The sequence below is a fragment of the Phocoena phocoena genome, chromosome 6, assembly GCF_963924675.1.
Source record: "Phocoena phocoena chromosome 6, mPhoPho1.1, whole genome shotgun sequence".
In the NCBI taxonomy this organism is placed as follows: Eukaryota; Metazoa; Chordata; class Mammalia; order Artiodactyla; family Phocoenidae; genus Phocoena; species Phocoena phocoena.
The window spans coordinates 37523485-37595573 of NC_089224.1; the positions used below are offsets into that span (position 1 = coordinate 37523485).

The 72089-nt window shown below is 35.8% G+C and overlaps 1 pseudogene; it reads right to left on the reverse strand.

Annotated features, from left to right (window-relative positions):
* Positions 1 to 20292: 20292 nt before the first annotated feature.
* LOC136125033 (uncharacterized) lies at positions 20293 to 37147 on the reverse strand (annotated as a pseudogene).
* Positions 37148 to 72089: the final 34942 nt, after the last annotated feature.

Sequence of the window (72089 nt, forward strand, 5' to 3'; positions counted from 1 at the left end):
CTATTTAGGAAATCTGTATTTTCTCAAATAATATTAGAGCCTAATCCCTCACACTATTTCATCTTACTCTGATCTTTCCTCTGAGTACAAAATGTTAGGCCTGGAGATTTCACCAAGAAAATGCATTCAACATGAATTACCCCCACCTTGATTCTCTTTGACTCTTTCACCTTTCCACAGTGTTCTTTTATAGACTCTAATGGAGTGAGTTGCTAATAGCTGGTTGTAATAGAATTGGTTAATTGTAGTGAAAAAAGAGAGAGAGAGAAAAATCCTGCCTTAATATTTGGAATCTATCTATTTAATGCAAACTGCTCATATTTGGGGGTGACTTTTGGGGTTCCAGTTTATAGCTTTAAAGATTTACATTTTTAAAAATCTGTCTGTAGGCACTTGTCTGGTTAATATGGTGGTGAGAAGCACAAAGTTCAAATTTTGAAACTCCAAGGTTCTAATGCAGACTTTTAACTTTAAAACGACTTGTATTAAAATTAGAGCCATCATGTCTTAGAATTCCACTGGGAGATCTTGTCTCATTTTGAATGTCGTGATGACTAAAATTCCTCACCTACCTCACCATCCCCATCCTCCACAAAGGCTTTGTAATGAAATTTCCTGTGAATTCTTCAGCTATTCTGACTTGTAATGGGGGAGATATATTTAGTCGTCACCTTACAATTCGAGTGAAACAGCAAACTAATTCCAGCTGAAGAATACACCTTTTGTTCTTTCAGCAAAATGTCCTCTTGGCAGCTGTCTGTTGGCACTAAAAAGGGCAGCAGGTTTAGGGCTATGATTGCCAAGAAAAGGAGTTCCCTAGCAAGCTGTAGTCTCTGTCTCTATACAGAAATCAATGCCTTTTTCCTAGGGTTAATCCTTTTATCAGATTCTACATATGTAGAAGTTAACTGTTTTTTTAGCCAGAGTACTCTTATTATTTGAGGTTATTTCTAGTATAAACTCTGAAAAGCTGTTCTTTTGGAAGGGGAGATGTTTTAAATGAGCTGTTCTGATTTCCTTTCAGTAGGCTTTGTCTTACATTTTGAAGCTTTGTGTTAATGCTTTTATTAGGTAACTTTAAAATGTGTCAGAAAATTGTTCCCGCTCTACCACTGGAAAGGGGTATGCATGCAGCACATTTATGCACAATTTACAGCACTGTGCATGTCTAAGTCTGGCAAGCACATCAAAGGAAATACCAATGTTAGTATGACATTTTGACTTTGTGAGCTAGAAGGTCACTTGGGTAATTAGTGCTAGATAAACCCTGAGGACATGCTGTGCTAGTGTGATCATTTCAGCAATGCCCACTGTGACTAACAAGCACCAAAGTGGAAGAAACTTATTTATAAATTATGAAAATCTTCTTAGCTATTTTTTAAATACCTTCACCTTCCTTAATTTTCAGCACTCTTTGAGAGAAGGGGCTTTGCCTAATTTGATAAATAATGCTAAAAATTTACAAAGAAGATTATGTACATTGAGATATAACTTAAAGGTAACTACAAATATTATTAATGGTGTGGTTGGCACTTGCGCCCTCCAAAATAGAGGCTTTAATAATGGTTTTTAGTTTAAAATATTTTTTTCTTGGAAATTCTGGGTTTTGTTTTTGGTTTTGGTTTTGGTTTTTAATTCCTTCGACTTCATGAAGAATCTGAGTAGAATTGGGGAACTACATTATTCGAGGTACCGACAAACATTAACCATTCTCTTAAACTAATTGAGCTTAACTACTCACCTTACTCTTCCTTCATATTAATTTATGCCCTAGATCTACTTATAAGGATTTCTAGATTACTTTTTTAGGTACAATGAGATAACATAAAATAATTGGAATAGAAAATGAGTATTAGTGAAAAGAACACACGTATGTTGATATAGGATATTTACTTTAGAGAGATTCAGTCAACTCTGTGATTCTTGAAATGAAGGGAATACATATATGTTCACCAGTGTTATTTTCCACATATAGGCCACATATAGAATGTATCATTTTAAAGACCATGTTATAATCTAACATGTTATAATCAATTATTTTGAGTGATATCAGCAAAACAGCAGAGGAAGGAACACTATACTACCTTTCTCTACAAAATCAATGTATAAATTGCCAAACGTTGCTATAATGAAACTTTTCTGATATATGGAGTCTATTCAGAAACTTACAACAAAGAGAATGCTTAATGAAGAACATAACAGCACAATTTTAGTAAGAAGGCCCTACAGTGTTTTACTTTACTTAGTTACCATCATTCACTTTGCAGCTTGGCAGTTGCCTTGAAGATGGCAGCCTACTCTCGGTACAGATTGCTGCTACCAAAGGGAACAATGTGGATATGGACCTTGAACATACAAGATTCACTCAGTGTAATATATCACATTAATTGAATGGACAAAAAAATATGTGATCATCTCAGATGCAGAAAATGCATTTGACAGAATTCACCACCTTTTGATCATAGAAATATCCACTGTATAAAATAGGAAATTAAGGTAACATTTGCAACATGATAAAGGGTATTTATGACAGACGCATAGACAATATCATATTTAATGGTGAAAGACTGAAAGCTCTACCCCAAAGATCAGGAATAAGACAATGATGCCTGCTTTTACCCATTCTGTTCAACACTGTAGTAGAAGGGCAATGAGGCAGAGGAATGAGGCAAGAAAAATAATTAAAAGACCTTAAAACTGGAAAAGATGAGGTAAAACTCTCAGTTTGCAGAACATACACACGCACACACACTATAGGTCTATTAAATGAATGCTGAAAGGTTGCAGGATACAAGATCAACATATAAGCTAAGTTGTATTTCTATACACTAGCAATAAACAAACTGAAAAGGAAATTTAAAAATGATTCCACTTACAATAAAATCAAAAAATAAAATAATAATTAATTCAAATAAAGAGGTTTGGAAATTATACACTGAAAACTACAAAACATTTTAGAAAGAAATTAAAGAGGATCTAAATAAAAGATATTCTGTGTTTGTGGTTGGGAAAATAATATTGTTAAGGTGGCAGTACTCCCAAGGGGTTCATAGATTCATTGTAATCCTGATCTAAATCCTAATGGTGTGTTTTACAGAAATGGACCAGTTGATCCTAAAATTCATATGAAAATGCAAGGGACCCCAGAAAGCTAAAACAACCTTGAACAACAAACAAAATTGGAGGACTCATACTTCTTGATTTCAAAAATTACTGCAAACATACAGAAAACAAAATAGTATATTGCTGGCATAAGAATAGACATATAGATAAAGGAATGTAATTGACAGTCCAGAAATAAACCTATACATCTATGGCCAACTCACTTTTGACAAAAATGCTCAAACCATTCGATTGGGAAAAAATATTCTCTTCAACAAATGGTGCTGGGGCAACTGGATATCCACATGTAAAAGAATGAAGTTGGACTTCTGTCTCACGCCAAATATAAAAATTAATTCAAAATTGATCAAAGACCTAAGCATAAAAGCTAAAATTCTCAAATGCGAAAAAACAGTAAATCATCATAACCTTGAATTTGGCAACGGATTATTGGATTTGACACCAAAAGTTAAGGCAACAAAAGAAATATTTTTCATCAAATTTTAAAAGTTTTCTATACCAAAGGGCATTATCAAAAAAGCAAAAGATGCAGCCTACAAAATGAGAGAAAATATTTTCAAAACATATATATAAGAGTCTGAAATATATAAATAACACTTACAACTCAAAAACAACAACAAAACTAAGCAATTTTTGAAAATTGGGCAAGGGACTTAAATAGATGTTTCTACAGATAATATATACATGTATGTATATATAATATATATGTGTGTGTGTATATATATATATATATATATATATATGCATATATATATATATATATATACACACACACAAGTGACCAACAGGCCCATGAAAACATGCTCAGTGTGATTAGTCATTAATGAATTTCAAATCAATACCATAATGAAGTAACAATTCATACACACTAGGATGGCTATAATCAAAAATAGGGAAAATAACAGGTGTGGATGAGTATGTGAAAGTTAGACCCCTTATATATTGTCGGGGGAGGGTATGTAAAATGGTGCAGCCACTGTAGAAAACTGGCACCTCCTCAAAAAGCTAAACATAGAATTATCATATTAGCCTGCAATTGCACTCCTAGCTATATACCCCAAAGAATTTAAAACATGTTCAAACAAAACCTTGAACATAAATATTCACAGAAGCACTATTCACAGTAGCCCAAATAAGAACAACCTAAATACCCATCAACTGATGAAATGATAAACAAAATTAGTATATCCATTAGGTGGAATATTATTCAGCAGTAAAAAGGAATGGGATACTAATACATGTTAGAACATGTAAGGACCTTGAAAACCTTACATTAAATGAAAGAAGCCAGGCACCAAAGACCACTTACTATATGATTCACATTCAGTATGTAAGTTCAGAATAGGCAAATATATAGAGGCAGAAATTAGAGAACTGTTTGCCAGGGGATAGAAGGAGAGGAGAACAGGGAGTAACTTCTTAATGGGTATGGGTTTCTTTTTAGGGTGATGAAATATTCTAGAGCTAGATAGTGGTGATGGTTGCACAACATCGTGATGTACTAAAAACTACTGAATTGTACAACTGTAAAACAGTTAAAATGGTGAATTTTATGTTAATTGAATTTTACCTCAGTTAAAAGGGTGTGTATGTGTATAATGATTTATGCTAAATGTCTCGTGATTTTTGTATCTTCCATTATATTTACTTTGGATCACTTAGAGAAACCTATACCCAAAATGTGTTAATCCCGTCTTTAGCCATGGTGGGGGTGGTGAAGAAACAAAAATAGCTCTGTTCCATCGGAGTAAAGCATAGTAATTAAGAGCATTGAGCTTGCGTCCACACTACTTCAACCTTCAACACACTGTGTTGGAATGCTGCTCCTGCCGTGAGCTAGTTGCTCAACTTTAGGCCGGATAGGAATCTCTTATTGCCGTAGGCACTTGAACTATTTGGTGAGTCTGTATTTTATAAGATTATGGTAGAGTATTAAATTCATTGATGCAAACAAAATCTTAGAATTGTTCTTGGCCTATAATAAGTTTATAGAATTAACTCTTGGTTTTAGTGTCCTAAGACAGCCCATCATGATTTAACTATCAATATTATTGCACTAGAAACAGATGAAATTTGTGTCAATACCTAATGATTTGTTCTAAACTCCTCCCTGGTTTACAAACTGAATTTTCCACAGTGCTGCTTTAATGAATGCTCCTTTAATTCTATTAGTAACTACTGTACTTTTTATTTTTGCTTTCACGCTAAAATCGTCAAAGGATGCAAATATATCTATGTTCAAGCTATCATGGCCCAAGATACTGAAGCACATTTGTGTCTCCTTATCCCTTTTCCTCTTAAATCACACTGTGCACACATCCCCCTACATGCATGTACAAAATTGCATGCACACACTCAAACAGGCAGAGCTTTCCCTCCTCGAGGGTACTTGCTGGGGCAGGGCATTGGTAGCATTTTCTTTGTTCTTGTTCTCAGCCCAGACCATGAGATATCTCTGGTTAATTGTCTTAACTTACTCTATAAATCTGTCTGTAAAAATCTGGGAGATGTGCTATTTTCCCTTTCTCTATTCATAGCTTTAAAATATAAGTTAAAGACATACGATCCTGAAAAAGGAGACCATTAGAAAGACAGATTCACTGGAAGGCATGAAGCCTGGTGTCATGTTCTCTTGCTCAATGTGACAGGACTAGTATTAGTAGCCATTCATCGATATCCCTAATTCTACTTTAGTTGGGATTCTGTTTTATCCATTCTGCTAGACTTTCTAAGCAAGCCAAACTGTTACTGTCATTCATTGGTTCTCCTGGTTATCTAATTCTATTTTTTCCCCTCTGTGATCTTTACCTTTATAGAAAAATTAGAGTATACATGCTTACAGAATTTTAGACTGTCTGAGATTACATATGCATATTGACCAGCATTATACCATTATCCAGGCTCTTTCATCTACTATAATGAAATCCCTATTTCTGTTACCGAGTCCAAGCTTGTACTGCTTGACACATGACAGGCCAATAAATCGAGAGATGAGTTTTGGGGCAAGGAATAGTGACTTTATTCTCAGTAGACTGAGAAGATGGTGGACTGGTGTCCCAAAAAACCATCTTCCCTGAGTAGAATTCAGGCTTCTTTTATACCAAAAGAGGAGGGGTTAAAGTCCTGGTTCCAGCCAAACTCTGGAGGGGATGTCTTAATCTCTTCGTTCATGCAGCCATTCACAGGTGGCCTGGTCAGGATGTTTCCTGTGAGCTAAACAAAGGTATTTTAGCTTAATGCTCATTACCTGGGAGGCAGGATTCCCAGAGATGGGCCATTATGTATAATTTAAGCTTATAGGCGACATCCTTTCAGTGATTAACTTGTAATAAAATAGTTTCCTCCCTATTACAGTTCCAGCTTTATCTACCAATAATTTACCTGAATTAAGAGCACATCACAAATGATAATCTTTTTCCATAGCAACTTTTCCCAAATCATCCCTTTCAAAATATTCTCTGTAACTTTTATATTATGAAAATATATGAGAGTCTGGAATGCCTCACCAGCCACCATCTATCATAGGTATTTGTATGTATTTATCTCAACATGCTTATGGTAGTCAGGTAATATTTGCCAGGTGGTCTGCCTAGAAATACAAACATTTCTGATGGATATTTAACTATGTTGTTTACCCAAATTAATTGATATGTATTTGAATTTCAGGCAAAAAGGAAAAAAATAGTACAGAATATAAAGAATCTCATATATGTAAGATTATTCCTGGTATTTATGACTTTAATAGAGAATGGGTGATTTATTTACTATATACCATAAATATATACCAGTGAAATAAGAAAAATAAGTACACTGAACATGTCATCAACATTTTCTTTTATTAACAAAGTGACAAAGGATTGACCATGTGCTTTATATGTTTTATATACTTCAGTATTTAGCACAACTTTAATTATTCTCTTAGGCAACTCTCTTGCCAATTCACAGTCACTCTGAGCCAGTTCTGAAAATTAGAGGATCTTATTCTTCATACTTAGGAACAGAAAAGAAATTGACCTCTTACTCTTGTGGCAAAATTTCTTTATTCCTCTATTTTTACTTTCATGTTTCTAATTTTATGAAATATAATTTAATTAGAAAGGTAATATATGAATGCACTTTTTACATATGAATATATAATATAGATATAGCTGTGTATGTATATATGTATATCTGCACTTGTGGATATAAATACATATATGTGCATGTATGCATATGTGTGTATACAGATTCATGTTAGAGCTAATCCAACAGTTCTTCTTGTCACTGTATTTTATCCATGGCATAGAACATTTAAAAATGTTTTTCAGTAAGGAAATTACCACAGCAAGGATCCATGGTACTAATGAATATGAAAGCATTTAAGACAAAGAGTGTATTCTCAAATTAGCATGTATATGTTGCATGCTACAATTTGTGAGCTCTGTATCAATCGCACATTTCTTTTTGAAAAGTTGCGTTTAAGAATGATGAAATTGGTTTCCAGGTGCTATCAACATGAGTTTGTTTCTGTTGACAATAAATCAGTAACTCTTTCTGACATGACTCTTATAGTAGTAAGAATCCTTGCAGTAATCCACTTTCTCAGTGACAGACAGATAGCTATGCCTTGAATTTTTGAAAGTGCTACTCAGTCTAAATATTGTTCTGGTGAGCATTATTTCCTTGGCTCAAGGGTGAATGGCCACTTAATGTGATGAAGAAAAGCAGTTGTCATTTTGGAAGGAGCAAAAGGGAGGAATAAGGGCATGAGAAATGCACACCAACGTAGAGCTGGAAAAGAAACTGATGGATTTAATTGTAATCAATGGAGAAAACTCAGATGACAGCTCAGAATAGGAATAATTTTATTAGCAGATGAGAATTAGGGACTAAGAAAGGACATCACATATACGGTCTCTTTGGGTCTCCTAACCCTTTTGAGTTGGTTTATATTTTGAAAACCTACTCTACAAAGTAGGTATTATTACCTCAGATTATAGATGAAGAAATTGAGATGAGTTAATTAAGATTTCACACCCTAAAAAAATGAGAGAATGAGAAATAAAATTTGAGGTCTGTCTGACAACAAAACCTTTGGCTTTTTAATATAGTGTCAACTTCCATAGTTTAGTTACTAATATAGTATAACTAATGATTTATTGTTCACAATTAATGTGTAATCCATATGAAAACTTTCTGTAAGGTATGACACATTGTTTTACATATTTGAATTTTGAGTTATTAATGCTTTAGCAGAAATAATTTGATATTCATTTTTGTAGGGCAAGGAGGCTTTATTGAATTGTTTTTTACTCTCAAATTTCACAGAAAAAAATAGATTCTTGTTAACTCCACTTTGTGTCAGGGTCTGCTCTACACAATGTGAAGATTCTCTGACAAATTGTATTTTCTTGACTGTGCTTCGTTCCTTTTCTCTCTTAGCTTCTCATGTTTCAATTCTAATACATCTACAGTATATTTCTGGAAATTTTGTATAGCTAGAGAATACAGTCTCTTATGGAAATACCTGAGAGGTATGGTGAGTTTATCTGGGGACTAGGAGTCATAGAGGTGATTTTAGTTTATTCATGTCTCTAGAGCTTAGTTTTCCAGTAAATATCCTCAATAGGTTTGACTGCTTTTACCTTTCAAGCTTTTGTCCTAGTTTAAAGGTTGTAGAAGAATTCAGTAGTGGCAAAGCCCAGGCTGATTTGGAAAATCTGTTTTATTGACTTTGATCACACAGATAGCATGGCTGTTTGTAAGGAGTCAACCCAAGGACAGCTCATAGTATTAGTAATGAACTTTTGCAAAAATTTGTGGCATCTAAGCACTGCCCACGTTAAAATCCCCTCTATCTTAGTATCTTTTATCAAACAGCAACCTAGATTCTACAATGCTCAGATCTAGTAATTAAAATGGCTCTTGCGTGATATCACACATGCTCAATTATTTTGGCATAAGGATGAATTTCCTAGGGTGCTGGAGTCCTTCCTAGTGTATCTACACTAGTCATTCCTAGTGTATATGTCATCATTATGCTACCTTATAATTGGGTATAGTTTTCTGAACCCTGTTGTTAATGTTGTTCTTCTGCTGGCTTTCTGAACAATCCAAATGCCTTCTGATTTATAGGTTAACATCTCTCCCATACAACCTCTTTTTTGTTGTTGTTTATCATCTTGCATAATAGTAAATTCTGACCATTAATGCCAAGTATAAGCACACAGGATGCTTGGCAAAAATCATTCTTGCTCTAATGTTCTACAATTAAGCAGTATCAGCCCTTCCCTGAATATGAGTGGGACACATGAACTGCACTCACTGTGGGCCTCCAAAGAGATAGTAGTGACAGGAATGTACCTAAAAGGGAGCTTTAACAAGGCATATATGCAAATGAAGTCTATGTAAACATAGGCATTCAAGGTATATGTCTTTATGACACTGCTTCTCAAACTTCAGTATATATACAAATAACCCTGGCTCTTGGTAAAATGCAAGCTCTGGTTTGGTAGATCTGGGGTGGGGCTCAAAAATTGTGCATTTCTAACAAATCTCCAGATGATATTGATGCTGTTTGTCCAAGGACCACAATATGCTGAAATGTTCCTCACGTGAGAACGAAGAAATCACACTAAATTTTCCTTATTACTTCTTCAGTTATATTAGAGTGAAACTTACTTTTATTACATTATGTGTTCATCATTCTAAATTTTAGTACTTTATGTTTTTTGCCTATTTAACTTTGTCTCCTTGATTATTTTCAAATCATGCAGAGTTTATGCAAATTTCTGTAGGCTTCCCATGGACTTGAAAATACTTGAGGACAGTGACCTTGTCTTTAATCTTAGTCTTCTCATATCTTGTTACAATGCCTAAGAGTTGCTCAAGAAATTTTGGTTAATAGCTGAATAAAGGAACAAGTGAATGATAAGTGAAAATATAGTCTCCTTGTTCTGTTAGCATTTAGTAATGGTACTTAAAATTAGTACATTTTTTCATTTTCTTTGTGAAGAATAGTATAAGAAAGTGGGTCCATTCATTACAGAACAAGAAGACAGTATCATGTAACAGGAAGGCAGTGTAGCAGTTAATTGAGAGCACAGATTCTGGAGTCTGATTATATTGGTTTCAATCCTGGATCCTATAATTACTGACAACGTGACCTTTTATAAGTAATATAGTCTGTTAATGTCCAAAATTCTTCATGTATAATGTGAGAATTAAAAAGAAATCCACTCATAAGTTAGAGTTAAATTACATAATTCATGTAAAATACTTGAGAGTGCCTGGCCAATAGTACACAGTACATAACAGCTATTTTTTATAACTGGAATATTAACTCTTACTCTTTTCAGAAGTTTTAATTATGTTCAAAGAGAAGATAACAAAGTTCACAGAGCTTATTAAGTAATTTAAAAACTAATTGATAATCCTTCACCAATCCTGTAGATTCACTATTTCTGTTTATAAAACGAAGGACTATTTTTAAAAGCTTTTCCATTGGCAAAATTATGCCAGCACTTTATTACTTAAAACACTATAATATAGGGGTCAAGCCACAAAATAGGTGTCAAGATTTAGCACAAGTTAAAGACAGATACTTTTAAAAAGTGTTGCAAGTTTCAGTTATATATCTTAAACTTTTACATACGCATGCACATTTGATTTATTCAATTAAGACACCTAGTGCATTTGAATTTACATTGGACTATGGATATATTCCTTCCTTTGTAAACTAATTGGCTAGGATCACTATGATATATTTTTAACACAGTTACCTAGTACTGTAGTGTAGAATTTCTCTTTCTTGCTGAGCCATTATTACAATGCCACATTAAATAATTTATCTGGTTGAGCCCTTGTCTTATTTTTCAGTTTAATTTTAGTGAAAATGTTCATATATGTGAGTTATGAAAGAATTATCTAACACTTGCAAATTTTTAAAGAAACTAAAGTCTGGTTTGCAGCTCTTTCTAAAAAGTTATGAGGAAAGGGAATGCCATATAGAGATAAGTTTGAGGTAGAAATATATTATTTTTGCGTAAATAAAAGTAGTCAGAAGTAAGAGAGTGAAGCAAACTGTTATGATGACTAAAGGACCTCACTGTTGTGACGATTGTCTAATTCTGAGCAGTGATCATGCTAGCTTTGTATCTTTGGGCAATTTTTGTACTCTCTCTGGACCATTTGTTTGATTGTTTGTTTGATTAATGTGGGAATGAATTAATTAATCTAGGCGTCCTCTAAGGTCTTTTCCTATAATAATGTTCACAATTAGCTTCAACCTGTACCTACTCTTCCCAGTTATTTACATCAGAAAGTCATCTGGTTCTATCTCTAAAAAATTCCCAGTCTAGCTCCTTCTTTTCTTTTTCAGTACTACAACTTTAGTTCAACTCTCATCTTAATTAAACTATTCTAGTAGACTCACAATTAGTCTTCTTTCACCTACTTTTACCTCAGAACAATAGTTATCCCCCAAAATAGAAACATTTTTAAAAGGTGAATTGGACTATGTCATTCCCCTGCATAAAACTTTCAGTAACTTTTCAGTATATTTAAGAGACAATCTTATTTCTTATCATGACCCGCAGTAATATCTCTTCTTACCCCCTTCTGCATCTTTACTCATTTCTGTAACACTCTTTCAGTCACTTTTTATGTCCCAGCCACACTGGACTTGAATTTGCTAAGCCCTTCCTTCTTAGAGGCCTTAGATATGATGTTTGCTTTGCATAGAACAGTTTCCTTTATTGTTACAAGGATAGTACTGCCTTGTCATAAAGATCTCAAATAAAATAGCATCTGCTTAATGAGGCTTTTCTTAACAATAAAAAGTAAATTACTGAGACTTTAGGCTTCAACTCCAAAAAGTAGAGTTTGAAAATTGTCCTTCCCATCCTTACACCGAGAAAAAGGGGGAGGAACCAAAAATCAGGGACTTCTTGGGTCCATCAAAAAACTGAGTTTGCAGGGCAAAATGTACTCACAAATCTGAAGACACAGGTAAATCCAGAGAGTCAGAGCTAAGATCTGTTTACCTAGAGGAAAACCTGCTGGAGAAATAAAATGGTTGGAAAACTCAAATAGTAATTTTGTCAATTACTTGGAAGTTGAGTGTGGACCATTGAGTGAGGGAGAAATTCCTAGGGTCTCTGGTCATGCGTGAGGGAGCTCCACTTTATCCCCAGGAAACCTACCTTTTTCTCATAGTGAAAATTCAAGAAAGGCCCATCATGGCTTTGGCAGTGTGAGGGGGAAAAGTAATCCTCATGAAATGAGAAAGGCCTACTACTCTAGGGAAAAGACTTGACCAGAGTCTTGCCTCACACAGGTAAGGAAAGGGCATTCCCCTCACTTCAGCCCCATCTTGTCCTCCTGTGTCAACTAAATGAGGAAGGGGGAAAATTTTGTAGGAATAAACACTTGTAAAGTTCACAGAACACAGGCAGAGGCCCTTCAGCCTCACCTCACCACCACATCAACAAGTTTCCAGTACAATAATAGTGCATTACATCTGAGAGACCTGCAAGACATAGACACTCTCTGGAAAAAAAAAAAAAAAAAAAGAGTATTTAGTGTAGCCCTCATATGAGAAAAGAGACCAAAACAGTGAGAAGAAAACAAGGACACTGGAGATTTTTAGCCTCTGACATGTATGCCTACAGCAAATGTTAAGCGCAGCCAAACTTCTGGTGAGCTCAATGTAAGTCATAAGGCTGAGACTTTCCAAAATTAATGATGGACATCAAACCATGTTCCAGGAAGTTCAGAGAACACAAGACAAGATAAACACTAAAGTAACTATACTGATCATCTTATAGGCAAACTGCAGCAAGTCAAAAAGAAAAAGAAAATCTTGAAGAAAGGTGGCGGTTGATGAGGAGGTGGGTAAATTTATCTGCAGAGGGACAGGGATAGTAATTATATCAGACTTTTCATCAAAATTACATCAAAAACCTTGTAAGCAAGAAGAGAGTGGCATGGAATATTTAAAGTGATGAAAGAAGAAAAAAACACTAACCTAGAATTCTGTATGCATTGAAATTGTCTTTCAGAATTGAAGGGAAAATTAAAACATTATCAGACAATAACTAAAACAATTCATTTGTAGGATACCTGCCCTTCAAGGAATGTTAAATGGGTTTCTTCCAATAGAAAGAAATGGTATAGGTCAAAAATATGGATCTACGTAAAGAAAGAGCATTGCAGAAGGAATAAATTAAGGAGAAATAAAATAGTTGAGTTTACTTATTTGTAATTGATTTAAAATAAAATTGATTTTTTAAATCAAAGTGACAATTGGGTGATTATAGCATATGTGTAAATTAAATAAATGGTACCAGTAGCACAAAAGAAAGAGAGGAATTGGGAATATTTTGTTATATAGTACCTGCACTATATATGAAGCAGAAAGTGTTATTTGAAGGTGGACGTAGATTAGTTTAAAATGTGTATGGTAAACTCTAGGGTGACTGCTAATTTTTTAAAAAGAAGTATTATTGATCCACTTAGAAAAGAAATCAAATGGACTCATAAAATGCTTAATTAAAACAGAAAACCACTAGGAATGAGTAGAACATAGTTACAAATATGGTAGTTGTTAATCCAAGTGCATTATTACTTTAAATGTGAAGTGTCTAAAAATACACCAGCTAAAAAACAGATTAGTACAATGGATTTATTTTTAAAAAGCAACAAGATCCAATTATATGTTGTCTAACAAGGAATGCCCTAAATATAAAGATTCTGAGAAGAAAAAATTAAAAGGGTGAAGAAAGTTATACCATGCTAAAACTTCCTAAATAAAGCTAAAATAGCTATAATAATTTCAGAAAAATCAGTTTTCATAACAGAAAATTATCAGAGATAAAGAAGAGGGCTACATAATGATAAAGGGGTCAATCCTCCACAAAGACATCACAATCTTAAATGAATATTAACTTAACAATATAGTATCTAAATAGGTGAGGCAAAAAACTAATATAATAAGGAGAAATAGATAAATTCACAATAATAGTTGAAGACTGCAAATCCATTCCCCTCGTCAGTAATTGATAGATCAAGCAGGCAGAAAAATCAATGAGTATATTGTTGACCTGAAAAGCAATATCAATCAATGTGATCTAATTGACATATATAAAATGCTTCAGTAAACACCAAAAGAGTACACATTCTTCTCAAGCTGTCATGGAACATTCATTTACAAAAGTAGACCATATATTGGGGACTAAAACACACCTTAATAAGTTTAAAAGAATAGGAATCATACAACATATGTTCTGAGGCAACAGTGGGATTAAACTAGGAATGAATAACTGAAATATAGCTGGAAAATTCTAAAATATTTGGAAATTATACAACAGACTTTTGAACGACATATGGGTCAATGAAGTCTCAAGTGGAGTTTGAAGACATTTCAAACTAAATGAAAATAGAGCTTAAAATTTGTGAGTTGCAGTGAAAACACTTCTTAGTTAGATATGTATAATGTGAAACATGTATGTTGGAAAATAAGGAAGGTTTAAAGTCATTAAACTAAGCTAATTATCTAATTCCCTCTATATTCCTGGAACCCAGAAAATAGTCTGTCATACAAGTTTGTTTCTAAAGTCATCACATTGGCAGCAAGATACTGTTTTTTTTTGTTTGTTTTGTTTTATTGTTTATTTGTACAGAATTTTAAAATTTATGTTATTGAAGTATAGTTAATTTACAATGTGTTAATTTTTGCTGTACAGCAAGGTGATTCAGTTATACATATATATACATTCTTTTTCACATTTTCCATTATGATTTATCACAGGGTATCAAATTTATGATGTCACTTATACGTGGAATCTAAAATATGACACAAATGAACTTGAAACAGAAGCAGACTCACAGATATAGAGAACAGACTTGTGGTTGCCAAAGGGTAGGGGGAGTGGGGAGAGGATGGATTGGGAGTTTGAGATTAGCAGATGCAAAATATTATATATATAATGGATAAACAACAAGGTCCTACTGTATAGCACAAGATATTGTTTTAATCACCTATAATAACCTTATGGCAGACAACATTGTGTCTTGAAGAAAACATACTTTGTAGGAAAGCGCTTTTGGTTTGCCTCAAAGTATAAATGAAGTGCATTATAATTACATAATCTAAGAGTGAAGCTCTCCACTGAAGGATATAATTTCATTCAACCATTTTCAGTATTCACTAGTTTAATAATATTGAGTTAATATTGTATTGTAAACTACACAATTTGGTCTGTTTAACATTATTTTAATTACTTGGTTTTTATTTATACATAAATTTCTTCCTTACTTTCACAGGAGCTTTATTATTATTTTTTTATCTTCTCCCTTTCCCAGCCTCAATTTGCATTTAGAATGCTTGTTACAGAAATACTCAGATTGAAATTTTGCAAGACACATTAAGTGCTGCAGTAGGTTGAAGAAATGAGGCCTTTAGGGAGACAGCAGAAGCTCCTCATAATGTAAAGCTCTGGTTATCATCCTGTTGTGAAATCCATCTATTATATGTGAGGGGTACAAAAAGATATTAACTGATCAACAAAGTCATCTTGAATGTTCTGCCTGATTTTTAATTTTGGTGCATGGTCTAGTGATCTATAGGATTGCTGCAGCTCCAGATCATAGGTTCCCACCCTTGGCGTACCAGGCTTTAATTATAAAGAGACAAACAAAAAAATGATGTACACTACCCTAGGTTTTATTTTTTTCATTTTCCATAACCTTCCTTAAATAAGTTCCATAGATTAAATAAAGAAGTGTATCTACTTCTTTCTATTTCTTGTAATAAAAATACTGTCCTAAGTGTTAAACTGTCATGACACAGTATTAGTTTGGAAGAAACTAAAAAAAAAACTCAAATAGCTGCACAAGAAGAGTTGACATTATCTGTCTCTTTTCAGAAATTTTGTTTTTAACTTCAAGGGCAATACTTGCTTATTTAAAATATTTCAGCAGTGTAAATTAAAAAATTAAATTTCTCCTTACTCAGCCCTGTGCAATTTTACTTCCCATTCAGAGACAACCTAACACCTACCAGCTTGGTTTGTATAACTGATGACTTTTTACTCTCCATCCTTCTTTATATTTATATATACATATGTGATATCATATCTATTCTATATTCAATTATTTATATAGCTGTAAGGTATTCAATGCAAAGGAAGTAGTAGAATGTTTCACCATTTCTGTAAGCCACTGTAATAAGTGCATAAGCTTCTACCATAGCTTACACACACACACACACACACACACACACATTTAAGTTTTGTGTAAGAGTTTCCATTTCTTGGAATTGCTACACCACATTGTATGTGAGTTTATTTATATTAATAATGACTAGGGTTGCATTAAACGTATGTATTAATTTAGAAAAAAAGTACGTCCTTACAATCATATTATCTCATCCAGATAAAGTTTTGTTTCTTCATGTATTCTCTTTCATGTCCTACAGAAATTTTTATTAGTTTTCTTATATACATGTTGCACATTTATTTTTAGCTTAATGCAAAATACTTTAAAAATATGTTTGTATGAGAGATTTTTCATTATATGCTCAATTTTTTGTGGATATTTTGTATTATCACAAGTGCAGTTGACTATTGTTATACTTTAAGTATTATTGACTATATTATTTTAACCAGAAAAATAGTTTTCTTTCTGTTTTTATTATCTTTTGATAATATAAAATTGCTGAATATATACATAGTTTAGGAATTTGCAGGGGAGGAAGAGAGGGAATATAGTTAGTTGATATCTCCATTTCTTTTAAAAAAGGATTTTGAGGAAGATGCCTCAAATATTATTTATTCCAATAATAAACTCTGTGGTGCCTGGAACACAGTGGGTAGAAGGTAATGTTTGGTAATAAATGAAAATAATGAGTAAATGAATGATGATTAAATTAATGACTAGATAACTGGATATTTCTACCAAACCGTATTAATTGGTTGCTGTAACTAAGATTATCTGGTACCCACAAAAAATCTGTTCTCTCTTACTTCCAGGTACCATGGCTAGACTTTATTTCTGAGTTTTTCTTGCAGCTGTATATAGCTATGTAACTAACTTAGTCTGAGAGGAAGTAGAACATAGGCCCCAAGCCTATTGGTATGGCATCTTCATTCTTTCTCCCATTTCCATTGATTACAGCCTAAGCAAAGTAGAAATCCCACATGGAACATGCAGTACCCTTAGGAGATGACAGCTATGCAAAGTAGAGAATCTGGAGCAGGGCTGCTTGCAAGCTTAGGATACATACCCAGAGTCGGGCATGACAGGAGAAAAAAAGTCATACAGACAAGCAACGATAACAAAACAATCTTGTCATTGGGTCTTTTTGTTACAGTAGCCTGCCTTAGTATAATACTGTAATACCACCTTTTTTAGCTTCTCAGTATTATTACCCAACTGACTATCCTCTACTTGAAATGTCTCTAGCTTGACTTCATGACACCACACTTTCTGATTTTCTCCTGCATCAGTAGCCACTGTTTCTTAGCCTGCTTTGATAGCTCCACATTTTCTGTCTAAATTCCAAACCCAGAGCTTAGACCTTGGCTGATTATCTTTTCTACAAACACTCTGAGCTAAAAATATCTCATCCATACTTACGGATCAAAATACTACAGTTTATGGAGATAGTTCAAATTGCAGTTCTAATTTTATCCTCTGAGTTCATGATTCATATATCCAACCCCTTACTTAAAAGAGTTAGTATGATGTAGTATATAAGAGCATGGATTCTGCAACCAGCTCACCTCTGACACTTAATAAATGTATAATTTTAGACAAATCATTTAACCACTTAGTGTCATAGTTTTTTTTCTCATTATAATATTGTGATAATAATAATACGGGTTACCTCATATGACTGTATTGAGGATGGAATGAGTTTATATAGTCCATTTGTATTTAAAGCACTTAAAAGTCTACCTGGCACAGAGTAAAGGTTACTTAAGTTGTTACCATTATTTGAATTTTTCCTGGGGTATTTCACCAATATATAAAATATATCTAAAACTGAAGTTTTGATTGCCCACAAAAGCTTCTTTTTTTTTCTCCAGCCTGTTCTAATACAGTAAATGACAGTCAACTACCATGTTCCACAAATTAAAACCAGGATTCATAGGTTTCCTCTATTCTGCTACATATATATATATATATATATATATATATATATATATATGCAAGATAACATACACACACACATATATATATGTCTTCAATCAGTCCACTCCATTACACCATTTAACTGCGTAACTACAAAATACCATTTTATCCAAAGCTACCATTATTTTCCCACTGGATTACTGCCTCCATATTTACCTTTTCATAACAATTTATACCTCATACAGTCTACCACTCACACAGTAACGGCTAGCACCATCTATTTATTCTTTTATATTTGGATTGTTTTTAGTTAGGTTTATTGAGGTATAATTTCCATATGATAGAATTCACCATGTTGGATGTAGATTTATATGTTTTGATATATTTATATAATCATTTAGCCACTATCACAATCAAGATAGAGAAAATTTCCATCATCCCCAAATATTCCCTTTTGCCCTTTTGTCATCAATTTCCACATCCCCAATTTCCCTCTGTGCTGGGCAAACATTTATCTATATTCTATCCCTATAGTTTTACCTTTTCCAAACTATTACATAAAAGGAGTCATATAGTATAGATCTGTTTTGAGTTTGGCATCTTTCACTTGCCACAGTGCTTTTCGGATTCATTCATAATAGCTCCATTCTTTATCTCTGAATAGCATTCAATTTTTTGGATACACCACTGCTTGATTTTAGGTATATAAGTATTTATAATTAATATACAGGCATACCTTGGAGGTATTGTGGGTCCTGTTCCAGACCACCACGTTAAAGTGAGTATCATATTAAAGCGAGTCACTTGAAAGTTTTGGTTTCCCCGTGCATATAAAAGTTATGTTTACAGTGTACTGTAGTCGGTTAAGTGCGCAATAACATTATGTCTAACTAACAATGTAAATGCCTTAGTTAAAAATACTTTATTGCTAAAAAATGCTAACAAAACTTCAATTTATAAAAAATGCAGTACCTACCAAGCACAATAAAGTGAAGTGCAATAAAATGATGTATGCCAGTATAATTTTGGTTACTTGATCCCTTTATCATTGACATTATATATATATACACACATACATATATATACACACATATATGTATACATATACACATATACTTTATATTTTAGGGGCCTTAAAAATAGCAAAAATTCATTTTTCTTGGTTTGTTTTTGCTTTAATCAGAGACTCAAATGCTGCTTAATTGAGTGTGTTTGCGTCAAAATATATCGTGAGGTTGCAGTCAAGCTGTTGATCCAGGTGTCATCTGAAGGCTCAGCCTGCGGGAGATCTGCTTGCAAATGAATTCATGTGCTGTTTGGCAGTGTTCAGTTCCTTGTGGGTTGATTGAAATATTCAGTTATTCATTGGCTATTGTTCAGAGTCCTCCTTCAGTTCCTTACCAAGTGGGACTCTCTAGAGGGCAGATCACAACATGGCAGCTGACTTCCTGAGGGTGAGCAAGAGAACAAAAGAGAGAAAACATGCAAGATCGAAGCCACACTCCTTTTATAAATTTATTTCAGAAGTGACATCCAGTTACTTCTGCAATGTACTGTGCATTAGAAATGAATCAGTAAGTTCATTCCAAACTCAAGAGGAGGAGATTATATTGTACAAGAGCTTGAATACAAGTTGGGAAACATTAGGGAGCATCTTAAAGGATGCCTACTACATGATATACCTTGTTATTTTAATTAAAGTTTGCATAGTATATCAGTTTTTGTTCTTCTACCACTAACCTATACATCTCTTCCTAATAAAAGTTAGTATCTTAGAGACAGCATAGAGTTGGGTCTTATCTTTTACCCAGTATGAGCAATTTAAATGCATACCTTTTTGAGTTATTTAAATTTGTCTATTAACAACAGGGCTCAGGAAATCATACCTAATGATAAGATAGCATAATAGTAACAGATACACAATTAACATGAATATGCAAACTCTGGCACCACAGGAAATTGATCCCTCTCTCCAAAATAGCATGGAATGATTGAGCATGTGTGAAATCATGTAATGAAACTTTGTTAGAGCTGATCAATACAGAATGTAAGTTGTTACGTAATGAAAGATACTAAGATGGAGGGAATTTTAATGTTGACAGTGCATGATACACAAAATTTTCCATGAGCCTGGACCCATTGCCACACTTCATTTGCTGTGAAATGAGTTCCTTGATTAGAAGCAATGCTATGTGGAATAACATAATGGTGGATAAGGCATTTTGTAAGTCCATGGATGGTATAGCTTTGGCAGAGGTAAGGAAGGCAAATCTGTGTCCAGAGTAAGTATCTATTCCAGTAAGAACAAAATAGAATATTGCCTTTCCATGATAGAAGTGGTTTAATGTAATCAATCTGCCACCAAGTAGCTGGCTGATCACCCTGGGAATGGTGCCATACTGGGGACTCAGTGTAGGACACTGCTGCCGGAAGATTGAGCAGCAAGCAGTGATTATAGCCAGGTAGACCTTGGTGAGTGGAATTCCATGTTGCTAAGCCCATACCTAGCCTCCACACCTGGCATCGTGGTCTCTTTATTCATGAACCCATTAGGTAGTGATAGAGGTGACTGGGGGAAAAGGCTGACTGATATCCACAAAATGGGTCATCTTATCCATTTGATTATTAAAATCCTCCTCTGCTGAGGTCACCCTTTGATGAGCATTCACATGGGATACTGTTATGACTTTGTTTAATTAACATTTGTTAAGTGGAGCACAGGGTGCCTAATGTTTAGCCATAGTTCAACAACAGAATACAAGAGAAATTGAAATAGAGACGTTTATTACTCTCAGGTCCTGGAAGAAGTACACACACACCTCAAGGGGCCACATGGGGAGGTCAAGGCAGAGTGCAGACAGAGAGAGAGGCCGGATCTGGGGTACATGCCTTTATCAAGGTCTGTGGGTGAAGTACGTTGGGGTTCCCAGGCTAGGGACAGGTTTAAAACCAAAGAGTGGGGTTTAGTTAATCCCTACAGTGGCCTTATCTAAGGGGTGTATAAGGCATACAGATGCTGGGAGGCAGAGGAGACTGTTGATCACAAGGGCTATTAGGGAGGTCATATCAGAAACTTACATCTCCTTGTGACTCTGCACACCAAAATCTATGGTGTGAACCTGCATAAGGAGGCTAGTGTCAGGTTAAGGTCCATGTAAGCCACCTGGCCAAACAGAATGGTTGTTGAGGCAGCAATAACATGGAGTAGCTTAGCTAAACTCTCAAAAGACACAATACCTTCACAATTTTCACCCAGTCAGGAAAGTCTGTCCACATACTTCTTCCTTAAATTGCTGTATTGTCAATTTCCCAATCATATTCCTTCCAAGTCCCTAACCATCCAGCCAAATCGTTGGCCACAGCCCATTTATTGGTATATAATCGCACATCTGACTATTTCTTCTTCCAAGCAAATGAACAATCAGGTGCACTGCTGGAAGTTCTCCTCACTGGGAGGGTTTCCTCTACCACTGTCCCTCAGGGATGCCCTGGAAAGAGACTGGAGTGATGCAGCTATCCACTTTCAAGTGGTGCCTAAATATCATGCAGAACATCTTTAAACCAAGCCCTAGTCTTTCATTCTCTGTTAACTGATCGTAAGTGAATCCACATGAGGCTGTAGATGCAGGCTGGGAGGGAGAATGCAGTTTAGCAAGATTGGGGACCATGGGCTTTTGAGACACTTCTTCATGTAACTCAGTTGTGCCTTCAGGGTCTTCTTGGGCTTGATCATTTGACGATGATGAAATGCTGCCATGCACACCCAGCCTTAAGATTTGTTGGGTCAGGGAATACACAGTTTATGATGGGAATCTCAGGTTGCATGGTAACTAGGGGGCTCATGGTTGAATGTCAGTTTCTACTAAGGCCCAGGAGCAAGCCAAGAATTATTTCTCAAAAAGAAAATAGTTATCCCCAGAGGATGACAGGGCTTTGCTCCAAAATTCTAAGGGCCTCAACTGTGATTCACCAATAGGAGCTTGCTGAAGACTCCAAATAACATCTCTCTCTGCCACTGCCACTTTAGCACCATTTAATCTGCTGGATCATATAGCCTAAGCATCAGAGCAACTTGCACAGCTGCCAGGACTTATTGCAGAGACCTCTTGTTTTGGGCCTCATTTAAAACTAGCAGCTTTTCAGGTCACTCAAAATACGTTACCTCCAATATCTAGAGTCCACTAGGCCTCTGTTTTTGTTGTGGGAGTGACCAGATGCAAAAATTGATCCTTTACTTTAGAAGGAATATTTCAACATGCCTCAGACCACTGAAGTCAAAGGCCCCTGACTTTGTTAAATCTGTTTCCTACCCACTGCCATGCAAATGTCTTAACAAAAAGTCTAGAATAGTTGCTGCTTCTTGCTCACTAGGTCCATTCAGAACAATGTGGTCAATGTAATGGACCAGTGTGATTTCTTTTGAAAGGGAAAGGTGATGATCATGATTCCTGCCAACCAAATTCTGACAGGGGACTGGAGAGTTGATACACCTCTGAGGCAGGACAAAGAAGGTGTATTACTAGCCTTGCCAGCTGAAAGCAAACTGTTCCTGGTAGTCTTTATTGACAGGTATGGAGGATAAAAAAAACATTTTCCAAGTCAGTAGTTGTACCAGGTCCCAGGGTATGTGTTAATTTGATCAAGTAATGAAACCACATCTGATAATGCAGCTGCAATTGGAGTTACTACTTGCTTAAGCTTCTGATAATCCACTGTCATTCTACAAGAGCCATCTGTCTTCTGCAGAGGCCACATTGGTAAGTTGGATGGAGATGCGGTGGGAATCACAATCCCTGTATCGTTCAAGTGCTTGATGGTGGTACTAATCTCTGTAATTCCTCCAGGAAAAAAGTATTGATTTTGGTTTTCTATGTTTCTAGATACAGAAAATTTTAGTGGCTTCCTCTTGGCCTTTCTTACCATAGTAGCTGTCACTCCACAAGTCAGGAAACCCGTATGGGAATTTTGCCAACTGCAAAGTATGTATATTCCACTTATGCATTTGGAACTGGGTAAATAATGATAGGATAGGTTTGAGGATCTCCTTGCCCCACTGTGAGATAGACCTAAGCTAAAACTCCATTGCTCACTGACCTCCATGAGCTCCTCCTCTAACTGGTGGACAGAGTGATATGTCGGGTCTCCTAGAATCAGTGTCAGCTTACAGCCAGTGCCCAGTAGTCCCTGAAGGTCTGGTTATTTCCTTTTCTTCAATGTGCAGTGATCCTGGTAAAAGGCTATAGGTACCTTTGGGGAAGGCTGAACTATTAACAGTATAAATCTTTGTCAGTGTACTGGGATTCTTTCTCAAAGGGATCCAGCCTCCCTTTCATTCAAGGAGTTATGGGTCTGTACACTGGCTCAAAGCTGGGAATTGATTAAGGTGCTCTGTCTCTCTTGTTTTTATAATTCAAGTTAGGCTTGTGTTCACTTCATGTAGGACTTTTATGCTTATACATATCAAGTGAGAATTGAATAGGCTTCCTCTCTGTTTCAGTTCTAGGAACACCTTGATCCACTATCCAACACCATAATTCTGTATAGGTCAGACAATTCTAATTGCTACTTTGGCTCTGCTGTCCATTGTAGTAGACACACGCACCTTGCTTTTGGTGATTGAGTCCTGCCACTTGGCCCCTGTCACCTCAGAATCCAATGACTCCTATTGCATTTAAGTTTCTCAGTTGAGTGGCTGCAATTACCACTGTAAGGTCTGACCTACAGAGAAGAGCAATCACTGAACTCTTCAAGGATTATGTGGCTCCCCTCACAAATATATTTTTCATGGTATTGATGAAATATGTCTTCTGGCCCTCCAGTCTGGATGAGCAAGTCTTAAATGACAAATATGCTCTAACATTCCAATCTTCCTAAGGCGTTGTATCCTTTCCTATGCAATAAACTGAGGGAAGTCCAGTATTTCTAACTAACTCACTGTGGGCCAGGCCAGCTTTTAGTCTATGTTTCAGTCAACCAAACACATTGTCAGAGCCCTTTTTAACTCCCAGAGCTACAACTTTAAATGGAGAACCTATTCTTAGTGATTCCGTACTTAGATAAGTATGGAATATCTATCATCTATCTATCTACTTCTCTATCTCCCTATCTATTTATCCACCTGTCTCCTCTATTATATAAGGAATATATATATACATATATATGTACGTGTGTGTGTATGTGTGTGTGTGTGTGTGTGTATATATATATATATATATATATATATATATATATATATATATATATAATTGGCTCATGCATTATCGGGTGTGAGAAGTCCCATGATCTGACATCTGAAAGTTGGGGGCCCAGGAAAGCTAGTGTACTTCCAGTTCAAGCCCAAAGGCCCAAGAGCTAGGGAAGCTGAAGGTACAAATCTCAGTCCACATGCAGAAGACCAATGTCCTAGCTCATCCAGTCAGGTAGAGTGTGGATTTTTCTTTCCTCTGCCTTTTTATTCTCTTCATCCCTCAACAGACTGGATGGTGCCCCCCACATCAGGGAAACCTATCTGCTTTATTCAGTCTACAGATTCAAATGCTAATCTCAATCAGAAACATAGTCACAGGCACTCCCAGAAATAATGTGTAACCAGAAATCCGGTTACTCAGTGGCCTGGTCAAGTGGACAAATAAAATTAACCATCACATCCTTCTTGGACTTCAAACTAATTTAGTAGTCCAGTATACTCAGCTCTCTGACGGTCTCAAGAAAACTATGATTGTGTTGTTCGTCCTTTTTTCATTATTTCAGGGCCAATGCACTTTCTAGCTTTTTACACAATAAGTAGATGAGGAAATCCTAGATTTGTCTTTTAAATGTGTATATACGAGGGCTTCCCTGGTGGCGCAGTGGTTAAGAATCCGCCTGCCAATGCTGGGGACACGGGTTCAAGCCTTGCTTTGGGAAGATCCCACATACCGTGGGGCAACCAAGCTCATGTGCCACAACTACTGAGCCTGTGCTCTAGAGCCCGCGAGCCACAACTACTGAGCCTGCACGCCTAGAGCCCGTGCTCCGCAACAAGAGAAGCCACCGCAGTGAGAAAGCCAGCGTACCGCAAGAAAGAGTAGACCCCACTCGCCTCAACTAGAGAAAGCCTGCGCAGCAACAAAGACCCAACTCAGCCAAATAAATACATTTATTAACAAACAAAAAAAAGTGTAAACAATATCATGGCATGCCTCTGTTTACAATTATCTAGTGAATTGTAATTGTATTTAATACAAAATTCAAACTTGTTACCATGGTTCTGAATAATTTTTATCCTGCCTTCTTCTCCTAGTTCTTTTTTTTTTAACTGTTCTTTTTGCTTCTTACTCAGCTCTAATATATTGTACTCCCTGCAAGGTTATACTAGCAGTTAAGATTCCTTTAGCCCACAGTGCACAGTTCTGTTCTAATGTGCAAAGTGCTTTCTATCACTATATCATTCCATTCTTATAGGAATTCTGTAGGGTTAGGAACTATTACTGAAACCATGGTTTACAGAGTTTATTTCAACTCTTATTTAGCTAATATGTGGCAGAGTGAGGATTTAAATTCAGGTCTTTTTTTACCCCAAAGCAAATACAGTAATTGTAATGAATATCTCCTCTGTCTTAGAGGACTTGATAAGAAGTTTTTTAAATGCTGTATTACCTCATCTTGACAATAAGACTCTGCCAATTTAAGTTGAGAGATGTTAAAGACTTGCTGAAGGTTGTACAGGAATAAGGTGTCAGAGATGGGTCTTGTGAGTCCCAAGACCGTAGGCCATACCCATTACTCCACTCTACAGTTATGGCTATGTTCAAATAGGCCCAGGGTTTTCATTTGTTTGTTTGTTTTTTCCCCTCTATTTTTTTTCCACTAGCTTGGAAGAATTCACAACTGTACAACTTCTTTAAGTAGTGCACTGAATTTAGTTCAAAAGGCTCTAATGATAAAATGTTGTGAAAAAAATTATGTGAGAGGAGAGCGTTGGTTTCCTTTTCTCCTAATTATTGTGCCTGAAATTTGGATTATAAACCTGAATTTTTCCTGAATTTCAAAATTGTACTACCTGTATAAGTCACTTGAAATCTTTGCATGTCCCCAGTGATATTTTTCTGTAAGAAAGTGAGGATTGAAGAACATTCAGGGAGAAGCCTTATCTGTCAGATATGGGGGGAGAATTCTACTTATACTAAGATTCTTATACCAAATCTCCTAAGATAAATAAGGAGGATTTCTCAGTTCATACATACATGCATTCACTCAAGATTTGGTTTTTCAAGCGGCAGATATCAATTGTTTGGCATCCTGTTGGCACCATAAAGAGGGTCATAGAGATGAGTAACATAGTTTTGAGATGAATTCAAACTTAAGGGTGTAGAAAAATGGACTTTAAATCCTTATTTCTTGGATAAAAAGCCTGTTTTTTTTTTTTAATGTATGAAACAAGTATAACTATAGATGATGGAAAGCAGAATTAGGTAAGATAGGAGACTAAAGAGGAAAAGAATTAACAGAAAGTGGGAAAAATTATATAAATGGTTTTATTTAAAGCAATGATGTGACATTTTGAAATGGATAAAAGAGACATCTGCAAGAGGTCAATAAAGATAAAAAGACATATATATTTAGCTCTATTGCTGTCAAAACTCTGCTATTGTGATTAAGGCATTGAGTGTATGGACTTTGCATAAAGCACAATCCATTTAGGCATATGGCAGTGGTCACAAATAATTTTGAAGTGAAAGTTGGGTGAAGTAAACAAAAAATGTCACCACTACTCAAAACATAATACAACCTACATGAATTACCATTTCAAAAACATCCACTTCATTTTAAAAATGGCCATTTTGATAGTTTCATCTTTATTTCATTTCATATTGCTTCTTTTAATAGTCCACATGAACCATATATGAAAAATTCAATATCATTAGTAATCAAGAAAGTTTTTAAATAAAAAATAAAAAAAGAGCTAATACTGGTACAGTTATGACAAAATGAGCATGTTCATTTATGCATAGCATGTCTATGAAGAATCCTTAAGCTTAATCTTTGACATCCTCTACATTTATGAGTTTATCTTAGTAAAAGAATTCAAAGAAAGAAATCACATAATTATGAATAATTGTGCTATAATTTCTAACTGGAAATATGTAGATTATTATATGGGATAGTTATTTTAAGATGGACCAGGACAGCCTACATTTCACATTTTGACTTTTGGCCAAGACAGGGCAACTAACTATGATTTCTAATGATTTTTCACAACTATTTAAAATCTTACATTCTTCTGGTGGCACCCAAAGCCAGTTTGTTTATTGATGACTTTCATCTGGCATAACCAACTTGAGAGTTTGGCTTTGCTAGCTGACCAGCGGAGCATAAAGGACCTCATTAAAAACTATAAACTCTCTGATATCAAGACTCATCACATAAATCGTGGTACTTCAGTTTGGAGGTGAGGTTGGTTCTTGTCTGAATAAGAATGAACTTCAGGATCTAGCACCTGGATATCTCTTGGATTCCCAGTGTTGTACTGTATCCTTTTTTTTTTTTTTGCGGTACGCAGGCCTCTCACTGTTGTGGCCTCTCCCGTTGCGGAGCATAGGCTCCAGACGCGCAGGCTCAGGGGCCATGACTCATGGGCCCAGCCGCTCCACGGCATGTGGGATCTTCCCGGAACGGGGCACGAACCCGTGTCCCCTGAATCGGCAGGCGGACTCTCAACCACTGTGCCACCAGGGAAGCCCAGCCCCTGTACTGTATCCTTTTAAAAACCTTATATGAATATGCTCTAGGAAATTCTGTGATTCCTTTCAGTTGCTCAAGCCTGTGAATTCTTTGCAGTAAATATGGAATATAGAGAAAGTATATTAAGTTCAAAACTGGTGTAAATGCCTCAGTAAAGAGTGATAAATCCTTTATGGACTATTATGTAAAGTTTTTAATTATAAATTTCATTTTAAAACATAGAAAAAGTTTTTTATATAATGTTGAAAGTAACTGTTGAACTATTACTAAATTATGATCTTAAATACGTTTATACTATATGTGTGCAGTGATGTAACACATTCAAATTCTCTAAGAGCTAATGCTTATCAATGTCCTGAAATATGGTTAATTTCTATCTGTTTCTGGTCCTGATCATTACACTGCTTAAAAAAAAAATTAACTCAAATTTTGATGTACCATGAAGATATGTTGTACAAATAATCTGTATACAATGACTTTGATTACTTGTTTGTTTTAGGGCTTTTACAAACTACCTTAACTAGGAATTCAGTAATAACTATTGGGTGATGTTACCATGAATGTTTCTTTTTAATTAATATAAACTCATTTATTATTTTTAAATTTCAATATGGAATCTCTCTACCCAGTCCTTCCATGATTCCCCTCAAAAATTGAATAAATGAACACACATTTTAGGGAAGTCATAACAAGTGGTATTAAAAGTTTCAATTTGCTACCCAATTGGTTTTGCAGTTTAATCTTTTCATAATCATATTTATGAACATTACATATGCAAATAGAGAAGAATTGGAAGGGAACACAGAAAATTAGACTCGGTATTTTACCATGGTAGAATTGTGAACAAAATACTATTTTTTTGTTAAAATAATTTATGATAATACTGATAATAATAATAGCAAATATTTTGAGTGATTATTTTGTGCTAGTCACCATTTTAAGTAATTTCCATGAATTGAATCCATGTGTATTATCACTTGACAAATGAGGAATCTGAGACATGGAGGTCAAAAGCATACATGCAAAAGGGGAAAGGCAATATGGAGAAAATACAAAAAAAAAGGAAAAAAATTATAGATATGGATGCAAAAGGGTCTTGGTAATTTAAAAAGTTTCAGCTTTATCAAGGTTGCAATTGACAAATAATACTGTAAGACATTTAAAGTGTGTATAGTGATGAATTGATATACGTACACAATGTGAAAGGATTTCCCTTAACTGGGTAATTAACACATCCATCACCTCACATGTTTAGCTTTTTGTGTGTGTGAAAACATTGAAGTACTACTCTATTAGCAAATTTCAATTACACAATTGAAATTACGGTGTACAATTACAGTGTATCAACTGTCATAGCCATATTATACAGTAGATCCTCAGATGTTAGTTACCTTATTACTGAAAGTTTGTACTTTTTTACCAACCTCTCCCTAGCTCCCTACCCACCCTACAGCCCCTGGCAGCCATTATTCTACTCTTTGTTTATGTTAGTTTGAATTTTTTTCTTAGATTCCACATATCTTACCATGCAGTATTTATCTTTCTCTGTCTCACTTATCTCTTGGATTCACTTAGCATAGTACATGCAAGATCCATCCATGTTGCCACAGGTGACAGGATATCCTCCTTTTTTTCATGGCTGATAATATAATCAGCCAAGAATAATATGAATAATAATATTTAATATTTTAATAATATTTGTGTATGTATGTGTGTATATGTGTGTGTGTATATATATATATATATATATATATATATACACACACACGTACATACACACACACACACACACATAACATCTTCTTTCTCCAGTCATCCATCAGTGGAAACTTAGGTTGTTTACATGTCTTGGCTATTGCAAATAATGCTGCAATGAACACGAGAGTGCAAAAGTCTCTTCAGTATTCTGTTTATTTCCTTTGGAAATATATCCAGAAGTAGTATTGCTGGATCCTATTGTAGTGTAATTTATAATTATTTGAGGAACTTTGATACTGTTTTCCATGGTGGCTGCACCAATTTACATGCCTACCAACAGTGCACAAGGTCCCTTTTCTCCACATCCATGCCAACAATTGCTATCTCTTGTTAATTTGATGATATCCACTCTAACAGGTGAGGTCACATTTTATTGTGATTTAATTTGCATTTTTCTGATGACTACTGATGTGGAGCACCTTTTCATGTTCCTGTTCACCATTTATCTGTCTTCTTTGGGAAAAGTCTATTCAGTTGCTCTGCACGTTTTTTTTTTTTAACGTCTTCACTGGAGTATAATTACTTTAAAATGGTGTGTTAGCTGTATAAAAAAGTGAATCAGCTATACGTACACATATATCCCCATATCCACTCCCTCTTGCGTTTCCCTACCACCATCCCTATCCCATCCCAGTATGAGGTCACAAAGCACCGAGCTGATCTTCCTGTGCTATGTGGCTGCTTCCCACTAGCTATGTATTTTACATTTGGTAGTGTATATATGTCAGTGTCACTGCCTCATGTCATCCCAGCTTACCCTTCCCCCTCCCTGTGTCCTCAAGTCCATTCTCTATGTCGGAGTCTTTATTCCTGTCCTGCCACTAGGATCTTCAAAACCTTTTTTTTTTTATTTCATTCCATATATATGTGTTAGCATACAGTATTTGTTTTTCTCTTTCTGACTTACTTCATTCTGTATGACAGACTCTAGGTACATCCACCTTACTACAAATAATCCAGTTTCTTTTCTTTTTAAGGTTGAGTAATATTCCATTGTATATATGTGCCACATATTCTTTATCTATTAATCTGTCGATGGACACTTAGGTTGCTTCCATGTCGTGGCTATTGTAAATAGAGCTGCAATGAACATTGTGGTACATGACTATTTTTCAGTTATGGTCTTCTCAGGGTATATGCACAGTACTTGGATTGCTGGGTCATATGGTACCTCTATTTTTATTTTTTTAAGGAAATTCCATAGTGTTCTCCATAGTGGCTGTATCCATTTACATTCCTACCAAAGTGCAATAGGGTTCCCTTTTCTCCACACCCTCTCCACCATTTATTGCTTGCAGACTTTTTGATGATGGCCATTCTTACTGGTGTGAGGTGATACCTTATTGTAGTTTTTATTTGCATTTCTCTAATGATTAGTGATGTTGAGCATCCTTTCATGTTTTTGTTGGGAATCTGTATATTCTCTTTAGAAAAATGTCTGTTTCGGTCTTTTGTCATTTTTGGTTTCGGTTGTTGTTTTTTTGATATTGAGCTGCATGAGCTGCTTGTTTATTTTGGAGATTAATCCTTTGTCAGTTGATTTGTTTGCAAATACTTTTTCCCATTCTGAGGGTTGTCTTTTCATCTTGTTTATGGTTTCCTTTGATGTGCAAGAGCTTTTAAGTTTCATTAGTTCCCATTTGTTGATTTTTGTTTTTATTTCCATTTCTCTAGGAGGTGGGTCAAAAAGGATCTTGCTGTGATTTATGTCATAGAGTGTTCTCTCTGTGTTTTTATAAGAGTTTTATAGTGTCTGGTGTTGTGTTTAGGTCTTCAATCCATTTTGAGTTGATTTTTGTGTATGGTGTTAGGGAGTGTTCTAATATCATTCTTTAAGATGTAGCTGTCCAGTTTTCCCAGCAGTACTTATTAAAGGGCTGTATTTTCACCATTGTATATTTTTGCCTCCTTTATCAAAGATAGGGTGACCATGTGTGCATGGGTTTATCTCTGGGCTTTCTATCCTCTCCCATTGATGTTTATTTCTGTTTTTGTGCCAGTACCATACTCTCTTTATTACTGTAGCTTTGTAGTACAGTCTGAAGTCAGGGAGCCTGATTCCTTCAGCTCCGTTTTTCTTTCTCAAGATTGCTTTGGCTATTTGGGGTCTTTTGTGTTTCCATACAAATTGTGAAATTTGTTTTCTACCTCTGTGAAAAATGCCAATGGTAGTTAGATAGGGATTGCACTGAATCTGTAGATTGCTTTGGGTAATATAGTCATTTTCACAATGTTGGTTCTTCCAATCCAAGAACATGGTATATCTTACCATCTGTTTCTATCATCTTTAACGTCTTTCATCAGTGTCTTATAGTTTTCTGCATAGAACTCTTTTGTCTTCTTAGTTAGGTTTATTCCTAGGTATTTTATTCTTTTATTTGCAATGGTAAACGGCAGTGTTTCCTTAATTTCTCCTTCATATATTTCATCATTAGTGTACAGGAATGCAAGAGATTTCTGTGCATTAATTTTGTATCCTGCTACTTTACCAAATTCATTGATTAGCTGTAGTAGTTTTCTGGTACCATCTTTACAATTCTTAATATAGTATCATGTCATCTGTAAACAGTGACTGTTTTACTTCTTTTCCAATTTGGATTCCTTTTATTTCATTTTCTTCTCTGAGTGCTGAGGCAAAAGCTTCCAAAACTATGTTCAGTAACAGTAGTGTGAGTGGGCAACCTTGTCTTGTTCCTGATCTTAGTGGAAATGGTTTCATTTTTTCACCATTGAGAAAGATGTTGGCTGTGGGATTGTCATATACGACCTTTATTATATTGAGGTAAGTTCCCACTATGCCTCGTTTCTGAAGGGTATTTTTCATAAATGGGTGTTGAATTTTGTCAAAAGATTTTTCTGCATCTATTGAGATGATCATTTGTTTTTCTCCTTCAATTTTTTAATGTGGTGTATCACACTGATTGATTTGTGTATATTGAAGAATCCTTGCATTCCTGGGATAAACCACACTAGATCACGGTGTATGATCCTTTTAATGTGCTATTGGATTCTGTTTTCTAGTATTTTGATGAGGATTTTTGCATCTGAGTTAATCAGTGATATTGGCCTGTAGTTTTCTTTTTTTGTGACACATTTGTCTGGTTTTGGTTTCAGGATGATGGTGGCCCCGTAGAATGAATTTGGGAGTGTTCCTCCCTCTGCTGTATTTTGGAAGAGAAGAATAGGTGTTAGCTCTTCTCTAAATGTTTGATAGAATTCGCCTCTGAAGCCATCTGGTCTGGGGCTTTTGCTTGTTGGAAGATTTTTAATCACCGTTTCAATTTCAGTGCTTGTGATTGGTCAGTTTATATTTTCTATCTCTCCCTGGTTCACTCTGGAGGTTGCGCTTTTCTAAGAATTTGTCCATTTCTTCCACACTGTCCATTTTTTTGACATATAGTGTTTTGTAGTAATTTCTCATGGTCCTTGGTATTTCTGCAGTGTCAGTTGTTACTTCTTTTTCATTTCTAATTCTATTGAATTCAGTCTTCTCCCTTTTTTTCTTGATGAGTCTGGCTAATGGTTTATTAGTTTTGTTTGTCTTCAAAGAACCAACTTTTATTACTCTTTGCTATCATTTCCTTCATTTCTTTTTCATTTTTTTCTGATGTATTCTTTATGAATTCTTTCCTTCTGCTAACTTTGGGGGTTTTGTTTTTGTTTTTGTTTTTTGGTTTTTTTTGGTCTTCTTTCTCTAAATGCTTTAGATGTAAGGTTAGGTTGTTTATTTGAGATTTTTCTTGTTTCTTGAGGTAGGATTGTCTTGCTATAAACTTCCCTCTTAGAACTGCTTTTGTTGCAGCCCATGGATTTTGGATCACCATGTTTTCATTGTCAGTTGTTTTAGGTATTTTTTGATTTCCTTTTTAATTTCTTCAGTGATCTCTTGGTTATTTAGTAGAATACTGTTTACCCTCCATGTGTTTGTATTTTTTACAGTTTTTTCCTGACATCTACTCTCATAGCGCGTGGTCGTAAAAGACACTTGAAACAATTAGTTTTCTTAAATTTACCAAGGCTTAATTTGTGACCAAAGATATGATCTATCCTGGAGAATGTTCCATGAGCACTTGAGAAGAAATTGTATTCTGCTGTTTTTGGATGGAATGTCCTATAAATATCAATTAAGTCCATCTTGTTTAATGTGTCATTTAAAGCTTGTGTTTCCTTATTTATTTTCATTTTTGATGATCTAACCATTGGAGAAATTGGGGAGTTCAAATCCCCTAGTATTGTGTTACTCTCAATTTCCCCTTTTATGACTGTTAGCAGTTGCCTTATGTATTCAGGTGCTGCTATGTTGGGTAAATAAATATTTACAATTGTTATATCTTCTTCTTGGATTGATCCCTTGATCATTATGTAGTGTCCTTCTTTGTCCCTTGTAATAGTCTTTACTTTAAAGTCTGTTTTGTCTGATATGAGAATTGCTATTCCAGCTATTTTTTATTTCCATTTGCATGGAATATATTTCTCCATCCCCTCACTTTCAGTCTGTATGTGTCCCTAGGTCTGAAGTGGGTATCTTGTACACAGCCTATATATGGATCTTATTTTTGTATCCATTCAGCCAGTCTGTGTCTTTTGGTTGGAGCATTTAATCCATTTACATCTAAGGTAGTTATCGATATGTATGTTCCTATTACCATTTTCTTAATTATTTTGGGTTTGCTATTGTAGGTCTTTTCCTTCTCTTGTGTTTCCTGCCTAGAGAAGTTCCTTTAGCATTTGTTGTAAGGCTGGTTTGGTGGTACTGAATTCTTGTAGCTTTTGCTTGTCTGTAAAGATTTTAATTTCACTGTCGAATCCGAGTGAGATCCTTGCTGGGTAGAGTAATCTTGGTTATAGGTTTTTCCCTTTCATCACTTGAAATATGTCCTGCCACTCCCTTCTGGCTTGCAGAGTTTCTGCTGAACGATCAGCTGTTAACCTTATGGGGATTCCCTTGTATGTTATTTTTCCCTTGCTGCTTTTAATATTTTTCCTTTGTATTTCATTTTTGATAGTTGGATTAATCTGTGTCTTTGTTTCTCCTTGGATTTATCCTGTATGGGACTCTCTGCACTTCCTGGACTTGATTGACTATTTCCTTTCCCATGTCAGGGAAGCTTTCAACTAAAATCTCTTCAAATATTTTCTCAGTCCCTTTCTTTTTCTCTCCTTCTTCTGGGACCCCAATAATTAGAATGTTGATGTGTTTTATGTTGTCCCAAAGTTCTCAGAGACTGTCCTCAATTATTTTTATTCTTTTTTCTTTATTCTGCTCTGCGGTAGTTATTTCCACTATTTTGTCTTCCTGGTCACTTATCCGTTTTTCTACCTCAGTTATTGTGCTATTGATTCCTTCTAGAGAATTTCTAATTTCATTTATTTTGTTGTTCATAATTGTTTGTTTGCTGTTTAGTTCTTCTGCGTTAAACTTTTTTTGTATTTTCTCCATTCTCTTTCCAAGATTTTGGATCACCTTTAATATCATTACTCTAAATTCATTTCCAGGTAGACTGCCTATTTCCTCCTCATTTATTTGGGGTGGGTTTTTACCTTGTTCCTTCATCTGCTGTGTGTTTCTTTGTATTCTCATTTTGCTTGACTTACTGTGTTTGGGGTCTCCTTTTCACAGGCTGCAGGTTTGTAGTTCCCATTGATTTTGGTGTCTGTCCCCAGTGGCTAAGGTTGGTTCAGTGGGTTGTGTAGGCTTCCTGGTGGAGGGGATTGGTGCCTGTGTTCTGGTGGATGAGGCTGGATCTTGTTTTTTGGTGGGCAGGACTGCATCAGTGGTGTGTTTTGGGGTGTCTGTGACTTTATTATGATTTTAGGCAGTGTCTCTGATAATGGCTGGGGTTTTGTTCCCGTCTTGCTAGTTGTTTGGCATATGGTGTCCAGCACTGGAGCTTGCTGGTTGTTGAGTGGAGCTGGGTTGTAACGTTGAGATGGAGATCTCTGGGAGAGCTCTAGCCAATTTATATTACGAGGAGCCGGGAGGTCTCTGCTGGAGCGATGTCCTGAGCTCGGCTCTCCCACCACAGAGGCTCAGGCCTGACATCCAGCTGGAGCACCAAGACCCTGTCAGCCACATGGCTCAGAAGAAAAGGGAGAAAAGAAAAAAAGAAAGAAGAAAAATAAATAAAATTAAATAAAGTTATGAATATAAAAATTAAAAAAAATACAAAACAAAAAAATAAAAAAGTAATTAAAAGTAAATAGAGCAAGCAAACCAGTAAACAAATCCACCAATGATAACAAATGCTAGAAAGTGTACTAAAAAATAAATGGACAGACAGAACCCTCGGACAAATGGTAAAAGCAGAGCTATACAGACCAAATCACACAGAGAAGCATACACACAAAAAGAGACGGAAAAAAAAAAAAAAAATATATATATATATATATATGTAAAAGAGAGCAATCATATCAATAAATCTACCAATGATAATAAGCTCTAAATACTAAACAAAGATAAACATAAATCTAAAAACAAATTAGACAGAGAAAGCAAACCCCAAGTCTACTGTTGCTCCCAAAGTCCACCACCTCAGTTTTGGGATGATCTGTTGTCTATTCAGGTATTCCACAGATGCAGGGTACATCAAATTAATTGTGGAGATTTAATCCACTGAGGCTGCATGCAGAGATTTCCCTTTCTCTTCTTTGTTCTCAAAGCTCCTAGGGTTCAGCTTTGGATTTGGCCCTGGCTCTGTGTGTGGGTCACCCTCTGGCATCTGATCTTCACCTAGACAGGAGTGAGTAAAAGGAGCAGCTGATTAGGGGGCTCTGGCTCACTCAGGCCTCTGGGAGGGAGGGATATGGAATGTGGGGCCAGCCTGCGGCAGCAGAGGCTGGCATGATGTTACAACAGCCTGAGGCACATTGTGTGTTCTCCTGGGAAAGTTGTGCCTGGATCACAGGGCCCTGGTAGTGGCAGGCTGCACAGGCAGCCTGGAGGGATGGTGTTAATAGTGACCTGTGCTTACACACAGGATTCCTGGTGGCTGCAGTAGCAGCGTTGTTATTTCATGCCAGTCTCTGGTGTCTGCACTGACAGCTGCGGCTTGCCCCTTTCTCTGGAGTTCGTTTAGGTGGTGCTCTGAATCCCCTCTCCTCATGCACCCTGAAACAATGGTCTCTTGACTCTTAGGCAAGTCCACACTTTTTCCCAGACTTCCTCCCGGCTAGCTGTGGCACACTAGCCCCCTTCAGGATGTGTTCACACAGCCAACCCCAGTCCTCTCCCTGGTATGTGACCTCCGAAGCCCGAGCTTCATCTCCTAGCCCCGACTCACCCCAGCAGGTGAGCAGACAAGACTCTCAGGCTGGTGAGTGCTACTCGGCACTGATCCTCTGTGTGGGAATCTCTCCACTTTTCCCTCTCCACCCTTGTTGTTGGTCTCCTCATGGCTCCAAAAATCCCCCGCCCCCCCGCCCCCGCCATGTCCATCCCTGTCTCCACCAGTGAAAGGGCTTCCTAGTGTGTGGAAACTTTTCCTCCTTCACAGCTCCCTCCCAGAGATGCACATCCTGTCCCTATTCTTTTGTCTCTGTTTTTTCTTTTCTCTTTTGCCCTACTCAGGTACGTGGGGAGTTTCTTGCCTTCTGGCAAATCTGAGGTCTTCTGCCAGCGTTTGGTAGGTGTTCTGTAGGAGTTGTTCCACGTGTAGATGTATTTTTGATGTTCTTGTGGCGACGAAGCTGATCTGCATGTCTTACTCCTCCGCCATTTTGAAGGTCCTCTGCACATTGTTTTAATCAGATAGTTTCTTTTTGGGCTACTGAGTTGTGTGATTTGTTTATATATTTTGGATATTAACCCTTTATCACATATATATTTTATAAATATTTTCTGTCATTCAGTAGTTTGTCTTTATATTTTTTTGATGGTTTCTTTTGTTGTGCAGAAGCTTTTTAGTTTGATGTAGTCCCATTTTTTATTTATGCTTTTGTTGCTTTTGCTTTTGGTGTCAAATGTAAAAAGTCATTGCCAAAACTGTTTTAAAATAGCTTTCCATTATGTTTTCTTCCAGGAGTTTTCCAGTTTTACAGGTCTTAAATTTAAGTCTATAATCCATTTTCATTTAACTATCTTAAAATTTTATTTGTCAATTATACGTCAGTAGAGCTGATAAAGTATGGCTAGTTTCTCAGGGTATTTTTTAGTGATCCATGTTTATAGTTCTCTGTTACTATTGTATGTAGTGTAGTCTAAACCATTTATATTCACTGTAGCATTCAATCAAGTAATCAAATTTGTCTTGCTTAGGAGAAAAGAGAAAGCTAGAAAATGAAAAACTAGATCTTTGTAGTCATATTTTTGAGCAAACATTTTTTTACACTGTAACAAATTTAAAAGTGATAAAATAAGCATACATATATCACAAAATATTTTTATTCATTTATTTAAATTTTTATTGGAGTATAGTTGATTTACAATGTTGTGTTAGTTTAAGTTGTACAGCAAAGTGTTTCAGTTAGACATATACATATATCCACTATTTTTTAGATTCTTTTCCATGTAGCTCACTGTATTTAGTAGAGTTCTCTGTGCTACACAGTAGGTCCTTATTAGTTGTCCATTGGTTATATAGTAGTGTTTATATATCAATCCCAATCTCTCAATTTATCCCTGCCTCCTTCCCCCCACCCCAGTAACCATAAGTTTGTTTCCTACATCTGTGGCTCTATTTTTGTTTTGTAAGTAAGTTCATTTGTACCTTTTTTTTAGATTCCATATATAAGCAATATCATATGATATTTGTCTTTCTCTGTCTGACTTAGTTCACTTAGTGTACAATCTCTAGGTCTATCCATGTTGCTGCAAATAACATTTCTTTTTCATAGCTGAGTAATATTCCATTGTATATATGTACCACTTCTTCTTTATCTATTTCTCTGTTGATGGACATTTAGGTTACTGCTATGTCTTGGCTATTGTAAATAGTGCTGCAGTGAATTGGGGTGTGTGTATTTTTTGAGTTATGGTTTTCTCCAGATATATGCCCAGGAGTGGGATTCTGAATCATATGGTAGTTCTATATTTTGATTTTTAAGGAACCTCTATACTGTTGTCCATAATGGTTGTATCAATTTACTTTTCCACCAGCAGTGTAGGCACATTTGCTTTTCTCCACACCCTCTTCAGCATTTATTGTTTGTAGATTTTTTTGATGATGGCCATTCTGACTGGTGTGAGGTGATACCTCATTGTAAGTTTGATTTGCATTTCTCTAATAATTAGTGATGTTGAGCCTCTTTTCATGTGCTTTTTGGCCATCTGTATGTCTTCTGTGGAGAAATGTCTATTTAGATTTTTGACCCATTTTTTGATTGGGTTGTTTGTTTTTATGATATTGAGCTTCATTAGCTGTTTGTATATCTTGGAGCTTAATCCATTATAGGTCACATTTTTTGCAATTTTTTTTTTCCTATTCTGTAGGTTGTCTATTCATTTTGTTTATAGTTTCCTTTGCTGTGCAAACACTTTTGAGTTTAATTAGGTCCCATTTGTTTATTTTTATTTTCATTACTCTAGGAGGTGGATGAAAAAAGATAGTGCTATGATTTATGTCCGAGTGTTCTGCCTGGTTTTCCTCTAAGAGTTTTATAGTATCTGGATTTACATTGAAGTCTTTAATCCATTTTGAGTTTATTTTTGTGTATGGTGTTAGAGTGTTTTAATTTTATTCTTTTACATGTAGCTGTCCAGTTTTCCCATCACCACTTATTGAAGAGACTGTCTTTTCTCCATTTTATATTCTTTTCTCCTTTGAAGATACATGCAAAAGTACTCAACAAAATACTAGCAAACTAATCCAACAGTACATGAAAAGGTTCACACATGATTATCAAGTGGGATTTATTTCAGGGATACAATGGATCTTCAATATACACAAATCAATCAGTGTGATACACCACATTAACAAACTGAAGAATAAAACCATTTGATGCAGAAAAAGCTTTTGAAAAAATTGAACACCCATTATGATAAAAACTCTCTGGAAAGTGGACATACAGGGAACCTACCTCAACATAATATAGGCTATATATGAGAAACCCACACCCAACATCATTCTCAATGGTGAAACACTGAAAGGATTTGCTCTATGATCATAAAGAAGACAAGAATGTCCACTCTCACCTTTTTTATTCAACATAGTTTTGGAAGTCCTAGCCATGGGAGTCAGAGAAGAAAAAGAAATAAAAGGAATCCAAATAAGAAAGAAGAAGTAAAACTGTCAGTGTTTGCAGATGACATGATATACATAGAAAATTACAAAGATGCCCCCAGAAAACTACTAGAGCTCACCAATGAATGTGGTAAATTTGCAGGACACAAAATTAATACACAGAAATCTTTTGCATTTCTATATACCAACAACAAAAGATCAGAAAGAAAAATTAAGGAAACAATTCCATCTACCATTGCATCAAAAAGAATAAAATACATAGGAATAAAGCTACCTAAGGAGGCAAAAGACCTATACTCAGAAAACTATAAGATAGTGATGAAGTAAAAAATGAAAAACAGGTGGAGATATACACCATGTTCTTGGATTGAAAGAATCAATATTGTCAATGTGACTACACTACCCAAAGCTATGTACAGATTCAGTGCAATATCTGTCAAATTAACAATGACATTTTTCACAGAATTGGAAAAAAAAAAATTACAGTTTGTATGGAAACACAAAAGACCCCAATTAGCCAAAGCAATCTGGAGAAAGAAAAACGGAGGTGGAGGCTTCCTAACTTGAGACTATACTACAAAGCTATAGTAATCAAAACAGTTTGGTACTGACACAAAAACAGGAATATAGATCAATGGAACAGGATAGAAAGTTCAGATATAAACCTACTCAGCTACGGTCAACTAATCTATGACAAAGGAGGCACATAAAACATTTGAATAAACTATTAATCTGTTATTCCATAATATATAAAAGTAACTAAAATCAAAACCACTTTTACTGACAATTATTCCTTAGATTTTGTCTAGGAATGCAAAGTTTATTTATAAATTAACTGAATTTAATATTAGTCTGAGGTCTCAAAGTGGACTAAAAATCTGAAAATGTAATTTAAGTTGACACATTAAAGCTACATGATTTTTAAGTATTATTAAAACTGAGTAGTAAAAATATTAATTATAAAGGATATCCATTATTAAAATGAATTTACAATTTGTGGTAACAATAATTACTTGCTCAATTTATCCAGCAAAAGTTGGAAATTGAACATTTTTTAAACTGATATATCAATCCACAACTTGTACTAATTAAAATAATACAGTACTATTTTTACAACATGGTAAAATCAAGGAGAAAATAACATTAAATCCCTCTTGTTTTTCCACCAATCATCAATTTATCAGGCTATTCATGAGTAATTTTTATCAATTTTTTAAATATACCTTTGTATTACCCTTGAATTTTGAATCTTGAAGTTATGACAAAAACTCAAGTGGCGGAGGAGGAGCTTCCAGTTGGAGGAAGAGTAAGACATGGAGATCAACTTCCTCCCCACAAATAAATCAGAAATATATCTACATGTGGAACAACCCCTACAGAACACCTACTGAACGCTGGCAGAAGATCTCAGACTTGCCAAAAGGCAAGAAACTCCCCACGTACCTGAGTAGGGCAGAAGAAAAAACAGAGACAAAAGTATAGGGACAGGACCTGCACCAGTGGGAGGGAGCTGTGAAGGAGGAAAGGTTTTCACACACTAGGAAGCCCTTTTGCAGGTGGAGACTGCAGGTGGTGGAGGGGGAAAGCTTTGGAGACACAGAGGAGAGTGCAGCAACAGGGGTGCAGAGGGCAAAGTGGAGAGATTCCTGCACAGAGGATCCATACCGGCCAGCACTCACCAGCCAAGAGGCTTGTCTGCTCACCTGCCATGGCGGGTTGGGGCTGGGAGCTGAGGCTCTGGCTTCGGAGGTCAGATTCCACAGAGAAGACTGGCATTGGGTGCGTGAACACACCTTAAGGGGGCTAGTGCACCACAGCTAGCCAGGAGTGTGTCTTGGAAAAGGTCTGGAGCTGCCAAAGAGGCAAGAGACTTTTTCTTGCCTCTTGGTTTCGTGGTGCTTGAGGAGAGGGAATTAAGAGCACCACCTAAAGGAGCTCCAGAGACGGGCATGAGCTGCAACTATCAGCGCAGACACCAGAGACGGGCATGAGACACTAAGGCTGCTGCTGCAGCCACCAAGAAGCCTGAGTGCAAGCACTCACCATCCACACCTCCCCTCCTGGGAGCCTGTGCAGCCCGCCACTGCCAGGGTCCTGTGATCCTGGGGCAATTTCCCCAGGAGAACACACGGCATGCCTCAGGCTGGTGCCACGTCAAACTGGCCTCTGTCGCTGCAGGTGTGCCCCGTGTTCCATTCCCCTCCATCCCCCTCTGTCCCCCTGGCCTGAGTGAGCCAGAGCATCCAATCAGCTGCTACTTTAACCCCATCCTCTCTGAGCAAAGACCAGATGCCCTCAGGCAACCTACAGGCAGAGGCAGGGCCAAATCCAAAGCTGAACCCCAGGAGCTGTGCGTACAAAGAAGAGAAAGGGAAATCTCTCTCAGCAGCCTCAGGAGCAGTGGATTAAATCTCCACAATCAACTTGATATACCCTGCATCTGTGGAATACCTGAAAGGACAACGAATCAAACCAAATTGAGATGGTGGAATTTTGGTGCAAATATATGTATATTTTTTCAATTTTTTTTTTTTTTCTTTCTGAGCCGTGTGGATGACAGGATCTTGGTACTCCGGCCGGGTGTCAGGCCTGTGCCTCTGAGATGGGAGAGCTGAGGTCAGGACATTGGTCCACCAGAGACCTCCCAGCTCCACATAATATCAAATGGCAAAAATCTCTCAGAGATCTCCATCTCAATGCCAAGACCCAGCTCCACTCAATGACCAGCAAGCTACAGTGCTGGACACCCTATGCAAAAAAAAAAAAAGCAAGACAGGAACATAACCCCACCAATTAGGAGAGAGGCTTCTTAAAACCATAATAAGGTCATAGACACCCCAAAACACACCACCAGACACGGACCTGCCCAACAGAAAGACAAGATCCAGCCTCATCCATCAGAACACAGGCAATAGTCCTTTCCACCAGGAAGCCTACACAAACTACTGAACCAACATTAGGCACTGGGGGCAGACACCAAAAGCAATGGGAACTACGAACCTGCAGCCTGTGAAAAGGAGACCCCAAACACAGTAAGTTAAGCAAAATGAGAAGACAAAGAAACACACAACAGATAAAGGAGTAAGGTAAAAACCCACAAGGGCAAACAAATGAAGAGGAAATAGGCAGTCTATCTGAAAAAGAATTTAGAGTAATGTTAGTAAAGATGAACGCAAATCTTGGAAATAGAATGGAGAAAATACAAAAAACATTTAACTGAGAAGAACTAAAGAGCAAACAAACAATGATGAACAACATAATAAATGAAATTAAAAATTCTCTAGAGGGAATCAGTAGCAGAATAACTGAGGCAGAAGAATGGATAAGTGACCTGGAAGATAAAATCGTGGAAATAACTACTGCAGAGCAGAATAAAGAAAAAAGAATGAAAAGAACTGAGAACAGTCTCAGAGACCTCTGGGACAACTAAATGTACCAACATTCAAATTAATGGGGTCCCAGATGAAGAAGAGAAAAAGAAAGGGACTAAGAAAATATTTGAAGAGATTTTAGTTGAAAGCTTCCCTGACATGGGAAAGGAAATAGTCAATCAAGTCCAAGAAGCGCAGTGTCCCAGACAGGATAAATCCAAGGAGAAACACACAAAGACGCAGATTAATCAAACTATCAAAAATGAAATACAGGGCTTCCCGGGTGGCACAGTGGTTGACAGTCCATCTGCCGATGCAGGGGACACGGATTCGTGTCCCGGTCTGGGAAGATCCCACATGCTGTGGAGTGGCTGGGCCCGTGAGCCACGGCCGCTGAGCCTGCGCATCCAGAGCCTGTGCTCCACAACGGGAGAGGCCACAACAGTGAGAGGCCTGCGTACCGAAAAAAAAAAAAAAAAGAAAGAAAAAATATTAAAAGCAGCAAGGGAAAAACAACAAATAACATACAAGGGAATCCCCATAAGGTTAACAGCTGATTGTTCAGCAGAAACTCTGCAAGCCAGAAGGGAGTGGCAGGACATATTTCAAGTGATGAAAGGGAAAAACCTACAACCAAGATTACTCTACCCAGCAAGGATCTTACTCAGATATGACAGTGAAATTAAAATCTTTACAGACAAACAAAAGCTACGAGAATTCAGCACCACCAAACCAACCTTACAACAAATGCTAAAGGAACTTCTCTAGGCAGGAAACACAAGAGAAGGAAAAGACCTACAATAGCAAACCCAAAACAATTAATAAAATGGTAATAGGAACATACATATCGTAACTACCTTAAATGTAAATGGATTAAATGCTCCAACCAAAAGACATAGACTGGCTGAAAGGATACAAAAATAAGACCCGTATATAGGCTGTGTACAAGACACCCACTTCAGACCTAGGGACACATACAGACTGAAAGTGAGGGGATGGAGAAATATATTCCATGCAAATGGAAATAAAAAATAGCTGGTCTAGCAATTCTCATATCAGAAAAAACAGACTTTAAAATAAAGACTATTACAAGAGACAAAGAAGGACACTACATAATGATTAAGGGATCAATCCAAGAAGAAGATATAACAATTGTAAATATTTATTTACCCAACATAGCAGCACCTGAATACATAAGGCAACTGCTAACAGCCATAAAAGGGGAAAACGACAGAAACACAATCATAGTAGGGGAGTTGAACACCCCACTTTCACCAATGGACAGAGCATACAGAATGAAAATAAATAAGGAAGCACAAGCTTTAAATGATACATTAAACAAGAGGGGCTTAATTGATATTTATAGGACATTCCATCCAAAAAGAGCAGAATACAATTTCTTCTGAAGTGCTCATGGAACATTCTCCAGGATAGATCACATCTTTGGTCACAAATCAAGCCTTGGTAAATTTAAGAAAATTGAAATCGTATCAAGTACCTTTTCTGACCACAACTCTATGAGAGTAGATATCAATTACAGGAAAAATCTGTAAAAAAATACAAACACATTGATGCTAAACAATAACACTACTTAATAACCAAGAGATCTATGAAGAAATCCAAGAGGAAATCAAAAAATACTTGGGAACAAATGACAATGAAAACACGATGATCCAAAACCTATAGGATGCAGCAAAAGCAGTTTTCAGAGGGAAGTTTATAGAAATACAATCCTACCTTAAGAAACAAGAAACCTCTCAAATAAACAAGCTAACCTTACACTTAAAGCAGCTAGTGAAAGAAGAACAAGAAAACCCCAAAGTTAGCAGAAGGAAAAAAATCATAAAGATCAAATCAGAAATAAATGAAAAATAATGAAGGAAACAATAGCAATGATCAATAAAACTAAAAGCTGATTCTGTGAAAGGATAAAAAAAGTTGATGAACCATTAGCCAGACTCATCAAGAAAAAAAGGAAGAATACTAATCAATAGAATTGGAAATGAAAAAGGAGAAATAACAACTGACAAGCAGAAATACGAAGGGTCATGAGAGATTACTACAAGCAACTCTATGCCAATAAAATGGACAACCTGGAAGAAATGGACAAATTCTTAGAAAAGCACAAGCTTCTGAGACTGAGCCAGGAAGAAATAGAAAATATGAACAGACCAATCACAAGCACTGAAATTGAAACTGTGATTAAAAATCTTCCAACAAACAAAAGGACCAGATTGCTTCACAGACGAATTCTATCAAACATTTACAGAAGAGCTAACACCCATCCTTCTCAAACTCTTCCAAATATAGCAGGGGGAGGAGCACTCCCAAACTCATTCTACAAGGCCACCATCACCCTGATACCAAAACCAGACAGAGATGTCACAAGGAAAGAAAACTGCAGGCTAATATCACTGATGAACATAGATGCAAAAATCCTCAACAAAATACTAGCAAACAGAATCCAACAGCACATTAAGAGGATCATAAACCATGATCAAGTGGGGTTTATTCCGGGAATGCAAGGATTTTTCAATATATGCAAATGAATCAATGTGATACACCATATTAAGAAATTGATTAATAAAACCATATGATCATCTCAGTAGATGCAGAAAAAGCTTTTGACAAAATTCAACACCGATTTATGATAAGAACTCTCTAGAAAGTAGGCACAGAGGGAACTTACCTGAACATTATAAAGGCCATATATGACAGACACACAGCCAATATCGCCCTCAATGGTGAAAAACTGAAACCATTTCCACTAAGATCAGGGACAAGAAAAGGTTGCCCATTCTCACCACTATTATTCAACATGGTTTTGGAAGTTTAGTCACACACAGCAGTCAGAGAAGAAAAAGAAATCCAAATCGGAAAAGAAGAAATAAACCTGTCACTGTTTGCAGATGACATGATACTATACATAGAGAATCATAAAGATGGTACCAGAAAACTAGTAGAGCTAATCAATGAATTTGGTAAAGTAGCAGGATACAAAATTAATGCACAGAAATATCTTGCATTCCTATACACTAATGATGAAAAATCTGACAGTGAAATTATGAAACACTCCCATTTACCATTGCAACTAAAAGAATAAAATACCTAAGAATAAACCTACCTAAGGAGACAGAAGACCTGTGTGTAGAAAACTATAAGACACTGGTGAAAGAAATTAAAGATGATACAAATAGATGGAGAGGTATACCATGTTCTTGGATTGGAAGAATCAACATTGTGAAAATGACCGCAGTACCCAAAGCAATCTACAGATTCAATGCAATCCCTATCAAAGTACCACTGGCATTTATTCACAGAAGTAGAATAAAAAATTTCACAATTTGTATGGAAACACAAAAGACCCCGTATAGCCAAAGCAATCTTGAGAAAGAAAAATAGAGATAGAGTAATCAGGCTCCCTGGCTTCAGACTATACTACAGAGCTACAGTAATCAAGACAGTATGTACTGGCACAAAAAGAGAAATATAGATCAATGGAACAGGATAGGAAGCACAGCGATAAACCCATGCACGTATGGTCACCTTATCTTTGATAATGTAGGCAAGAATATACAATGGAGAAAAGACAGCCTCTTCAATAAGTACTGCTGGGAAAACTGGACAGCTACATGTTGAAGAATTATATTAGAACACTCCCTAACACCATACACAAAAATCAACTCAAAATGGTTTAAAGACCTGAATATAAGGCCAGACACTATCAATCTCTTAGAGGAAAACATAGGTAGAACACTCTATGACATAAATCACAGCAAGATCCTTTTTGACCCACCTCCTAGAGAAATGGAAATAAAAACAAAAATAAACAAATGGGACCTAATGAAACTTAAAAGCTTTTGGACAGCAGAGGAAACCATAAACAAGATGAAAAGACAACCCTCAGAATGGGAGAAAATATTTGCAAATGAAGCAATTGACAAAGAGTAAATCTCCAAAATTTGCAAGCAGCTCATGCAGCTCAATATCAAAAACACAAACAACCCAATCCAAAAATAGGCAGAAGACCTTAATAGACATTTCTCCAAAGAAGATGTACAGATTGCCAACAAACACATGAAAGAATGCTCAACATCATTAATCATTAGAGAATTGCAAATCAAGACTCTCTCACAGGTCAGAATGGCCATCATCAAAAAATCTACAAACAATAAATGCTGGAGAGGGTGTGGAGAAAAGGGAACCCTCTTGCACTGTTGGTGGGAATGTAAATTGATACAGCCACTATGGAGAATAGTGTGGATGTTCCTTAAAAAACTAAAACTAGAACTAGCATATGACCCAGCAATCCCACTACTGGGCAAATACCCTGAGAAAACCATAATTCTAAAAGATTAATGTACCACAATGTTCATTGCAGCTCTATTTACAATAGCCAAGACATAGCAGTAACCTAAATGTCCATCGACAGATGAATGGATAAAGATGTGGCACGTATATACAATGGAATATTACTCAGCCATAAGAAGAAATGAAATTGAGTTATTTGTAGTGAGGTGGATGGACCTAGAATCTGTCATACAGAGTGAAGTAAGTCAGAAAGAGAAAAACAAATACCGTATGCTAACATGTATATAGGGAATCTAAAAAAAAAAAAAAAAAATGGTGCTGAAGAACCTTAGGGGCAGGACATGAATAAAGACATGTAGAGAATGGACTCTAGGACACGGGGACGGGGAAGGGTAAGCTGGGACAGAGTGAGAGAGTGGCATGGACATATACACACTACCAAATGTAAAATAGATAGCTAGTGGGAAGCAGCTGCATAGCCCCGGGAGATCAGTTCGGTGCTTTATGACCACCTAGAGGGGTGGGATGGGGGTGGGGTGGGAGTGAGGGAGATGCAAGAGGTAAGAGTTATGGGGATATATGTATATGTATGGCTGATTCACTTTCTTATAAAGCAGAAACTAACCATTGTAAAGCAATTATACTCCAATAAAGATGTTAAAAAAAAAGAAAAACTCAAGTGGCTTGCTTTTCTTTTTCTTTTTCCTAAATTTCAGGGTTGTCTAGAAAAATAAAGGTTTAGAAAGTAAACATATATAATAAAAAACAAACAGTTTAGTATTTATATATTCATTTTGATAATTATTTAGATTTGATATTTAAGAGTGTACATATAATCACACAATGTATTTTCTTTTATGACTAATTAATCTCCAAGCTTCTCAAAAGAATGGGAAAAACAGAAGAGGAAAGACCAAAAGCAAAAGAGAAAGGAAGCTGGTTTCACACAGAAATGAAGTTATCACTGTAAAAGGCAAATTATCTTTCATCTGCAATACAGAAGTAAAGTTTAGATGCAGAAAACCTTATGTGAACATCTACTCTCAAAGAAACTAACTCCACATGTTTATTACTTTCTTTTAAACAGTGAGTCATCTTTTAAAGATATTTACAGAGTAAAGAAAATCTGGTGTAGATACATTTTTCTCACTGACATCATTTTCCTTTTGCCTAAAGGACTGACTTTATCATTTCTTATAGTAATCATTCATGAACTTTCATATGTCAGAGGAAGTCTTTATTTCTCCTGTTTTTGAAATATCTATTGACTGGGTTTAGAATTATAGGTTCACAGTATTTTCTTTATATTTCTTGTCCTTAGGGTTTGTTGAAGTTACTTGACCTGTGGTTTATACTTTTCATAAAGTTCAGAAATTTTTCAGTGATTATTTCTGCAAATACCACCCCCATATCCCCAGCCCTATTCCTTCAGTTTCTCCAGTTATAGGAGTATTAGGCCAATTGTAGTTTACTTCTTTTTTCTTTGTTTCATATTTTTTTAACTTTTTGATTTGAAATAATTGTAGAGTCACAGGAAATATCAAATATACAGGGAGGTTTAATGAGCCCTCCATTCTGCTTCCTCCCGTGTTGACATCTTACATAACTTTGCTATTGACAGTCCAATATGCAAACCAAAAAATTGACATTGTGTAATTCAGAGAGGTTATTCAGATTTTAAAATATGCATTTACTCGTTTGTGTGTTGTGTGTGTCTGTATATATTTATACTCCATTTATCAGTGCATAGCTTCATGAAGATGAAGCTACAATGAAGATAGAGAACTGGCTACTCCTTTACCTCATTCCTCACCCTGGTCTAAATCTCTCACCCCTGACAACCACTAATCTGTTATTCTCCATCTGTGTAACTGTTTTTCATTTCCTAACTATTCTGTAAATGCTATCACACAGTATGTAAATTTTTAAGATTAGATTTTTTTTTTCCTCACTCAGATAATTCCCTTGCTGTCCATCTAAGTTATTACACGTAGCAGTATTTTCTTCATTTTTAGTGCTGAGTAGTGTTTCATGGTATGGATGTAACAGTTTGCAGACGTTCGCCCACTGAAGGATATTTGGGTTATTTCCAGTTTGGGGCTTTTACAAATGAAGTTCTCTGAACATTTGTGTACAGCCTTTCTCTTGCACATAGGTTTTCATTTCTGTGTCATAAATGCTCGAGTCAGTGTTTCACTGTGTATAGTTTCTACTGTTTTTTTTTTTTCAAGCTCACTAATCTTTTCTCCTACAGTATGTGATCTATTAATCCCATCCAGTGTATTTTTCATTTTAGACATATTTTTCATCTCTGGATGATTGATTTGGGTCTTTAAAAAATATCTTCCTTATCCCTGCTTAATATTCTCAATATTTTCCTATCTTCTTGTCTATATGGTATCTTATAATAATAACTATTTTAATGTCTTTATCAACTAATTCTGTCATCTGTTATTTCTTGCTCTGTTTCTATTGATTGATTTTTCCTGCATCTTATGTCTGGTAATTTTTTTTTAATTGAATGAAAAACATTCTGAATTTGATCTTTCTGGGTATTAGATATTTCTGTATTCCTGTAAATATACTTGAGGTTTGTTCTCTGGTGCAGTTAAGTTTCTTGGTAACAGCTTGACTTTTTAAGGGTATGTGTCATTCAGGGTCCAGCAAGAGAAGTAGCAGAACCATTAGGATGAAGGATGAATATATACATAGGAAATGAGTGAATTGGCTTATTCAGTGTGGGGGCTGGTTAAGTGGTTTCTACAAGGCTATTTCTGTATCTAAAGCTAGAGCTCAATGTCCACAGGGTAGGCAGTCTGATGAAAAGCTTGGAAATAGCCTGGAACCCCATGAACTGGAACCTCATAAGGATTAACTAAAATTCATGTCCTTTTTTCTTGCCTCTGAACTAGTTGAGAAACGTATGCTGCATAAGTCATTGCCCTTCTTGTAACTAAACATACATGGCCCAGGAGTCACAAAATTAATGAAGATCCAGAGAGAACAGTTAGCAGCCACAGGCCCAGCTGCTACTCTGGGTCAAGGAAGTGCGTCAGCAGATTAACAACAATACGTGTGTCTGCATCAGAATGGCTGCTCCCTTGCTTGAGTCCTCCAACTCCCACCAGAGAATTACCCTTGGAACCTCCCTGAAACAAGAAGCACACTAGAAAGGCAATTCTGAAATGCTGTTAGAATTTCCAGAACAGCCTTAAGTCAAGTCTAATTTTGTTTTACTACTGAAGTAATTTCTTTCTGAGTACTCTTCCTAATGTGCCATGAATTCCATGTTTTTCTACTCTGGTGATAGGAACACAAATTATTCTTAAACCTATAGAGCTCCAGGTCCCTCTCTTCCTTTCAGATGAGTTTGAGTAGTTTCCTCACACACATGTACTGCTTACTACTCAGCACCCTCTGCAGATATCTGGAGCTCCTCTCCCCACCCTCTCTTTTTCTCTGCAGTTCTGTCCTCTCCAGTAGTCTATCCTGAGAATTTTAGCTCCTTGGGTTCCCTGAAATCCTCACTCAGTCTTTGCAACTCAATCAGAGTCTTCCTGGCTTTCCCCCTTCCTGTTCTGTGTCCTGGAAACACTCTGTTCAGTAAGTGGTGGTGGTTGTAGGGTTTACCTCATTTTCTGTCCCTCTGCCAGAAACATTGACTTGGTTGGCTGATATCCAGTGTCTGAAAATGTTTGTTTCATATATTTTGTCACCATTTTAAAGTTGTTTTTGAGGAGAAAGGGAGATCCAGTTTTTATTTTTCCAGCTTGGCTGAAAGAAGTATTCTCTGTTAGATTTAATATTATTCTGATTCACCCTTTTGGAGGGCATAATCTTCCAGAGATTTTTTTTTAGGCAAGAGGATATTTTATTCATCCTGTCCCCTCCTATTGATGGGTCCTGAACTTGAAACTTTGTCTCCATAGCCCAGTAAAACTTGAGAAAAAACTGCTCTGCTTTTCACAGTTTTGTATTTTTGCCTCTCACCTTGCACTGCTGCAGAATTACCTTTCTTGGGGGAAGTTATGGTGAAACTGGATGTTGCTGAAATCTCTAGTGTTAATATCTTCTCCATGAAATCATCAAATTCACAGCTGGTTTCCCTATCCAGTGACAGCTGCCCTCTTTCTTTGTAGAACATTTCAGTATCTTGTCTTTTCCCTTAATCAGCACATGGCCCCAGTGAAAAAATGCCTGCTCATTATAAATCACCTCTCTGAAGTTTTGTCCTCTAATTATAGCTCCTTTTGTCTTTGCTGTCCCATCAGTTTTCAAAAATATTTATAATACTTTTAAAATACAAACTTGTATTCTTCTGCCACAAGGCTACTCCATTTACCCAAAAGTAGAAGTCAACTGTTACTTTTTAAATTATGGTTTTCTGATATTCAGATATATACATACATGTATATATACAAATATACATATGTATACAAATATACATATATTTAAATATATACATATACATTTGAATATATACACATATACATGTATATTCAAATATATACAAATAAACATACATAATATATATACATATATATCTCCATAATGCCATTTTGATTATATTTATATCTTTATCATTATTTTGTTATAACTGTAGTTTTAAGCAGCATTCAAAATAGTGCTACTGGGTCATCTATGTGTATCTTGTGTTGCCTTCATATTGAAATTCTTATGTAAACTTTGAGACTTTATATTTATTCAGTTTATAGCATATTTGAAAAAATAATGTTTCTCCTTAACATATAGAAATTAAGACAAGCATTTATTAAGTACTAAGTTCTAGAAGGTAAGCAAAGGATTCATACATTTATATATCTCTGAGGTTTTAAAATATTTATTTCTGCTGGGTACAGCATAAATAGATTGTTTTTATAAATAAAGCAGGATTTGTGGCCATATTGTAGAACAAATTAGCCAATGATATCTCTCACTCTGATATTAAATGGACATTCTTTTCAAAGAAAGGAATTAAAAAATATTGCTCTGACTCTGAACTACACAGAAACTTAAGAGATGGTTTAGACTTAAAACATACATTTTGATATCCCAAATTAGATGAGTATTGCAGATTCGTTATACAAGGAACATACTCTTTAGAAGGCTGGTATTGGATGATAGATGAATAAATGCACTGGAGTCATGAAGAGGTGGGAAAACTGGAGTCCTGATTCTAGTATTTGTTTTCCTGTGTAGTAGGGAGGTCTGTTAGCTCCTTTGAGCATTTGTAATAGCTATTAAATAATTCTGACCCATGCCTTGTTTGGCTGACAAGCTGTCGTGAAAAGTAAATGAGATAAAAGATAAGAAATCAATTTATAAACATAAAACTATGAAAATTTATGTAATCATATTCAGGAAACTGAGTTTCCCAGATTTATATTTCATTTAAGTGTAGTGCTTTTTAAGTTCTCATTAAGATAAGAGCATTGGAAGCAGCATGCTCTGCTGCGTAATATTTTAGTTGGGGATAGGGCTGATAGAAATCAGATGTTTTTCCTGAGTGGTTGAGAAAAAATAGACATTCATATTTATACCTAAAAATTAGCAATGTTCTTGCTTATTTTAAACTTCCAATAATAATAAAACCACAGGTCTTGAAGTGTGCCGTGTAAGCAATTTTGCTTTTGAGCCCCTTAAAGCCAGAGGTTGATTGTGAGGAAAGCCTAGACACACACCTGTATCTTGAGTAATAATCAGGAGTGAAAAATATATATCGGTGCTTTTCTCCAAAGACAGAGTTTTCAGTCTGCTAATGATGGATAGAATAAAGCCTCAAAACTCTACTTTCTTATTTGTTTTGGATTTGTATGGTATATAGCCCCAAAGATTCTTAATATAGAATGAATGTACTTTTTTCATGCTGGATGCTATGACTTGAATCTCATAAAACAGGACATAATAACATGACATGCTTCTCAATACCTTTGATCCCATTTGATAAAGAACAAATCTTCAATTTCCCATATTTCTATTAAAAATACAGCTGCCTCTGCAGCAGAGATTCAGAAATCCCAAAGATCAGACAACTAGGGAAAAGCTCTCTGGCAGACTCAACTGGTATATCAGTGCTCTGAGGAAAAGGATGTGTGGAAGCAGCAGAGCTTACCCTGGTTACTTCAGTTGAATAACTTAGATAAATATCGTAATATGAAAGAAATAAAACTAGCTGAGACTACATTTTTAAAAGATATTTTCTTCTTCAACATCCTGTTTTATCTACCTACAATATCAACCAGCTGTATTTATAAATAGTACATAGAACTGGTTAAGAGTTGAGGTTCTAGTGTCAACAAATATGACCCATAACTAGGCTCTGCCAACAATTAGGTTAGATATTGTAAACTAAGGCTCCATTTGTGTATGTGCCAAAGGGTAAAAAAAACCCATGATGGCTACCTCGCAGAGTTAGTAAAATTGAGACTGTGATTGTACAGTACTTAATACAGTCTAATGGGTGGAGTGGCCTGGAGTACAGTACTGGTAAATGTTATTAATAATAATTATATACATTATACATATGATCATATTAATTATTAAAAAGACACAACATCTATTATAGTCTCATTATTGGGTGGCACTAACAAATACATTTTACTTAGATTCAGGTTTATGAGGGATTATAATGAATCACTCAGATACTACTGATTGTCTAGGGCATGCAGTACTAAGGATTTTTACCATTTTGAGTCTCATTCAGAAAGACTCCGAATGGTGCACTATTGAAAAGAAGGCCCCATTGGACAAGGATTCTCCCTCGTTGTCATGGTGACCCACACATTCCAAAATGTGTGGAAAATTAACTGATAATGTAAGCATTTAAAAAGCCTAAGTACTAGCTTCAAATACAAGGTTTTGAGTTAAAATGCTGTAAGTGGACAATGGTCATTTTCAAATCAATCTTGCCCTTTACCTCACAGTTAAATTTCTTCAAATAACACCTACTATTTTCAGAGCAAACTGAATGCACTTCTGTATGATTGAACCCTATAGTCAGGTTAAACTCTAAGGGGAAAAAAAGCCATACTCTAACACTAATATTTTCATTCTCTGCTGCTTGGTTGAAAAATGAAATGACAGACCAAGAAATTTATGTTACTTTGTTTGAGCATAAGATGGTCCTTATCCAAACCCATTCTTACTTTAAGAATGGCAATGAGAGAAACATCATTTGTGAAGGTTATTTACTGGAAAAAGTACAAATTCTAGAATGAAGGTTATGAGTTTAAATTCTACACCTATTAAATACTAGCTAGATGACCACAGGGTTAAATAATTTTATATAATTATACCTAGGCCCAATTTTCCTTATCTCAGAAGACAGAAAGGCCCTCTATCTTATAGGAATATTAGATGGAATAACTAAAATAACATTAATGATAATTCAAATTCAAATTTTGTAAACAGACCTTCTTGGAGTGTTTGTTGTGTTTCTGGCACTCTGTTTATTAATTGGACATATTTATTTATCTATGAATGATTTAAACAGTGCCTGGAAATAAGGACTCTAATAATTTTTTTTCCTCTTTATATAAAATCTTAAATTACCTCATATATGCATGGCTCTATGACGAGGAAGTATAATGCAGTATGATTATCTCCTTTTTCTTATCTCCACTCTTAGACTGTGAGCTTTCAGAAACTTGGAAAGAGACTGTCCCTTGAAAATTCAAAGATAAAACATTTTGGCAAAGTATATTACATCCTCAGTAATGTTTGTTTAATGAATGAATACAAATAAGTAAACTCTGGATTGATAAACTCCAGGAAATAGATTTAGTTAAAGATAGGTGCTTTAAAATTCAAGGAACACTATAAGGAAATAATCACCTAGATAGAGCAAGGCAAAGCCTATTTAAATGCCACACAATTGGCATAGAAAAAAGTATTATAAATTCAGAGAAAGAAGGCACTTTTAGGAGTCAGAGTTAGATTTGAATAAAGTTCTGCAAGTGGGACCTGGTGATATGAAATAGAGAGAAGACTACTGCAAGGCAGGAGACGACATATATCAAGACCTACAGAACTGAATAACTCTAACATCTTCATAGCATATGGAACAGGCTGCTATGGATTCCTAAATATCTGTGTAGCAGAATGGGGAGCTGAGGTTGAATGGAAACTTTGGTCTGCTTTGACCTTATTAATAGTTATCTATTGAGGTTTGAGCAAGGGTTTGCTATAAGAATTATATTTACATACTGTTCATTTACGTAAATGACAGATGGAGAGGGAAATAATTTGGGAACCTAGGACCCTTTAGGCTCATATTAAAATTCTATACCTATGGTAAAATAATCTAGGCTTAGATGATAATGTTGAGAACATAAGGGAAAGCATAGGTATAGGAGGTAATAAAATGAAGCCACAGGACGAGTTAATGAAATGAGTCCAGAAAGCTACAAATAAACTTCTAATTGGAATCGGTAATAGATTTCCTAAAAATTTTGATGATTTTTTAATTTGATTGCCTAAGGTTTCTCAAATGTTTGTGAAATACGATTATAGGGAGGTAATAATGTTATATGAACAAATACAGGTATATGGTCACTAAGTTCAAAAAGTTGACGGTTTAAAATATAAAACTGATTTCCTAATTCAGTGATTACTATAATGTCTAAGATATTAATACAGTAATTATTATTTGTACTGAATATAGTTGATTTATGGTGTTATATTAGTTTCGGTTGTACAACCTAGTAATTCAATATTTTTATAGATTATACTCCATTTAAAATGATTACAAAATAAAGGCTATATTTCCCTGTGCTGTATAATATGTACTGGTTGATTATCTACTTTATATATAGTAGTTGTACTTCTTAATCCCCTACACCTATCTCGCCCCTCCTCTCTTCTCTCGCCCCACTGGTAACCACTAGTTTGTTCTCTATATCTGTGAGTCTGTTTCTGTTTCGTTATATACATTCATTTTTTAAATTTACTTCAGAGCTCATCCCTAGGTAGAGTTTTACTCTATCTAACCAAAGTCTGAGCCCTCACTCCTAGGGAGCACTTTACAAATGCTAACCAGTGAAAGCTTTTGTCAGTCCTTTTAAGTGTTCAACTAATCCCAAGATATAGAGGCAGTTATTCACAAGTTAGTCTATTTACACATCAGTTTTGGTCACAGTGATTACCTAAGTATTAATTAGTTACTATGACTAACCTCTCTAATTCAGCCTAGTCTAGCAATTGGGAATCCCAGTCCTGTACTTGAATATGGACACTATCTCCAGATAATACAGATTTCTGCTTTTATTTCAAATAAATGATTTCAAATGAAAGTAGTTTTATCATTCTTATTAAGAGAATTTTTTGTTTTATTTTTTTTCAACTCGAATTCAGAAACCTTAAAACCATCTTTGTGGGCTTCCCTGGTGGCACAGTGGTTGAGAGTCCGCCTGACGATGCAGGGGACGTGGGTTCATGCCCCGGTCCAGGAGGATCCCACATGCCGCGGAGAGGCTGGGCCCATGAGCCATGGCCACTGAGCCTGTGCGTCCGGAGCCTGTGCTCTGCAACGGGAGACGCCACAACAGTGAGAGGCCTGCATACCGCAAAAAAACAAAAACCATCTTTGTGACAGAATTGCCTAAGGATGATAATGGATCATAATTTTCTTTTTTATTTTATTATTTGTTTACTTTTTTGGTAAATTCCTTCATAGACTTTAAGCATTGCATTTTAACACTCAGAAATAGAAGAATATATTTCCTCTCCAGATGATCTTTATTTTGAATATTTGTTTAAGCCTTTGAGAGCTGGAGCTCCCTGTACATTTTATCATATCAGTAATTGTTCACCTCTCTTTTAAATTTATTCTTTGCCTAAAAAAGAGCAAGCAGCATTTTTTCCAAGACTGTATATTTCCTATCATTCTCATCCCTAATTGCACAATAACAGAGTAAAATTTATTTGTAATATTTTACAACGGTGGCTTTTTCAAGAGCCAAAATATCACTGAGTTCACTAACATCTGGAAAAGACATACTAAAAATCAAACTATCACACAGAAAGAATATTGGGACTAGAGGAGATACTCCTACACAAAAGTCCTGCTTGTGGCTACATAGTTCTCTGGTTGGCACATTGAGACTTTCAAGTATTCGTTGAATTGCATTGAGAAAGGAGAGAGGACTTCTGCGTGGCAGATAGGGGCAAAGTGCCCTCCCATACCCTGCTTGTATTTCAGGATTCTTTTTCTTTGAGACTTAAAATTATGGAGTGGGGCACAAAGGAGAGCAGTAGTGTGTGTGCATAGTCATGTGGCGTGGGTCCTGATCTCTGTCTCTTCCCCATTCTCAACACTATACTTGCCTCTTGTTCCTATTGCTTGTCCCAGTCCTACTGCTAACTTCCCTCTTTCATTAATTTTTTTTTTTGGATAGTCTTATCTATTTCAGATGCTTCTTAGCTCCAGAAAAATATAGCCAGGTCCAGATTGTCTGTCTCTAATAGGATGCTTCATCGGCACTAAGTTCTAAAGTAATATTATTATCACCAAACTCCAGCCCTTAAATATGTGGGGTTTTTTTCCCTGAAATTCTCTAAGACAATTTTAACACTTGACTTAGGCACGTAAGGCAAATAAGTCATTGATATTGATACTCTCCTCTCCACATCAAAAGATGACTGAATTCTAGCCATTATACCTTTAAAAATCTTTAATATATTCCATCTCTGTTATCCTTGCTTGTACTATTCCAATTACTCTTTATGAATAATTGTCATATTCATGTTTCAACTTACTTTACAATTGTTTTTCTTTATTCCTGCTAAGTGTTTTATGTATATTTCCCTCCTGCATCTTCAGCATGCATAATTGTATGTTTTCCACCATTCATGTTAAAAAATTAATTGGCTTTAACACTGTTCTATGCCTAACAGGTAGAACAGTGAAAATAAATGCACTGTCTTTATTGATCTTATATTTTGGTGGGGACGCCAAGAACAACTATTCACTTAAAGTAAGAGGATTTCAGACAATGATAGTGATAGTGACAAATGCCAATGACCAAATTAAACCTGGGTGATGGGATAAAGATTTTGACAGATGTGGTAAGTACAGAGTTGTCATTAGAAGGTCAAAGAAGGCTTCTACAGTAAGGGGATTTTTGACCTGAAACCTAAATGATGAAGAGGAAATCATGCAAACGTATGGGTGAAGAATGTTTTAATAGAAGTTCACATACTAAAAAGGCCCAGGGCCGGATAAACTTGGCATATTCAAAGAGCAGAGAGAGAGAGTGAAGTGTCCAAAGGATAGTGAAAGGTGTGAAGAATGAGGAGGTCAGAGAGTGGCAGAGACTGTATGCTTTCACTCTTGAAAGACCAAGTAAGTATTGGGTTGTCCAAAAAATCCGTGTGTTTTTTTTCCGTAAGATGGCTCCAGTAGCGCTTAGTTGTCTTTAACTTCATTCAAAACTGTTTGTTAGATTTTATTGTGGCAGCTGTCATATCAGTGTGCATTTAAAAAAATAAAACATCAAAATTGTTGAATCTTTGTATAAGCATTTTCATATTGAAGATGGACCAAAAAAAGCAACATTTTCAGCATATTATGCTTTATTATTTCAAGACAGGTAGAAACGCAACTGAAGCGCAAAAAAAAAAAAGAGAGATTTCTACAGTGTAATGGAGAAGGTGCTGTGACTGATTGAACATGTCAAAAGTGGTTTGCGAAGTTTTTTGATAGAGATTTCTCACTGAACGATGCTCCACGGCCAGGTAGACTAGTTGAAGTTGATCGTAATCAAATCGAGACATTGATTTAGAATAATCAATGTTATACCAAGTGGGAGATAGCTGACATACTCAAAATATCCAAATCAAGCATTGACAATCATTTTTACCAGCTTGTTTACGTTAATCACTTTGGTGTTTGGGTTCCACATAAGTTAAGTGAAAAAAACCTTCTTGACCGTATTTCCGTATACGATTCTCTACTTAAACATAAAACATTATGTTTTTAAAACAAATTGTGACAGGCAATGAAAAGTGGATACTGTACAATAATGTGTAACTGAAGAGATCATAGGGCAAGCAAAGTAAACCACCACCAGCCACATCTTCATCCAAAGAAGGTGATGTTGTGTATATGGTGGGATTGGAAGGGAGTCTTCTATTATGAGCTCCTTCTGGAAAGCGAAACGATTAATTCCAACAAGTACTTCTTCCAGTTAGACCAACTGAAAGCAGCACTTGATAATGAAACGCATCCAGAATTAGTCAACAGAAAACGCATAATCTTCCATTAGGATAATGCAAGACCTCATGTTTCTTAGATGACCAGGCAAAAACTGTTATAGCTTGGCTGGGAAGTTCTGATTCATCCACTGTATTCACCAGACATTGCACCTTTGGATTTCCATTTATTTTGGTGTTTATAAAATTCTCTTAATGGAAAATTTTCAATTCCCTGGAAGACTATAAAAAGCACATGGACCAGTGCTTTGCTCAAAAAGATAAAAAGTTTTGGGAAGATGGAATTATGAAGTTGCCTGAAAAATGGCAGAAGGTGGTGGAACAAAATGGTAAATACGTTGTTCAATACAGTTCTTGGTGAAAATGAAAAATGTGTCCTTATTTTTACTTTAGAAACTGAAGGAACTTTTTGGCTACCACAGTAGTTCAGATTTTATTATAAATGTAGCAGTAAACTTCTGTATTATATATTTTAAGCTATGGAAATATATGATTTGACTTATGCTTTGTAAGAATTATCTAGATGTGTGGAAAAGGACTGAATGGGTTGTTGGAGAACATATAGGAGGATGGTTAATAAATATGTGGTGTAAATAAATTAACATGATTCTGTAAAAGTTTTATAGTCATTTACTAAATTAACTCAGCAATTTTTTAGAGAATATTTACCATATAATAAGAGATGAAAGTTTGGCACTCCTTCTCTCAGGATAACTAGAGACTGTGCAATAGAGATCTGCATAGGTCTCAGTGTGAATGAGTCAGGCAATGAAGAAACACATATTTGGAGGAGAAGATGTTTGAGCTCAATTGTGAACTTTTTGCAAAAGTAGAGCTACAATAAAGACTTTTTTTTAAAAAAAGGAGGAATGTAAAATATTTAATAATTTAAAAATCGATTACATGTTAAAATGACCATTTCAAATGTGTTGGATACATTTTGGTTAAATAAAATATTAGTAAAATTTATTTCATCTGTTTCTTTTTTTAAAATTTTTATTGGAGTATAGTTGCTTTACAATGTTGTGTTAGTTTCTATTGTACAGCAAAGTGAATCAGCTATACTTATACATATAACCCCTGTTTTTCAGATTTTCTTTCCATTTAGGTCACCACGGAGCACTGAAGAGAGCTCCCTGTGTTATACGGTAGGTTCTCATTAGTTATCTATTTTATACATGGTATCAGTAGTGTATATGTCAATTCCAATCTCCCAATTCATCCCGCCCCTTTTTCCCCCTTGTTGTCCATATGTTTGTTCTCTATGTCTCTGTGTCTGTATTTCTGCTTTGTAAATAAGATCATCTATACTGATTTTTTCAGGTTCCACATATATGCGTTAATATGTGATATTCATTTTTCTCTTTATGACTTCACTATGACATTCTCTAGGTCCATCCACATCTGTACAAATAACCCAATTTTGTTCCTTTTTATGGCTGAATAATAGTCCATTGTATATATGTACCACATCTTCTTTATCCATTACTCTGCTGATGGACATTTAGGTTGTTTCCATGTCCTGGCTATTGTAAATAGTGCTGCAATGAACATTGGGGTGCCTGTGTCTTTTTGAATTATGGTTTTCTCTGGGTATATGCCCGGTAGTGGGATTGATGGGTCACATGGTAGTTCTATTTTTAGTTTTTTAAGGAAACTCCATACTGTTCTCCATAGTGGCTGTATCAGGAAGAGCACATGAAAAATCACATAATTATAAAAAAAAGTACATTCAGAGGACCATAAATCAGTGTATACACAGTGATGTACAACTAAGGGCTCTAGAGGTAAATTACCTACATTCAATTCTGAGTCCTCCAGTTACTTGCTGTGTAGTCTCTGGTCACTCACTAAATTGATGCACGTTGGTTTCATCTGTGAAATTAGAGTAAGTGTACTCACTAACCTATAAAATCCTTTTGAGGATGAAATGTTGGTAAAATACTTGTTAGAGTGCCTGACAGAAGGTAATCAATAAATGGTAGGTATTATAATTTATTATTATGTTTGGTGAAATGAGGAGTGTCTTCAGCAGAAGGGTTTAAAGAAGTGGAGGTGACCAAAAGTGACACAAGAAAACTTTTGAAGGTGATGGATATTTTTCTATAACGATGGTATTATAAGAATATGCATATGTCCAAATTCATCAAATTGTATACAGTAAATAGGTGCAGTTTGGTGTATATCAATTATACCTAGGTAAAGCTACAAAAAAGCTTAAAATATAATAAATAAGGTTGATAATATAAATATATAGCAAATTGTAAACCCCCTCAATGAAAAATTAAATCTTTAAAAGAAGAAACAAAAAACTAGGAAGCATCACAGTAGGAATGGTTATTTTGCTATATTAATAAGTATTGACTTCGTCATGAAAACAACTGGCAGCCAGTCACAGTTTCTATGCAAAACTTATGTAATCAAACAGATTTCTCAGAGAAATCACGTGAATCACATGGTGGGGAATGAATTACATGGCAGGACAACTTTTATCAAACTGCTCAGTTGGAAATTTGTTCTAACTCAAGTGGGAAATGCTGAAAGTCTGCACCAAGTCACAGGGGGTGGAGACAAAAATAGGGTATGCAGAGAAATATTTAGGAAACATACTTTACAGTGCTTGGAGTTTCACTGAATTTCTAGAATATGTGAGGAGCCTAGGAAAATAGTATTTATCAATATAATAGTTATCCGTTTTCTTTTCCAGAAATGACTATGTGGCAGCTTCTTTACATATATAGTAGCCAATTCTCATAATGATCTTTTAAGGCAAGTCTTACTACCATGTTATAGTTGAGGGAATAGGGCTCAATGGGGTTAATAACTGTACATGAATACACACAGCTGGTAAGTGCTAGAACCTGAGTTTGAAGCAAGATTTGTCAGGTTTCAGAGCCCATGCAATTTCCACTAAACATGAGTCCTTCTGTCTAATTGGGAGCTAATGGAACTGGTGAATGGAGATACATTTCATCAGGTTTGGAGTACATCAGGAGATGCACATTCTCACAGAAAATGTGGTAGGTTAAATTTTAGACATATTCATTTGAGTTACTACTGGGACATAAAAATGAAAAAATGGTTCATTTGTTAGAAGTATGAGATGACTGAAACTCCGTGTGATTAATTAATAGGTCAAAAGTCATTCAGAAAAATAGAAGACCAAGGATTTTATTTTGATCTGACTCCAAGTCCATATTCATTGCCTGTTCTTTCCCCCACCCATCAGTGTAGTCATTATTCTCCCTAGGAGGAGTGCTTCCTTCACCCGCTGATCCAGCCAGATAGTTACTTTTTCTATTTTCTCAGTAATTTACACAAGCTGCTACTAAAGCCTTAATATCATTATGTTTCAACTATTTGTTTAGTGTTTTTTCCCTAAATATTTGTAAATGTCTAGAATTTGGGGGCAATAATATTTACTTTAATATATACAATGCAGGCTCCCAGTATCTATTTCTAGAATAAAGTGATTAATGAAAGAGATAAAAATATAGTGGCCAGGGGCTTCCCTGGTGGCGCAGTGGTTGAGAGTCCGCCTGCCGAGGCAGGGGACACGGATTCGTGCCCCGGTCCGGGAGGATCCCACATGCCGCGGAGCGGTTGGGCTCGTGAGCCATGGCCGCTGGGCCTGCGCGTCCGGAGCCTGTGCTCTGCGGCTGGTGAGGCCACAGCGGTGAGAGGCCCGCGTACCGCAAAAAAAAAAAAAAAAAAAAAAATATAGTGGCCAGAAACCAGGAAAATGGGCTATTTTATAGAGGACTTTTTAATTTTATTTATTTATATTTGGCTGTGCTGGGTCTTCGTTTCTGTGCGAGGGCTTTCTAGTTGCGGCGAGCGGGGGCCACTCTTCATCGCGGTGCGCGGGCCTTTCACTGTCGCGGCCTCTCTTGTTGCGGAGCACAGGCTCCAGACGTGCAGGCTCAGTAGTTGTGGCTCACGGGCCCAGTTGCTCCACGGCATGTGGGATCCTCCCAGACCAGGGCTCGAACCCGTGTCCCCTGCATTGGCAGGCAGATTCTCAAGCACTGCGCCACCAGGAAAGCCCCTAGGATACTTTTTTAAATGGCACCATTATGTCTTCCTGTTCAAAGGACAGGTTGAACTATCTGAATTCAATGTATGTAAGCCTTGCCCTGTAGAAAGAGTGACTTTAGAAGGCTGTGCTGAAGTTCAGCCTATGCCATTCAGCAGCACAGCAGGTATATCACAGCCCATCACTTCTAAAAGTTAATGTACCATCCTTCACAAGATCCTCTCTAGACTAATATTGCCAAAGTTTAAATGACATTAATATAGAAGTTCATGACTGCATAATGTAGTTTATAATACTGAGGACACACTTTAACAGCAACAACCATTCTTCTCATATTTTCATTGTCTTTTAGATATAAAAATTGCTCTCGTGGAAAATTGTCATTTCCCAAAGGTACAATTCTTTATGATGGGGCTACATGGGGTACAGAATAGCTGAAACCTGAGTAAGGAACAAAACAGTAGATAAAGAAAGCAACTGCAATCTAAGGACAGTTAAATTCTAACAATTGGCTTTCTCATGTTCTGTTTTCTGTACAAAACAAAGAACATGAAGCTCTATGTGTCATTTTCTCTGTATTCCTATGAGTGCATCCTGTGTTTGAAAGTACTTATGTTTGTGTATCTTATCTCTTGCTGTTTTTCTGGTTATTATCTTCTATTTTACTGATGATGGCAGATATTAAGTATCTCCTAAATGATCCTGGACTTCAAGTGACTCTATGACTTTGTTGATACTTAAATTTGAGGGGGCGATATATGAGGTATTCAAGCTGCTTGAAGCTCATTATTCATGACTAGGGCATTTGTTTAAGTTCCTATGTACTTGCCTACTATAAGGAACTAGGCTAGATATGTTAAGTCTTCAAGAGGACTCTATAGCATTGCTTATAAATCCTGTATTACAGTCAGGATTAAGAAACCCTTTGGGCTTCCATTCCTCTGAGTGTTATTCAGTCTTCCAGTAAGGAGGGCATTTTATTAATAAATATCCCTTTTTGCCAATCTAATAGCTGATGAGGAAACAAAACCCTTTCACTTGAAAACAAATTATTTCACTCTTCCTCACAACAGCATCACATTCCAGAATAGAGGTCTTAACAACACCATTTAAAAATTTAAAAATAAACAATATATGCCAAGTTGCATTTAGAAAATGTCTCTCCCAAATCAATATTTTAATGTCCATTTGTATCATTCAAAAATCATGATTGTCAATTCAAATTGATCACGATCAGTGGTTAGAAATTATTTGAGGCAAGTGAATAACATAAATGTAATTCAAGGAGGTTTTTAAAAACAAAGTGTCAAGCTGCTTAAATATTCAGAAGTACTCAAACTGTTTATTTTCACATGACAAACTTTTCTCATTTATTATTCAAATTAAACCACATAGAATACTGTTGTGTCAAGAGAACCTAAAGAGAATTCTTAAAACCATGTTACTTTAGAGTTCTAAGGTCAAATGACTTTCAGAAAACCTAGATTAAATAAAGTTGGATAGATCCTTTGGTGGTTTAGCAGTATGTTCATGATCCTTTGGTCTTCTTCCCTTTGAGAGGTAGGGCTTAAATCCCTTCTCATCGGTATGGGATGGACTTAGCGACTGGCGTCTGGTGAATAGCATATGGAAAAAATGTATAAATTCCTAGATTAGTTTGTAAAAGGCATTGAAGCTTCCTCCTTGCTTCACTCTCTTAGATTACTTGCTTTGGGGGAATCCAGTTACTGTCATGAGGACGGTTAAGCATCTCTGTGGAGAGGTCCACGTGAATAGTCACTGAGTCCTCTCCATACTGATTGCCAGCAAGTGAGTGAGCTTCCTTGAATCAGATCCTCCAGCTTCAGTCAAGCCTTCAGATAACTGCAAGCCCTAGGCAGCATCCCAACTACAATCTCATAAGACTCTCAGCCAGAACCAACCATCTAAACTGCTCCCAGAGCAGTTTAGCTCCTGATCCAGAGAACCTGTGAGAGATATTACATGTTTACTGGTCTTTTATGCTAAATTTTGAGGTCATTTGCTGTGCAGCAATAGATAACAAATAGAGATTCTTTTATTCCAGAACTTCTCAGAGCTTTAATAGGTTGATGTGCTTTAGCTCTAAAAGAAAAACCGAATAATACATCATGCAGTGCAAGTATATTTAACCATAGTACTGATTCCTCAAGTGCATTTCTTGGAATTATAACTTTGCTGAACAAGTGTATGAATAGAAAAGTGTATGTATAAAAACTAGTATTTTTGGTAGCCAGTGTGTGCCAGTAATTTTCTGTGTGTAAATCCTCATCAAAATATTATAATGCATTATTTACGCCATTTAGCACTTAATAGTGATAAGGCTAAAAGGGAAAAGAATTTTCCCCCGATAAGCCATAGTTATTTTTCATGCCATTTTGTTAGAAACCCAAGATTTATTCAACTTAGTGACATAGGGGACAGAAGAGGTGGATTTTCAAATAATTACCTTTGGGCATCAGTTTTTTTTAAGTTACGTAGAGGTGGCTGGAATTGTTGATAAGAATGCTCTTTTTAAGCATGAAAATTCTGATTGTACTATATGAACTGAAAATCAGAAAAAAATATTTTCAATGAATATTTTATTTCAATAACATAAATATTAAATTTTAAAATAATTTCAGACTTTGCAGTGGAAAGAACCCACCAATTTGAATCACAAGTTGTAGTTTTAAATTACTGTTCCAACATTTACTAGCTATATCAGGTGTGTCCATTGGCAAGTAAAAGGAATTCTGTTGATATATTAATGATGCTTGTTATCTCAAATAACCAGAAGTCCAGAGGTAAGCTGTTATACAGTAAGTTAATACAGTGACTCAATAATGCAAGGGTCTGATCAACTTCTGTGTAATTCTCTTGACATGTGTCTTATTTGCTACTTGGCTACAGTAACTCCCAGCATCAAGTCCTAACAAAAATAAGTGCAAAGCTCAGAACGTGGTCTTTATCCTGTGTTATTTATAAGAGCAAGAAAAACAGTCCCAAGAGTCCCCCTTCTATCGTAGTAGTTTAGGTTATGTCATTAGAATTATCGAGATTGGTTTTTAGAAATTAACATTTAACCCCTTTGTCTTGGGAGGGACCCATGAAACATATATCTTCCAATAATTGGACAAGATTAGAGTTGTATTTTTTAAGCAATAAATTAGGTGACAGGATCCTATAAGATCAGCAAACAATGCTGAAATATTGATGTGACATTGAGTATTACATAATTTAAGTATTCTCTTTCCTTCAATTCCCTTACATGTTAAATTAAATAATGCCTGCATTAAAGGGCTATTATTATTACATGGTGTAATATGTTTTTTTAATATGCCTCAGAAGGATCTAAATGCATAGAATGAATTCACATGTATATATGCATGAACAAATGAATTTGGACTTTTTATTGATGATATTAATGAATACTGATTAATGATATTAATGAATACTGATTAATAATAATATCATTAATGATATTAATTAATACTGATTTCCCTCCAGTTGTCCTAAATTGGTAAAAATTGACTCTATTGGAGATATTAGGGCATTACAAACTATATGGTAATTTTGTGACTATATTTCCTCAATTTGCCTTTCATATTATTAGCATAATATCCCTCGGGTCCTTAAATATACCTAAAGGGCAATTTTATCTACATGCCAGATCCTATTCATACCCTTTACTTTCATTTTGTAACAACTGTGATGTGAAAGCACAGGTTGCTGCCTTGCTGCAAAAGTTCACTTGAGCATAGTTTTGTTGTTATCTATGAGGACAGGTGGTTTGAAAGTAGTCTGACACTTCTGCACACCCAGAAGAATGCACAGTGAATGCTCCGTCATGTTCATGAACTGAACAGAGATCACTGCCAACATCAGAAAAGTGACTGCTGTTGCTATAAGAAACACAATTATGATATCCTGCCTTGAATAATAGAACTGCAGTTTTAAAACTAGTACATCTAATAAGAAGTCATACATTGTATGTATTTACTTTAGGGAAGAAAAAAAATTCCATGACCTTGATAGTATTAAATCTTAAGGGATTTTGTGAAGAATTGCTAGAGTTACAGTGTGAGATCATTAGAATGTCATTTTATCAGGCATTTGATTAGCTGTCTTCCTAGTTGAGGAGCCAAGAGATGCTTTCACTCTGGTTGTTTCTATTTTGCTTAGATACTCTTGCTTAGGAATACCTAGAGGTATTATTTAAATTCAGGAATTTAGGGACATAAATATAATTCATTTAGGGACATTAAATCATGGTATGAACTAGATAAGACTTGGCAAGCCAATTTAAAAACATGTAAGTAGGGCTTCCCTGGTGGCGAAGTGGTTAAGAATCCGCCTGCCAATGCAAGGGACATGGGTTCGAGCCCTGGTCCAGGAAGATCCCACATGCCGCAGAGCAACTAAGCCCATGCACCACAACTACTGAGCCTGCGCTCTAGAGCCCACGTGCCACAACTACCGAAGCCCGCACACCTACAGCCCGTGCTCCGCAACAAGGGAAGCCACCGCAATGAGAAGCCCATGTGCCACAACGAAGAGTAGCCCCTGCTCACGGCAACTAGAGAAAGCCCGCACACAGCAACGAAGACCCAACACAGCCAAAAATAAATTAAAAAAAAAAGAACATGTAAGTACATAGCCAATTAAACATAATTAGAAAACACTGAGTATTTAAGCTAGTTTTACACTATCAATCCTTCTTTTTAATATGATTTTCTTAAAATCCAGAGGCATGAGTGACTATAAGATTATAGTTTCAAAATGTACAGGACACTAATTCTACAAATGTTTTGTAAAATAAAAGGCCTCTGTTATTAAGTTTGGCCAGAACTGCTTACTATAAGCTCCAGGGAAATTCACAACATTTGTATATTAGAAAGTCTGTTTAAGTTTATTCAAAAGAGACTTGTTCAATATTAAGACAGCATTGCTTAAACTCACTTGACAAATTAATACTTTTCATTCATATTACCTTTAACTTCCTGAAAGAGCCTTTATACTCCTACTTTATACTCCTACTCTCTCTACCATCAGATCTGTTTTCATTGATAATTTCAAAATTATCAATGACCTTCAAGTTATTAAATTTAATGGATATTTCTGGAGTATGTTCTTCTATGACATCTAGGCTGTATTCGATACACACACTCACTCCTTCCTCCCTGGGGAAAAAAAAAGTCCTTCACTTGGCTTTTGGAACCCACTCTCCTGGTTTTCTTGCCTACTTGGTAGCTCCTTCTCAGTCTCCTTTGAAGGTTCCCGATTTCTCAGATCTCTTAAAATTGGAGTGCCTCAGGGCTCAGTAACTACTGTCTTTATCTCTTATTTATTTATGATCACTAAAAATTCCATTTATATATTGATTGTTCATAGATTTTCTATAATCTCCAGCCTGAAATCAAGACAGGTTTGTTGAACCATATCTCCTCATTTGTCTGGTTATATTTCTAACTCAGCATGTCTAGTTGAACTCCAAATCTTGTCCCCTCAAACTTGCTCCACCTGTGATTTTCTTCATCTCAATTGTTAGCACCTCCATCAAACCCTAAACCTCAGGGTTATCGTTGTTTTCTCTCTCTGTCTCTGTCTGTCTGTTTGTCTGTCTGTCTGTCTGTCTGTCTGTCTCTCTCTCTCTCTCTCTCTCCCCCCTCCTTCTCTTCCCCCACCTCTTCACCCAACTCCTAAGCAAATTCTACTGACCATCTTGGTGCAAGCTACCATTATCTCTCTTTTTGTAAATTGCAGTATAGTTGATTTACAATGTTATGTTAGTTTCAGATGTACAAGAAAGTGATTTACACACATATATATATATATTTGTATATATATATATATATATGTTATACACATATGTATATATTCAGATTCTTTTCCCTTATAGGTTATTACAAAATATTGAGTATAGTTCCCTGTGATATACAGTAGGTCCTTGTTAGTTATCTATTTTATATATAGGAGTGTGTACAACTGTAAACGTTAACCTAAAACTCCTAATTATCTCATCTCTTGGCTAGTTTCGTAACTTCCTAATGGTTCTAAGCATATCAGCTTGCTCTTTAGCTCAGAATCCTGCATCCTGCAGTAGTTCCCCATTTTATTCAGATTACAAGCTTGCATATAAGACTGGCCTGTATGGTCTGACCTCTTTCCAGCTTTATGAATTCATGTCTTATATTTCTCCCTTTTATATACTCTACCCAGCCACACGGGTTCCTAACTGTTCTTTGAACAATATATGTACACTCTATCTTAGGGCCTTTGCACTGGCCAAGTTTTCTGCATAAAAAAGTTCTCCCATCTCCATATCTTTCTGCTAATTCCTTCATCTCTCTCAGGTCTTTGCTGAAATGTCACCCTCTCATTGTGCTCTGCCTTCACCACTCTAGTTTAAATTATAATCTGTGCCTTTACAAAAAGTGCTTTCAATTCCAAAATGCTGCTTTTATTTTTCAATGTTTCTATAATACTTATTTTGTAATAGTTCATGTACTTTATTTATCATATTCATTTTTTTTTTCTGAGTCCCATCAGAATCTGTGTTTCACAAGGGCAGAAAACTGGCTCATTGATAATGTTTCAAGTGCTTATAACATTTGGGGTTTAGGTTTAGCAGATGCAAACTATTATATATAGGATGGATAAACAACAAGATCCTACTGTATAGTACAGGGAACTATATTCAATATGCTGTGATCAACCCTAATGGAAAAGAATATGAAGAAGAATATATATATATGTATAACTAAGTCACTTTACAGCAGAAATTAACACAGCATTGTAAATCAACTATACTTCAATAAAATTTAAAAAATTTCCTAGTGCATGAGAGATGGTCAATATATATTTTCTGAATACATTAATTAAATATCATTCATTCATTTAATCACTTAGTGAAAGTAAGAAAAATAAACACTCTTTTTACAAAATAATGAAAACATATATAACAAAGTCAGCGATATACGTTTTCCCAATAGAGTAAGACACAGCAGGGAACTGCAATGAATAGTTATTATAAATTTTAATTTTAGATAGTATGAATGAAGACTTAAAAAGTTACAAGATGCTTATGGAGAATATGTGAGTAAATAGAATAAGTCAATAAATATTCTAGAATATATTCCATTTTTTCCAGTTTTAGTGAAATATAATTGACATATAACATTTTATAAGTATAAAGTATACAATGTAATGATTTGAGATATATCTATATAGATGTAGATATAGAGAGAGAGAGAAAGAGAGAGAGAGTGAGATGATGACCTCAGTAAGTTTAATTAACATCTATCACCTCCCATAGTTAGAAGTGGAATTGCTGGATTATACTGTAGTTCTATTTTTAATTTTTTGAGGAATCTCAATGCTGTTTTCCATAGTAGGTGTACCAGTTTACATTCCCCCAATAGTGAACTTTACTATTCCCTTTACTCCACATCCTCACCAACACTTGTTATTTCTTGTCTTTTTGATGATAGCCATTCTGACATGTGTGATGTGATATCTCATTATGGTTTTGATTTGCATTTCCTTGATGATTAATGATGTTGAGCATCTTTTCTTGTACCTGTTGGCCATCTGTATGTCTTCTTTGGAAAACTGGTTATCCCAGTCCCTTGCCCATTTTTAATTGGATTATTTGCGCGTGTGTGTGTGTGTGTGTGTGTGTGTGTGTGTTTGCTATTGAGTTGTATGACTTACTTCTTTATTTTGGATATTAACTCCTTATTGGATTTGTGAAAATATTTGTAAATATTTTCTCGCATTCCATAGGCTGCATTTTCATTTTGTTGGTTGTTTCTTTTGCTGTGCAGAAGCTTTTTAGTTTGATGTAGTTCTATTTATTTTTTTATTTTGTTGCTTATGCTTTAGGTATCATATTCTAAAAGTCATTACCAAGACCAATGTCAAGTAACTTTTCCCTATGTTTTTATCTAGGAGTTTTATGGTTTCAAGTCTTACGTTTAAGTCTGTAATCCATTTCCAGGTAATTTTTGTGAGTGTTGTAAGGTAGGGTTCTATTTTCATTCTTTTTTATGTGAATATCCAATATTCTCAGCCCTATTTATGGAAGGCACTGTATTTTCTTCATTGAGTATTCTTGGCTCCGTCATCAAATAGTAGTTGACCATATGTACATGGGTATATTTTTGTATCCTTTATTCTGTTCCATTGATCTGTACATATGTCTTTATGCCACTACCATACTTTTTTGATTACTACAGCTTTGTAATATAGTGTATGATAACACTA